We start from the raw sequence: 69,947 nt of genomic DNA, 5'->3' as shown, positions 1-69,947 counted from the left end.
TCCGTGTCCCCACAGCCCCGGAGCTTCCCTGGCATCCATCTCCCGATTCCTCCCTTCCTTCCTGGAATCCTTCCTGGAGTCCTTCCTGGAATCCTTCCTTCCTTCCTGGAATCCTTCCTGGAATCCTTCCTGGAATTCTTCCTGGAATCCTTCCTCCCTTAATTTCAGCAATCCATCCTTCCTTCCTCCCTTCCTCCCTTCTTGGAATCGTCCCTCCTTCCCTCCCTCCCTTCCTTCCTCCCTTCTATCCTTCTTTCTTCCTTCCTCGAATTCTTCCTTCCTTCCTGGAATCCTTCCTTCCTTCCTGGAATCCTTCCTGGAATCTTTCCTTCCTCCCTTCATTTTTGGAATCCTTCCTTCCTTCCTCCCTTCATTTTTGGAATCCTTCCTTCCTTCCTTCCTTCTTCGAATCCTTCCTGGAATCCTTCTTTCCTTCCTTCCTTCCTGGAATCCTGGAATCCTGGAATCCTGGAATCCTTCTTTCCTTCCTTCTTTCCTTTCTCTCTCCCTCCCTTCCTCCCTCCTTGGAATCCTCCCTCCTTCCCTTCCTTCCTTCCTTCCTTCCTTCCTTCCTTCCTTCCTTCCTTCCTTCCTTCCTTCCTTCCTTCCTTCCTTCCTTCCTTCCTTCCTTCCTTCCTTCCTTCCTTCCTTCCTTCCTTCCTTCCCTCCTTCCTTCCTTCCTTCCTTCCTTCCTTCCTTCCTTCCTTCCTTCCTTCCTTCCCTCCTTCCTTACTTCCTTCCTGGATTTTATCTCCCAAAAATCAGAAATTCCTGCTCGACATGCCTCTCTGCTGGGGTTGGAGGGGATTTTTCCACTTTTCCAATCCTCAGTTTTGGGAATTCGGAGGAGAAGAAAAGCTGCAGGTCCCGGCTGGCCAAGCAGAGGGCACTGCTGGCTCGTGGTTGGAGCTGGGTTTGAGTCCATCCCAAATCCTGGCACGGAAAATCTCTGCAGAAATCTCAGCTGAGAATCCCTGCGATCCCTTCACCCCCCTGATCCCGGCAGGGCCTCAAAAATCCGGGAATAATAAATTTTAAAATGGGGATAACACCCGGTCAAACAGAAAAGTGATGGAGAGCATTGGGGAAGAGCTCAAAACGGAAAAATTGAGGGGAAAATGAGATTAATCCGGGAATAATAAGTTTAAAAATGGGAATAACACCCGGTCAAACAGAGCAGTGATGGAGAACACTGGGGAAGAGCTCAAAATGGAAAAATTGGGGGAAAAATGAGATTAAATCCCGGAATTATAAGTTAAAAAACCTGGATAACACCCGGTCAAACAGAGCAGTAATGGAGAGCACTGGGGAAAGGCTCAAAACTGAAAAATGGGGGGAAAAATGAGATTAAAAGGACACAGGAGATGAGAGCCTGGCCCAGTTTGGGGCTCATCACGATGTCCCCAGCAGGGCTTGGGAGTGGCGCCACCCTAGAATTACTCCATGAATATCACCTAAAATTGCATATTTTTATCGCATGGATTCTGAAATAAAAGATTTTTTTTTTCTACTTTTCCCTCCCTGATGTTATTTAGAAATCCCAAGGAAGGGAATCTCCCCTCATCCCCCCGCAGCTCCTTGTCACTCCCATTTTCTCCACTTTTTCCTTCATTTTGCAAATGGGAAAGGACAGAAAGCAGCTGGGAAGAGGCAGAGGATGTCGAAAACCTTTTCAAATTTAATTTCGGCTGCACCAAACACCTTGTGCATCCACCTCACTTTATCCCCTAGTGTCAATATTCCCATTTTTCCCTCACTATTGACAAAATCCGGAGTGCTGGGGGTGATGTTGGCTTTCCCTAGAGGAGGGTTCGAGTTTCCAGGGCTCTCCAGGATGCTCGGCCGCCTCTCCCGATGGGTACCAGCGATAGCTCCCGAAATCGGACACCGCTGCCATGGAAATGTCGCGCTGGTCCCCGCCGCGCCTTTCTCCCGGTTCCACCTAACCTGGTTACGAAGAGGAATAATGGCCCTGGAGAGCCCTAATGGGATTAAACCCCCCCGGTGATTTATGGGCGTTTGGGATGGATCCTCTCAGGCTCCTTCACAGAAATTCCCCGGCCAGAAATGCTCCAGGTCCGGAGCGTTGGGGAGCGATTGGGAAGGGCTCGATTTTCTCGGGAAGAGTCTGAGCTCTTTGGGAAGGGTCTGATCTCTTTGAGAAGGGTCTAAGCTCTTCGGGAAGGGTCTGAGCTCCTTTGGGAAGGGCTCGATTCTCTTGGGAGGGGTCTGAGCTCTTCGGGATGGCACTCGAGAAGGGTCTGATCCGTTTGGGAAGGGTCTGATCCCCTTGGGAAAGGTCTGATCCCCTTGGGAAGGGATTAAACCCTTTGGGAAGGGTCTGAGCCCTTTGGGAAGGGTCTGAGTTCTTTGGGAGGGGTGTGATCCCCTTGGGAAGGGTCTGATCCCTTTGGGAAGGGATTGAACCCTTTGGGAAGGGTCTGAGGCCTTTAGGATGGCACTTGGGAAGGGTCTGAGTCCTTTGGGAAGGGTCTGAGCCCTTTGGGAAGAGCCTGATCCCCTTTGGGAGGGGTGTGATCCCTTTGGGAAGGGTCTGAGCCATTTGGGAAGGGCTCGATTCTCTTGGGAAGGGTCTGAACCCTTTGGGATGGCACTTGGGAAGGACCCGAGCTCTTTGGGAAGGGTCTGAGCTCTTTGGGAAGGATCTGATCCCTTTGGGAAGGTTCTGAGTCCTTTGGGAAGGGTCTGAGCCCTTTGGGAAGGGTCTGATCCTTTCGGGAGGGGTCTGATCCCTTTGGGAAGGGCTCGATTCTCTTGGGACCGGCCTGAGCTCTTTGGGATGGCACTTGGGAAGGATCTGAGCTCTTTGGGAAGAGTCTGAGCCCCTTGGGAAGGGATTGATCCCTTTGGGAAGGGATTGAACCCTTTGGTCAGGGTCTGATCCCTTTGGGAAAGGTCTGAGCCCCTTGGGAAGAGTCTGATCCCCTTGAGAAGGGTCTGAACTCTTTGGGAAGGGTCTGATCCCCTTGGGAATGGTCTGAACTCTTTGGGAATGGTCTGATCCCCTTTGGGAGGGGTCTGAGCCCCTTGGGAAGGGTCTGATCCTTCTGGGATGGCACTTGGGAAGGGTCTGAGCCCTTTCAGAATGGTCTGATACTTTTGGGAGGGGTCTGATCCCTTTGGGAGGAGTCTGATCCCCTTTGGGAAGGGTCTGAGCCCTTTGGGAGGGGTCTGATCCGTTTGGGAAGGGCTGAGCCCCTTTGGGAGGGGTCTGATCCCCTTGGGAAAGGTCTGATCCCTTTGGGATGGCACTTGGGAAGGGTCTGAGCTCTTAGGGAAGGGATTGAACCCTTTGGGAGGGGTCTGATCCCTTTGGGAAGGCCTCGATTCCCTTGGGATGGGCCTGAGCCCTTTGGGAAGGGTCTGATCCCCCTTGGAAAGAGTCTGATCCCTCCTGGATGCCACTGAAAAAAGCCCAGAAGAGCTCCAGGAAGGCTCAGCAGCAGGTTTTGGCCGGGGAGCGCCTGCGAGGTGATTTAGGAGCCTCATCCAAGCCCCTGGATGCTCCAGAGCTGCCTGGCAGCAAGGCAGGGCTGGATGTGACTGTAAGAGAGACAAAAATGATGAGGGAGCTAAAAATTATCAGAGAGACAAAAATGATCAGGGAGATTAAAATCATCAGGGACACAAAAATGAGGCAAGGTTGGGTTTGGAGTTTATTTAATCCAGATATTTCCAGTTATATTTTCAGGTCAGACAGGGATGGGGGTGCCCAAAACCATCGTGGGGCATCGATGCTGTCCCAAAAATCGCTTTTCCACCCCCCGAACATTAATCCCGGAGTCATCAGGGGTGGATGGAGCCGCTTCCTCCAGTTCCTTCCTGCTCGTCTGGATCCCGGCCGAGGTTTAAAATTACCAAACACAGCGGGGAGAATCCCCGGGGAGGGGAAAGGTGCGATGGGAGCAGCCCTGGAATTGTGGGGGGAGTTTGGAGAAGGGGAATTACAGGGAAGGAGGATCCGGAGGGGATGCGGGAGGAGATGCGGTTTGGTTCGGGTGGGGGTGGGAGTTTTGGGGGGGGGGTTGGAAGTGTGATGGTGTAAAAATGGTTAAAATTGGTGGAAAAAGGGAAAAGCTGGGTGATTCCAGCCAAAATTCCCATTTTACACTGGAAAACGGGAACCGTGGAATCACAGCGAGGCTTTGGGGGAATCCTTTCAATAAAACCTTAAATAAAAATGAGCAGCGACGTCCCCTGACTGTGACCGAGCTCAAACCCAGCCCCAGGAATTTTCACCGATCCTCGAGCTCTTTTCTCCCTGTATTTATTTTATTTTATTTTATTTTATTTTATTTTATTTTATTTTATTTTATTTTATTTTATTTTATTTTATTTTATTTTATTTTTATTTTTATTTTTTATTTTATTTTTATTTTTTATTTTATTTTTATTTTTTATTTTACTTTATTTCATTTTATTTTATTTTTTATTTTATTTTATTTTTTATTTTTATTTTATTTTATATTTTTACTTTATTTCATTTTATTTTATTTTTTTTTTATTATTATTTTTTATTTTTATTTTTATTTTATTTTATTTTATTTTCCCTCGCTGCTGCACCCTCCTCGCTTATTTTTGGGGCAGTTTATTTATTCAGCCTCCCCTCCCGGGCCGATTTTTGGCTCTGTCAGGTCGATCAGCGAACACCAGCGCTGAAAACGCGCAGGAATTTTAATTGAAGTCCCCTCTGCCTGGACTCAGATAAGGACCAGCATCACCCCAGGGGCTCCCCAAATCCCTGACCCCTCTCCATGCTCTGGGACAAACTGGGAGGGAACTGGGAGGGGACCGAGGCTCGGAGCTGTCCCCACGTGGCTGTCGCAGTGTCCCCTCCCCTCCTTGGTGGTCCGCGCTCCTTATCAGCGCTTATCTGCTAATGTGACATTAATGGAGCTGAGATGGGCTCGGGTTTGGGACCCCCGGAGCCGCTCCCGGTTCCTCCTTTTTCCTTCTTCCCATCCTTTTTTATCCTCTCTGCTTTGTTGGGTTTTTTTGCGGTTGTTTGGGGCTTTTTTCGGCCATCCCGGTGCGCGCCCGCGTATCCCCCGCGTATTCCTCGAGTATCCCTCGAGTATCCCCCTTGTATCCCCCGAGTATCCCTCGTGTATCCCCCGTGTATCCCCGGTGTATCCCCCGTGTATCCCTCGAGTATCCCCCGTGTATCCCCCGTGTATCCCCCGTGTATCCCCCGTGTATCCCCCGTGTATCCCTCGTGTATCCCCCGTGTATCCCCCGTGTATCCCCCGTGTATCCCCCGTGTATCCCTCGTGTATCCCCCGTGTATCCCTCGTGTATCCCCCGAGTATCCCTCGAGTATCCCTCGTGTATCCCCCGTGTATCCCCCATGTATCCCTCGTGTATCCCCCATGTATCCCCCGTGTATCCCCCGTGTATCCCCCGTGTATCCCTCGTGTATCCCCCGTGTATCCCCCGTGTATCCCCCGAGTATCCCCCGTGTATCCCTCGTGTACCCCTCGTGTATCCCCCGTGTATCCCCCGTGTATCCCCCGAGTATCCCCCGTGTATCCCTCGTGTATCCCCCGTGTATCCCTCGTGTATCCTCCGTGTATTCCTCGCGTATCCCCCGCGCATCCCTCGCACATCCCCAGCTCATCCCGGGAAGCTCCAGGTGTGGATTTGGATATCGAGGGATTTCTCCTGCCCGCAGCCACCCAAGGCCACCGCTTTTGTTGTCACCCCCGTGTCCCTGAAGCATCCCCGAGCTCCCGCTCCTTCCCGCAGCTAAAATCCCAAAAAGTTTCCTCTGCAGAGCGGGGAAAAGGGAAAACCACTGGGATGGGGAGGGGAGAGGCGGGGAGGGACAGGGGAGTTCTGGAGGGTTCTGGACCCTTCACATCTTCACCCGGAGCCTCCTGGAATTCCCGAGTTCCCTGCTCTGCCTGCCCGGGTGTCCAAGAGCATCCCAGCCGGAGCTGGAGCTCCTCTGGGGCACAAAACGCCAGAAAATCAGAAATTCCAGCAAATCAGAAATCCCAGAAAATCAAAAATCTCAGGAAATCAAAAATCAGAGCAAATCAGAACAAATCAAAAATCCCAGAACATAAAAATCCCAGCAAATCAGAAATCCCAGCAAATCAAAAATCAGAGCAAATCAGAAATCCCAGGGAATCAAAAACCCCAGAAAATCAGAAATCCCAGCAAATCAAAAATCCCAGCAAATAAAAAATCAGATCAAATCAGAAATCCCAGAAAATCAGAAACCCCCCAACCATCAAAGCCTCTCAGACCTAACGGTTTTTCTCCTCCACTCCCAGCCCCTTCCGTTTTTTAATTTTTTGTTTGTTTGTTCCGCCGAAATTCAGACAAATGTGAGGTTCTCCTTTCCTGGAGGCAGATCCTGGATTCCATCCCTGCGGAGGGAGAGGGGATTTAGGGTCTGGAATACTCGAAGCTGCTGTGCCCGCGTTTCTTTATGTCCCTCAGACAACGGTGGCAGCCCCAAAAAAACATCAGAGGTGTCATTAGGAGAGGGGAAAAAAGATGTTTTATTTTATCCAGAATCGGTGCAACAGCATAATTCTTAAAAATAAAAGAAAACATCATAGGCGTTATTAGGAGGGGGGGGGAAACATAACGCTTTATTTATCCAGAATTGCATAATTCTTTAAAATAAAACAAAACATCACAGATATCATTGGGGCGGGGCGAAAGGCATGTTTTATTTTATTCAGCATTGGTGCAACAGCCTAATTCTTTAAAATAGAAGAAAACATCGCAGGCATCATTGGGGATGGAAATGAGGTTTTATTTCATCCAGAATTGGCATTAACAGTCTAATTCTCACAAAAAAAAAAAAAAAAAAAAAAAGGTGAATTCTCAATAAAATTTCATAATAAATTTTTCAAGTATTACCCTTCACTGTATTAATTTCCAGCCCTACCCCATCCCTTCCCCACGGACGCCATTCCCACCTCGACCCCTCCTTAGGAAACCCCTCTGGCTGGGCACAGAGCCGGGTTTGGGTCTCACTTCTCTTTCTTTCCTCCCCGCTGCAGGAAAATTCCCCTCGGATCCCGAGGGGAGCGCAGAAAACCTCGGGCTCTGTTCCCGCTGCAGCCGGAGCGGCGCTTCCAGAGCCGCCAATTCCTGCGGGAGCGGAGCGGGGGAAAAACTGGGTACAGAACCGGGGTGTGAGAAAGAGAGAGACCGGCAGGAGTGGGGAGAGGTGTCCTCAGTGTCCTCAGTGTCCCCAGTGTCCCTGGTGTGCCCGCTGTCCCCGCTGTCACCGCGGTGCCCGGTGTGCCCTCTGTCCCTTCTGTCCCCTCTGTCCCTGGTGTCCTCGCAGTCCCTGGTGTCCCTAGTGTCCCCTCTGTCTCCTCTGTCCCTTCTGTCCCCTCTATTCCCGCTGTCCCCTCTATCCCCTCTATCCCCTCTGCCCCCGCTGTCCTCTCTGTCCTCTCTGTCCTCTCTGTCCCCGCTGTCCCATCTGTCCCTGGCGTCCCCTCTCTCTCCTCTGCTCTCTCTGTCCCTGCTGTCTCCTCTGTCCCCTCTGTCCCCTCTGTCCCCTCTCTCCTCTCTGTCCCCGCTGTCCCCGCTGTCCCCGCTGTCCCCTCTCTCCCCTCTCTCCCCTCTCCCCTCTCTCCCCTCCATCCCCTCTCTCCCCTCCATCCCCTCTCTCCCCTCTCTCCCCTCTCCCCTCTCTCCCCTCTCTCCCCTTCTATCCCCTCTATCCCCTCTGTCCTCGCTGTCCTTGGTGTCCCTTCTGTCCCCTCTCTCCCCTCTGTCCCCGCACAGGGTGCCGGTGCCGGTGCCGGTGCTGGTACAAGATGTAAAACCCTTCCCGCGGGATTCCGCCGCTTTTCCAACCCCCTGAGCCATTCCAGGAGGATTTTCCTGCGGATCCTGCGCTGTGAGAGTGGGATGCCCCGCGGTGTCCCCAAGTGCCACCCCCGATTGGGATCAGCGCTGCGAGCCGGGGGTGAGCGGGGACAGGAGCCAAACCCCAGGGATTTCTGCCAGCCCGGAGAGCTGAACGATCCCTGCACATCCCTGGAAAAAGAGAGAGAGCCAGGCTGCCCCCACAGCGCTGGGACACCCCACAATTCATTATCAATTATTTATTATTGAACACAGCGGTTTGGAGCCTGCTCCCAAGGGATTTGTTCCCCCAGAATATTGATTTTCCTTCCTCGGGATAACTGGAGAGCAGGGTCCGTGCACGTGTCTGTGCCTTTTTATATGGACAATATTTAATGCTTTGAGTCCCTATAACTCCTAGATTTATTTCTGATTTGTTTTTCTTAATAATTCCCAGCGCACGTATCGATTCCTGCTTTTGTTATTAATATTATTGCTACTATTATTATTATTATTTGCAAATAAAAACAAATGGTGAAATTGTGGTTTTGCTCTCTTGTCATTTCTCACTTCGTATTTTGTGTTTTCCCATCCACCATTGGCGCCCGAGTATCCAACCTGAGCCGAAGAAAAATAAAAATCAAATCAAATCTTAATAACCCAGGCAAAAATCATCTTGTAGTCCAAGCTGACAGCGCCTTTCCTTTCCTTTCCTTTCCTTTCCTTTCCTTTCCTTTCCTTTCCTTTCCTTTCCTTTCCTTTCCTTTCCTTTCCTTTCCTTTCCTTTCCTTTCCTTTCCTTTCCTTTCCTTTCCTTTCCTTTCCTTTCCTTTCCTTTCCTTTCCTTTCCTTTCCTTTCCTTTCCTTTCCTTTCCTTTCCTTTCCTTTCCTTTCCTTTCCTTTCCTTTCCTTTCCTTTCCTTTCCTTTCCTTTCCTTTCCTCTCTTCCCAAATTCCATTTTTCCCCCTAAAACAAGGCTGAGCCCTTGAGCTTTTCCGAGCATTCCCTGAATTCAGGGGGGAAATTCCCAAACCTGAGGCTGCAGAAGGAAAAAAGGGGCTGGAAAAGGCGAGTTTGGGGCACGTTTGCACAACCGGCTCGCGGTTGTAACCAAACACCTCCTATAAAATCAACAAAGGATCTGAGGGAAATCTTTTGTTTCCCTTTTTAAGGGTAAAAAAAAAAAAAAAAAAATCAACAAAAAAACCACGCCCGGATTTAGCGGGTGAAGGGGTTGGGTTTGGGAGAAGGGTTTGGGAATAAAAGGAGGGATCAGCGCTGATATTCCTGCAGGAAAAGGAGTTTGGAGACAACAGAGCTGGAGGAGGTCACGGATAAATTCGTATTTTTAGATTTATAGATTTATTTAAATGCAAACTGCCCACAGTTCCCAGGGATTCTGCTCCTCCGCACCCCACGGGATCTTCCCCGGGACGTGGATTTGGTTTGGGATGGGACAAGGTGAATTTTTAATCCCGTGTTCCCCGCATCTGGGGGGTTCCAAACAGGAATTCTGGGAGAACAACCACAAATAAAAAAAATCCTCAGGAAAGGATCTGTCACTCCAGCCCCACGCGTGGTTTTTTCTTGGACTCGGGAAGGTTTTTGCTCCTTTTGCGTGCCCAAGATTTTGTTGTAAAAGGTGTTCAGGCTTCTTAAATGAATGGAGGAATTAGTCTGAGGTTTAGGTTTAAACTTTCAGTTTTTTCCACGCCGGGAGCTGCTGTCCCTGGCTTTTAAATCATCGCCAAGCTCTCGTTGGAGCGGCTTGGCAAAGCTGACAAAAACATCTTTGGCATTTCCCCGGTTTTCCGACACGCTCAAAGCGGAGTGGTCTGAAGAACACCCTCAAAATGTGTTTTAAAACCACCCCAACCCTTTTATTTCTCCTGAAAGCAGCGTTTTCCCAAAAGTGCCCAGACCTGGGAATCTGGGAATCTGAGAGAGGGGAAGCAGAGCCGGGATTGTTGTCTCCAAACTCCTTTTCCTGCAGGAATATCATCACTGATCCCTCCTTTTATTTCCAAACCCAGCCCCTTCACCCGCAAAACCCGGGCGTGGTTTTTTATTGATTTTTTGCACGTAAAAAAGAAAAAAAAAAAAGTCAGGACGCATTTTGACCCCAAAATTCACATTTTTATCTTCAAAATAAATAAATCCTCATCGCGGAGGGGTGGGATTGGTGAGCAGAGAAGGCGAGGGGGGCTCTGCGGGGTGGTTGTGACCCCCATGGGATGCGCACAGGGAGGGATGCCCCGAGCAGGAGGGAGAAGCGGGATCCGAAGGGCGTAAACCGTGCCGGGCTCTCCAATCAGCCCCGGGAGGTTTGGCTCCGGGCGGATAAATGCGGGGCCGGACCGGGCGGGGGATGCGAGCCCCGGGAGCGCGGCTGGAGCGGGATGAGCGCAGGGGGAGCGGGGCAGGGCTCGGCCCGCAGCCCCCCGGCCGTCAGCGGGACCCCATCCCCGCAGCCCCCCCGGCCCCGCACCTCCTTCCTCATCCAGGACATCCTGCGGGACCGGCCCGAGCGCCGCGGGAGTGCGGAGGAGGAGGAGATGGGAGCGGTCAGTGAGGAGGGGAGAGGGGCCAGCCCGGCCCCGGGGGTCGCCCCTGCGGGTTCCCCTTCCCCGGGAGCCTCGGGGACAGCGCAGGGACCGGACACAGGTAACGGGGAGAGGGGAGGGGAGCGGGGATGGCTGTGCCTGGGGGGTGGAATCGGGGATGGATCGGGGATGGGTCGGGAATTGATAGGGAATGGATCACGGATGGGTCGGGAATGGATCAGGAATTGATAGGGATTGGATTGGGAATGGATTGGGAATGGATCAGGGAATGGATCAGGAATTGATAGGGAATGGATCAGGGAATGGTTCGGGAATGGATTGGGAATGGATCGGGAATGGATCGGGGTTGGATTGGGAATTGATAGGGAATGGATCGGGAATTGGTCAGGAATGGATCAGGATTGGCTGTGCCTGGGAGGGGTGGATCGGGGATGGATTGGGAATGGATCAGGAATTGATTGGGAATGGATCAGGGATGGATCGGTGATGGGTCGGGAATTGATAGGGAAGGGATCAGGAATGGATCACGATTGGCTGTGCTTGGGTGGGGGTGGATTGGGAATGGATCAGGGAATGGATCGGTAATGGATGGGGAATGGATCAGGAATTGATAGGGAATGGATCAGGGAATGGATCAGGGAATGGATCAGGGAATGGATCGGGAATTGATAGGGACTGGATCAGGAAAGGATCGGGAATGGCTGTGCCTGGGGGGGAACGGATCAGGGAATGGATCAGGAATGGATTGAGAATGGATCAGGAATTGATCAGGATGGGCTGTGCTTGGGTGGGGGTGGATCAGGAATGGATCGGGAATTGATTGGGAATGGATCAGGGATGGATCAGGGATGGCTGTGCTTGGGTTGGGAATGGATAAGGAATGGATTGGGAATGGTTGTGCTTGGGACAGGGAATGGATTGGGAATTGATTGGGAATGGATCAGGAATGGATCAGAACAGCCTGTGCTTGGGAATTGATTGGGGATGGATCAGGAATGTCTGTGCTTGGATCAGGAATGGATCAGGGATGGGTCAGGAATGGATCAGGACAGTCTGTGCTTGGATCAGGAATGGATCAGGACAGTCTGTGTTTGGATCAGGAATGGATCAGCACAGTCTGTGTTTGGATCAGGAATGGATCAGGACAGTCTGTGTTTGGATCAGGAATGGATCAGGAAAGGATCAGGACAGTCTGTGCTTGGATCAAGTCTGAGCTCGGGTCAGTCCAGGGGCAGTTTAATCCAGCTCGGATTAAACTCCAGAAGAATCTGAGCTGGAGCAGGAATAAGGAATTGGGAGAAGGAATCCAGAGACTCAGTGAAAACCTTTCCCCAGTGCCCCAAAGGACTCCAAGCTCAGAATCTGCCTCAAACTTTCCTCAAAAACCCCTTTTGATGCATTTATACAAAAACTTGGGGGAAAAATAAATCCTTTTAATGCAGATCCCAAAAAAGGCACCTTGGGGAAGGGGCTGCCCAGAGGGGGAGGAGCAGCACCCCAAAATCCCAGTGGGCACAGGATTTTGGGACACAAGATTTTGGGAGAGGGCATTTTTAGGTGGAAAATAACAATTTTCCCTTAAGTTTGGGGTGTTTTAGCTCTTGTGTTGCTCTTCTAGAGCTGATTAGGGGTGGGATTTTCAGTCCCTGTTCCTATTCCTATCCCTCTCCCTATTCCTAATCCTGTTCTTGCTCCTACTCCTGTTCCTAATCCTGTTCCTAATCCTGTCCCTGTTCCTACTCCTGTTCCTATCCCTATTTCTATTCCTGTTCTTGTTCCTATTCCTTTTCCTACTCCTATCCCTGTCCCCATTCCTAATCCTTATTCCTAATCCTGTTCCTGTCCCTGTTCCTATTCCTAACCCTTATTCCTAATCCTTACTCCTAATCCTGTTCCTAATCCTATCCCTGTTCCTATTCCCATCCCCATCCACCCCTCGGATCTCTGTTCCCATGGAATTCAGGAGGATATCAATTAAAACCTGTGATTTAGGAAGACAAAACTCCCCTACACAACTCTCACACCATTAAATTAAAACATTCCCAAGAACACATGAATTTTTCCTCTCTATAAAGTTGAAACCCAAACAATTTTGGCGATTCCCAAGCAGATTTTTTTTTTCCCTGACCAGAAACTTTTTTCCCAAGTGGGATTTTTTTTTCTCCAAGCAGGGATATTTCCCCAAGCAATTAATTCCCAATTTTTCCCTTCCCAGCCACCCCGGTGGAGCCGTTCCTGCCCCCCGTGACCCCCCGACCCTCCCGGCAAGGCAAACGCTCCCGAGCCGCCTTTTCCCACAGCCAGGTGATCGAACTGGAGCGCAAATTCAGCCACCAGAAATACCTGTCAGCCCCGGAGAGAGCTCACCTGGCCCGGCACCTGCAGCTCACCGAGACCCAGGTGAAGATCTGGTTCCAGAACAGGAGGTACAAGACCAAGAGGAAACAGCTGGTGGCCGGGATGAGCCGCTTGGACTCGCGCCAGGGAGCGCCGGAATTCCCGGGAATGTCGCTGCTGGCACTCAGGGGGGCCTGGCCCTACCTGCCCTGCCTCTATTACATCAATTCCTGGAGCCCCTCCTGGTAGAAATTGGGGGGGAATAGGTGAAAGAAATGGTTTTGCTTAAATCTAGATGGGAGGGGTTTCGGGGAGAGCGTTTTGTGGTGGTAGCGTAAAATTCTCTCTCGTTAACACTGAAAAAGAGCCCGAAATTTGAATATTGTTTAATTCATTTTATGGCAATACTCTATGAATTCCAAGGGAATCTGTGCTGGCTCCATCTCTGGATGTGCCAAATCCAGGCCTGGTAGAAATTGCTGGAAAATATTCCGTTTTTCCTTAAATCCAGATGGGAGGGATTTCGGGGATGGCGTTTTGTGGTGGTAGCGTAAAATTCTCTCTCATTAACACTGAAAAAGAGCCCCAAATTTTGATTGCACTGTGCTGGGAATCTGTGGTTGCTCCATTCCTGGAAGTGCCCAAATCCAGGCCTGGTAGAAATTACTCTCTTTTTTTTAGGTGGAAAATATCTGAAAGAAAATGTTTTCCCTTAAATCCAGGTGGGAGGGGTTTCAGGGAGAGCGTTTTGTGGTGGTAGTGTAAAATTCTCACTCATTAACACTGAGACAATTGAAAAAGAACCCCAAATTTTAACAGTATTTAATTAATTTTATTGCAATGCTCTGGGAATTCCCAGGGAATCTGTGGCAGCCTCATCCCTGGAAGTGCCCAAATCCAGGCCTGGTAGAAATTGCTTTTTTTAGGTGGAAAATATTTGAAAGAAATATTTTTCCTTAAATCCAGATGGGAGAGATTTCGGGCATAGAGTTTTATAGTGGCAACAAAAGTTCTCTCTCATTAACACTGAGATAATTGAAAAAGAACCCCAAATTTGAATATTATTTAATTCATTTTAATTGCACTGTGCTGGGAATCTGTGTTTGCTCCATCCCTGTAAGTGCCCAAATCCAGGCCTGGTATAAATTGCTTTTTTTTGAGTGGAAAATATTCAGTTTTTCCTTAAATCAGAGGGGAGGGATTTCAGGGATAGCATTTTGTAGTGGCAGCAAAAAATTCTCTCTCACTAACACTGAGATAACCAAAGAAAAAGCACAAAATTTCAATATTATTTAATTAATTTTATTGCAATACTCTATGAATTCCCAGGGAATCTGTGGCAGCCTCATCCATGGAAGTGCCCAAATCCAGGTTTGGATTAAACTCTGTTTTAACAGAGTTAAACCACTCCAAATTTAGAGGAAAAATGAGATTTTCTGCCTAAAAATGGGAGGAACTCCAGCATTCATGAACCCCCAAGCTCCATCCTGGTCAAAACTGCATTTTTAGCTGGAAAAATCTCATTTTTCTCATAAATTTGGGATGTTTGAACCTTTGTGCTGCTCTTCCTAGAGCTGATCGGGGACACAAACCTGAAAAAGCCAAAGGAACGACCCCAAATTTTAATTTTTAAATTTTAAAAATATTTTAATTTTCTGGGAATTCCCGGAGGTGCCACCGAGGGAGGGGACAATGGGGCTGTGACAGACGAGTTTTGCATATCCGGGTGTGGGGACAAGTCCGGGCTCTTAAAGCAGCAGCAAATCCCTCCCCAGGGTGGAATTTTTAAATTTTTTTTTCCAGCCCAAAATCATCCCGGGATTTCGTGGATCAGGGCAATTCCCGGCTCTGAGTAGCAATGACGATCCCACAAAAAAAAAAAAAGTTAAAAAAAAAAATTAAAAATTCCCATTTGCACTTGCAGAACAGCAAAAAAAAAAAAAATTTAAAAAAATTGATTACACTTAAAGTGTCATTAATTCCATGGGGGGAAATGTGGGAATAAAGGAGATTTCCTTTCTAGTTTTCTTTTTTAGATGGAAAATACCCTTAAAATCAGATATTAAGGAATAGTTCCTTAAATATTCCTTGAATATTTCCTAAAAATTCATTTTAATGGGTTTTTTTCAGCTGGAAATGCATTTTCTCAGCTGGAAATGAATTTTTTCAGCTAGGTATGGATATTTTTCAGCTGGAAATGAATTTTTTCAGCTAGGTATGGATATTTTTCAGCTGGAAATGAATATTTTCAGCTGGAAATGGATATTTTTCAGCTGGAAATGCATCTTCTTAGCTGTAAATTGATTTTATTTCAGCTGTAAATGCATTTTCTCAGCTAGAAATATTTTTTTTTCAGCCGGAGCAACTCAGCAAAGCTCTGCTGGAGCAGATTGAATCTGCTGGGATTAAAATCCACCGATTTTAATTAAAATCCCCAGATTTTCATTCTTCCTTAGGAACCTCCAGGGATGTTCCTCTGATTCCCAAATTCCTGGAAATAACTGGAAAGAGCTGCCTGGATTTTCCTCTTTTCCCCCCAGATTTTTTATTTTTGGGGGGGGAATTTCTCTTCTGCTTTGTTGCTCTCCCAGGCAGAGAAGGCAAAAATTCCCGGGGAAAAATTCCAGAGAAAGGAGGAGAAGGAGCAGAGAACAGCCGGGCTGGGGAGGTGCGAATTTTTCTCTCATTATCAGAATTTCTCTGCTCCGGAGGCTGAGCTGTGCCTTTGGGAATTATCTCAAAGTAACTTTTTTCTATCTGCAGCTCGGTTTTTTTGTCCTGCCAGGAGGGAAGGACATCTCAGCTCTGTTGCAAAATGTTCCCAACTCTGCTCTTATCCACTTGGGAACGACAAAAATTCCTTTATTGAGCTCAAAGTTGGGAGTTGCCCCCACCCCGAGGGCACCTCCTGCCCAAATCCCACAGAATTCACTCCCCAAATCCAGGCACACATGGAATTTAAAGTAAAAAAAGGTGGAAAAGAGCTGGGAGCATTCTGCACTGGGAGGGGAATATTCCACTGGGATGGACTGGGATTAAACTGGAAATGGGGTTTGAGCTGGAAAATAAATCTGAATTAGAAAATGAATCTGAATTGGAAAATAAATCTGAGCTGGAAATGGGGTCTGAGCTCGAAAATAAATCTGAATTGGAAAATAAATCTGAACTGGAAATGGAATCTGAGCTGGAAAATAAATCTGAATTAGAAAATAAATCTGAATTGGAAAATAAATCTGAGCTGGAAATGGGGTCTGAATTGGAAAATAAATCTAAACTAGAAAATAAATCTAAACTAGAAATGGGGTCTGAGCTGGAAAATAAATCTGAATTGGAAAATAAATCTGATCTGGAAACACACACACGGAATTTAAAATAAAAAATGGTAGAAAGGAGCTGGGAGCATTCTGCACTGAGAGGGGAATATTCCACTGGGATGGACTGGGATTAAACTGGAAAGGGGGTCTGACCTGGAAAATAAATATGAATTGGAAAATAAATCTGAGCTGGAAATGGGGTCTGAGTTGGAAAATAAATCTAAACTAGAAAATAAATCTGAGCTGGAAACGGGGTCTGAGTTGGAAAATAAATCTAAACTAGAAAATAAATCTGAATTGTTCATTAAATCTGAGCTGGAAATGGGGTCTGGACTGGAAATGGGATCTGAGCTGGAAAATAAATCTGAATTGGAAAATAATCTGAACTGAAAATGGGATCTGAATTGGAAAATAATCTGAACTGAAAATGGGATCTGAGCTGGAAAATAAATCTAAACTAGAAAATAAATCTAAACTAGAAATGGGGTCTGACCTGAAAACGGGCCTGAGCTGGAAAATAAATCTGAATTGGAAAATAAATCTGAATTGCAAAATAAATCTGAATTGGAAAATAAATCTGAATTGGAAAATATGGTTTTATGCCTGGTTTTATCACTGATTTATGCCTGGTTTATGTCTGGTTTCATCCCAGATTTATCCTGGACTTATCCCTGGTTTTATCCCTGTTCCCTGTGCTGATGCTCTGGGATCCTTTGGAATAAAAGCTGCGGGGTCTGTGCTAAGAACGAGCTGCTTCTGAGGGTTTTTATCCCAGGTTTGGGATTTTTAATCCCAGGGTTGGGTTTTTTATCCCAGGTTTAGGGTTTTTATCCCGGGTTTGGTGTTTTATTCAAGGTTTGGGGTGTTTATCCCAGGTTTGGGTTTTTTATCCTGGGTTTGGGAGTTTTATCCTGGGTTTGGGTTTTTTATCCCGGATTTGGGGTTTTTGTCTCAGGGTTGGGGTTTTTCATCCCCCTGAGGAGCCAGGAATGTTTCCCAGCTGGACCCCAAACATTCCCTCCGTGCTGGGGATTTCCCAATCACAACATCCCGGTTGAAATTCTCATTTTTATTTTCCCCCCTTTGGAATCCACCCCGGGGTTCCCCTCTGCCCTGGGATTATCCCGGGGGAGTTTGGGGCTCTGGGAGCTGCCAGGGACAGCGAGGACACGAGGGACACTCCCAGGATTTTCCCACTGGATACTCCAGGAGCCGGGGGAGGATCCTCCCAGTTCTGTTCCCACTGAGTGCTGATTCCAGGATTTCCAAGAGGCAGGAATTCTTCCTTCTCATCCTGAGGTTTTTGGGACTGCCAAATTTTAAAAAAACAATTTAAAAAGTGGTAAAACCTCAGAACAAGGTTCACACATCCTCTCCAGCTTCCAGAGGGAGATTCTCAGATTTTTCCAGCACAGTTTGGTTTTATATGGAATGGTTTGGATCTCTCAGAACTCCTGAGGATCCTGGAGTGGGATCTCAAAGGAGGAGAAAGGGAATGGGATCCAGTCCTGGAATGGGATCATGTTCTGGAATGGGATCCTGTCGTGGGAATGGGATCGTGTCTTGGAATGGGATCCTGTCTTGGGGAAGGAATCCTGTTCTGGGAATGGGATCCTCTCCTGGAAAAGGATCCTGTTCTGGGAACTGGATCTTGTCTCAGGAACTGGATCTTGTGCTGGGAAAGGGGAGAAGTCCTGGGAATGAGATCAAGTCCAGGGAATGGGATTCTGTCCTGGGAATAGGATCCTGTCCTGGGGAAGGAATCCTGCTCTGGGGAAGGGATCCTGCTGTAGGAATGGGATCCCATTCCCAGGACTGGATTCAATTTTGTCCTGACAGCATCCCTTTCCCAGCACAGAATTCCATTCCCAGCACAGGATCCCATTCCCAGGACTGGATCCCATTCCCAGGACTGGATCCCATTCTCAGCACAGGATCTTTTCCAGCACAGGATCCCATACCCAGCACTGGATCCCATTCCCAGGACTGGATTCAATTTTGTCCTGACAGCATCCCTTTCCCAGCACAGAATTCCATTCCCAGCACAGGATCCCATTCCCAGGACTGGATCCCATTCCCAGAACAGGATCCCATTCCCAGCACAGGATCCCATTCCCAGGACAGAATCCCATTCCCAGGACAGGATCCCATTCCAGGACTGGATCCCATTCCCAGCACTGGATCCTTTCCAGCACAGGATCCCATTCCCAGCACTGGATCCCATTCCCAGGACTGGATCCCATTCCCAGCACTGGATCCTTTCCAGCACAGGATCCCATTCCCAGCACTGGATCCCTTCCCAGCAGGGCAGGAATTCCCAAGTGCCATTTTCAGGGACACCTTGGCTGCTCCAGCCCAGCCTGGGACCCTTCCAGGGACGGAGCAGCCCCGAATTCCCTGCCCCAATCCCAACCCTCGGCTTTCCATGAATTAATCCTGGCTTAATCCAGGATCTGGGCTGGGTTTGTTCACCACATCCGATCTTTACCCGGCGCTCTGCTCAAACACCGCTGCTCTTTCAGGGCTAATGAGCATGAACACAAACACCTCACCTTTCCCTCCTCACCTCACCTTTCCCTCCTCACCTCACCTTTCCCTCCTCACCTCCCCACTCCTCACCTTTCCCTCCTCACCTCACCTTTCCCTCCTCACCTCCCCACTCCTCACCTTTCCCTCCTCACCTTTCCCTCCTCACCTTCCTCACCTTCCCCTTCCTCACCTTTCTCTCCTCACCTTCCTCACCTTTCCCACCTCACCTTTCCTTCCTCACCTTTCCCACTTCACCTTTCTCTCCTCACCTTCCTCACCTTCCCCTTACTCACCTTTCCCCTTTCCACCTCACTTTTCCTTCTTCACCTCTCCCTCCTCACCTTTTCTTCCTCACCTTTCCTTTCTCACCTCACCTTTCCTTCCTCTTCCTTCCTCACCTTCCCCACCTCACTTTTCCTTCCTCACCTTTCCTTCCTCACCTCACTTTCCCCTTTCCTTTCTCACCTTTCTTTCCTCACCTCTCCCACCTCACCTTTCCTTCCTCATCTTCTCCTCCTCACCTTCCTCACTTCACCTTTCCCTCCTCACCTTTCCCCTTTCCACCTCACTTTTCCTTCTTCACCTCTCCCTCCTCACCTTCCTCACCTTCCCCTTCCTCACCTTTCTCATCTCACCTTTCCTTCCTTTTCCTTCCTCACCTTCCTCACTTTTCCCTCCTCACCTTTCCTTTCTCACCTTTCCCCTTTCCCTCCTCACCTTCCTCACCTTCCCCTCCTCACCTTCCTCACCTTTCCCACCTCCCTTACCTCTCCCACCTTTCCCTCCTCACCTTCTCCTCCTCCCCTCTCCCCTCTCCCTTCCCTGTTTGTCTTGGACTCCTCCAGGAGGGAAATTTTTTCCGGCCACTCCTTCCCCGGCTCATTCTGCCCCACTCAGCCACAAAGGGAATGAAAATATTTGTGTTTGGCCACGGGATTTAATTCCTTTCCACAGCTCTGGGCAGCAGGGAAAGTGTTTGTGCCGAGCTGTGCAGGTGTAAAAGTGCTCTGGAGTGAGGCCAGGAATTCTGAGCTGAAATCCTTGATTTTACCCTGGTCTGTGACCCCAAATTCTTTATTTCATCCCAGTGTGACCTCAAATCCTTGATTTTATCCCAGTATGACCCAAAATCCTTGATTTTATCTTGGTCTGTGACCCCCAAATCCTCGATTTTATCATAGTGTGAACCAAAATCCTTGAATTTAGCCCAGTCTGTAACCCAAAATCCTTTATTTTATCCCAGTGTGACCCCAAATCCTCAACTTTACCCCAACGTGACCCCAAATTCTTGATTTTAGCCCAGTATGACCCCAAAATCTTGATTTTTAGCCTGACCTGTGACCCCAAATCCTCGATTTTATCCCAGTGTGACCCCAAATCCTTGATTTTATCCCAATCTGTGACCCCAAATCCTTGAATTTAGCCCAGTCTGTAACCCAAAATCCTTTATTTTATCCCTGTGTGACCCCAAATCCTTGATTTTATCCCAGTGTGACCCCAAATTCTTTATTTCATCCCAGTGTGACCTCAAATCCTTGAATTTAGCCCAGTCTGTAACCCAAAATCCTTTGTTTTATCCCAGCGTGACCCCAAATCCTCAATTTTACCCCAACGTGACCCCAAATTCTTGATTTTTAGCCTGACCTATGACCCCAAATCCTTGATTTTATCCCAGTGTGACCCCAAAATTCTTGGTTTTAGCTCAGTGTGACCACAAATTCCTGATTTTATCCCGGTCTGTGACCCCAAAATCTTGATTTTATCCCAGTCTCCAACCCCAAATTCTTGATTTTTAGCCCAATCTGTAACCCCAAATCCTCGATTTTAGCCCATTCTGTGACCCAATTCTGCTGATTCATCTGCCACAAACACACAGAATTATTCAAGGGAGGATGAGGAACTTTTGCAGTTCTTAATCTGCTTTTTGTTTGGTTTTTTTGCCTTAGCCAAATAAAATAAAATAAAATAAAATAAAATAAAATAAAATAAAATAAAATAAAATAAAATAAAATAAAATAAAATAAATTTAAGTGTTTTCTTCACTGTTTCCCAATGCAGGATCCAGGTGGGAAATGCTGCTTCACTCGTTCACTGGAGCTCAAGGAAATAAAAATATCCTGCTAAAATTCCAGCCCTAAATGTCAATTTTGGGTTTTTTAAATCCCTTTTTATCAGCTCCTCCTTTGCCTCCCTCACCTCCAGCTTTGTTTCCCACTCAACCCCCTCAATAATCCCAATTTTGGCCGGGAAGAGGAAAACCAGGATTTCCTCCTGTTTTCTTTTCCACCTGCTGCCAGCTTTGCCAAACAAAAAAAATTTAATTTCTCATCGCTTGCAGGAAGCTGAGCCCTCCAAAATCCCCTCAGAGCTGCCCAGATCAAACCCATCCATCACCTTGATTTCCATTTTAATTCGGGTTTTATTTGCTTTTGGAGCAGATGACAAGAGGAAGGTGCAGATTGATGCCCCCGGGGCTGCTCTGCCCGGGAGAAAAGGTGGATAAATAGTGGATAAATGTTGGATAAATGTTGGATAAATAGGGCATAATCCCTCCTTTCAGCAGCTCCAAGGAGGGTGAGGTGCCATGGAAAAAAAAAATCCAGCAAAAAGCTCGGAGAGAAGGAGAAAATATTGGATATTTCCTACAGAATTTAGTGGGAGTGGGGGAAAACTGGAGCAATAAATGAGAAAATGGGTGGGAATTGAGGAAATGTTGGTGTTCCAAAGAAATTCCACTTCCAAAGCCTGGCAGCTGCAGGTGAGGTGAGAATTCTCAGATTCCTGCTCCAGGATTTTGGCCCTGTGGCTGATTTTTTTCCTTATTTTTGATTGTCTTGATTTTTAAAAAATATTTCTCAGTAGCTGATGTGAAAAACCCCAAAATTTCCACACCACATTCCCCTTTGGATTTGGATTAATTCCTGGAGGTTTTCCTCCCGATTTTGGTGGTGACCAAAAGGAATTGTGAGATAGGAGTGCCTGGAATCCGCCTGGATTTGGGGCCTTTTGGTGCTCCCTTCACATTTTGGGGAATTCTCAGGGAACTGACCCCTAGGTTGTTTGTTATTTTATGGAAGTTTGGGGAATTTCAAGGAGCAGGAGCAGAGAATGATTGGTGGAATTTGAGGGTTATCCCCATTCCCTCTTTTTTTTTTAGATGGAAATCTGGGATTTTCTGGGAATCTGCTGCAGGATTGGTGCTGCCCCCAGCTCTGTTTGCTCAGGGCCTCGCCCTGATCCTGCTCTTCCCAAAGTGCTGCCGGTTCCTGGATGGTGGAAAATACCTAGGAGGCTTTTCCAGAGCCCGGATTGTGCCCCTTGGGCTCTGCAGGACTGGATCCCTTTGCTGGGATAGGATCCCTTTCCCAAGACAGGATCCCATTCCCAGGACAGGATCCCATTCTAGGACAGGATCTCATTCCCAGAACAGGATCCCATTCTAGGACAGGATCTCATTCCCAGAACAGGATCCCATTCCCAGGACAGGATCCCATTCTAGGACAGGATCCCATTTCCAGGACAGGATCCCATTCCCAGAACAGGATCCCATTCTAGGACAGGATCCCATTCCCTGGATAGGATCCCATTCTCTGGACAGGATCCTTTTCCAGGACCAGATCCCATTCCCAGTGTTTGGTCCCTTTCCAGAACAGGATCCCATTCCCAGCACTGGATCCCATTCCCAGCACAGGATTTCTTCCCAGGACTGGATCCCATTCCCAAGATATGACTCCTTTTCCAGGACAGGATCCCACTCCCTGGACTTGATCTCATTCCCAGGACAGGATCCCATTCCCAGGACAGGATCCCATTCCCAGTGTTTGATTCCATTTCCAGAACAGGATCCCATTCCTATGACAGAATACCATTTCCAGCCCTGGATCCCATTCCCAGAACACGATCCCATTCCCTGGACTTGATTCCATTAGGACAGGATCCCATTCCCAGGATTTGGTGCCTTTCCAGGGCAGAATCCCATTCCCAGGACTGGATCCCATTCCCAGAACAGGATCCCATTCCAGGACAGGATCCCATCCCCAGTCCTGGATCCCTTTCCCAGGACTGGATCCCATTCCCAGAACAGAATCCCACTCACAGCACTGGATCCCATTCCCAGAACAGGATCCCATTCTAGGACAGGATCCCATTCCCTGGATAGGATCCCATTCTCTGGACAGGATCCTTTTCCAGGACCAGATCCCATTCCCAGTGTTTGGTCCCTTTCCAGAACAGGATCCCATTCCCAGCACTGGATCCCATTCCCAGCACAGGATCTCTTCCCAGGACTGGATCCCATTCCCAAGATATGATTCCTTTTCCAGGACAGGATCCCACTCCCTGGACTTGATCTCATTCCCAGGACAGAATCCCATTCCCAGTGTTTGATTCCATTTCCAGAACAGGATCCCATTCCTATGACAGAATACCATTTCCAGCCCTGGATCCCATTCCCAGAACACGATCCCATTCCCTGGACTTGATTCCATTAGGACAGGATCCCATTCCCAGGATTTGGTGCCTTTCCAGGGCAGAATCCCATTCCCAGGACTGGATCCCATTCCCAGAACAGGATCCCATTCCAGGACAGGATCCCATCCCCAGTCCTGGATCCCTTTCCCAGGACTGGATCCCATTCCCAGAACAGAATCCCACTCACAGCACTGGATCCCATTCCAGGACAGGATCCCATTCCGAGCACTAGATCCCATTCCCAGAACAGAATCCCATTCCCAGAACAGGATCCCATTCCAGCACAGGATCCCATTCCCAGCCCTGGATCCCATTCCCAAAACAGGATCCCATTTCCAGAACAGCATCCCATTCCCAGCACCGGATCCCATTCCAGGACTGGATCCCATTCCCAGAACATGATCCCATTCCAGAACTGGATCTCATTCCAGGACAGGATCCCATTCCAGGACAGGATCCCATTCCCAGTGTTTGATCCCATTTCCAGCACAGGATCACATTCCCAGAACAGGATCCCATTCCAGGACTGGATCCCATTCCCAGCACTGGATCCCATTCCAGGACTGGATCCCATTCCCAGAACATGATCCCATTCCAGAACTGGATCTCATTCCAGGACAGGATCCCATTCCAGGACTGGATCCCATTCCCAGAACACGATCCCATTCCAGAACTGGATCCCATTCCCAGGACAGGATCCCATTCCAGGACTGGATCCCATTCCCAGGACTGGATCCCATTCCCAGAACATGATCCCATTCCAGAACTGGATCTCATTCCAGGACAGGATCCCATTCCAGGACAGGATCCCATTCCCAGGGATCACCTGCACAGAGCAAAAACCCCAAATTTGGGCACAACCAGCCCCCAAATCCCAAAGGAGGTGAGGAATTCCTGCTGCACCTGCACCCTCAGGAACATCCCTGTCTCAGGAATTCCTGGGAAATCCAGGAATTCTCCATGTGCAGCTGAAATCCTCATTCCACGGTGGAAAATCAATAATTTCAATATTTTGTTGAATTTTTCCCCTTTAGATCCCACCTTGGGGTCTCTCTTGCTGAACCCCTCTGATCCTGCTGCTGCTCAGCCCAAATCCCAGGAAATTCAACTTCCAGGGAATTATTCCCCGTTCAGCACCAGCACCGGGCAGAAACCGCTCCAATAAATGGGATTTTTCCCATTTTTTTCTTCCAGAAAACAGGAAAAATCCAAAGCAGCTCCAGCATTTCCTGGGGTTTTTCCTTCAAATCCTGCAGGAAATTTAAGATAAACCTCAGCAAGGAGCAGCTCCCCCCCCCCGTGCTCGTTCCAGGGCAGGAAAATTTCCAATTCTGTGGGAATTTGGGAATTTTTGCTGTCCCCAGGAGCCGCGGTTCGTGATTTAGGTCGGGAATTCCCGGCCAGGACAGATCCGAAACTCTCCAGCGGCTCCTAGAGGAGCCAGGCTGCAAAACTCCGCCCGAAAAGGATTTTCCTCCCCCCAGGATAGATTTTTGTCTTCCCAGGATTAATTTTCCTCCTTCCTGAATAGATTTTTCTCCTTCCAGAAGAATTTTTCCCCCTTCTGAATGAATTTTCCTCCTCCCAGAAGGATTTTCCTCCTCCCTGAATGGATTTTTCCCCTCCTGAATAAATTTTTCCTCTTCCTGAATGGATTTACCCCTCCAAGAATGAATTTTTCGCCTCCCAGGATTTTCCTCCTCCCTGGACGAATTTTTCGCCTCCCAGGATGAATTTTCCTCCTCCCAGGATGGATTTTTGTCTTCCAGGATGGATTTTCCTTCTCCCTGGACGAATTTTTTCCCTCCCAGAAAGGATTTTCCTCCTCTCAGAATGGATTTTTCCCCTCCTGAATGAATTTTTCCTCTTCCTGAATGAATTTTCCCCCTCCCACAAAGGATTTTCCTCCTCCCAGATTGGATTTTCTCCTCCCAGGATGAATTTTCCCTTCCCAGGATGAATTTTCCCCTTCCCTGAATGAATTTTTCTCCTCCCAGGGTGAATTTTCCTCCCCCTTGAATGTATTTTCCTCCTCCCAGAATGGATTTTTGTCTTCCAGGATGGATTTTCCTCCTCCCAGGATGAATTTTCCTCTTCCCAAAAGGATTTTCCTTCTCCCTGAAGGACTCTCCTCTTCCCAGGAAGGATTTTCCTCCTCCCTGGACGAATTTTCCCCTCCCACGACGGATTTTTCTCCTCCCAGAATGGATTTTTCCCCTCCTGAATGAATTTTTCCTCTTCCAGAATGGATTTTCCTCCTCCTAGGATGAATTTTCCCCCTCCCACAAAGGATTTTCCTCCTCTCAGATTGGATTTCCTCCTCCCAGGATGAATTTCCCCCTCCCTGAATGGATTTTCCACTCCTAGGAGAGATTTTCCTCCTCCCAGGATGAATTTTTTCCCCTCCCAGGATGAATTTCCCCCTCCCTGAATGGATTTTCCACTCCTAGGAGAGATTTTCCTCCTCCCAGGATGAATTTTTTCCCCTCCCAGGATGAATTTTCCCCCTCCCAGGATGAATTTTCCCCCCCAAGGGCTCAGGCATCACCATTCCCTCAGGGCTGAGCCAGACCCTCCCTCATTCCCAAGGAAAAAACAAACCACAAACTCCAAAAAGACCAAAAAAAAAAATCAGGATATTTTTATTTCCTCAAGCTCCAGTGACACAACTGTAGCAGCATTTCACACCTGGAATCTGCATCGGGAAACAATAAAGAAAACATTTTTTTTTTTTAATTTTATTTTATTTTTGCTGAGGCAAAAAATCCAAAGAGGAAAAAAATGGGGGGATTAAGAACTGGAAAAGTTCCTCATCCTCCCTTAAAGAACTCTGTGCAGGTGAGGTGGTGGAACTGGGCTGAAATTGAGGATTTGGGGTCTGAAATTGAGGATTTGGGGTCTGAAATTGAGGATTTTGGGGTCTGAAATCAAGGATTTCAGCTCAGAATTGCAGCACAACTTCCAAAGGCAAACCTGGGAGAGTTTTGGGATGGGGATTTAGGAAGGGATTTGGGATTTTCTCTGCAGATCCAGCAGCTGGGAAATTAGAAATATTCCAACAGCTCTGGAATTGTGAGAACTGAGCTGGTTTTGTTGGGATATCCAGGGTGAGCCAAGTGGATTTCCCTCTTCCTAAAAGGAATTTTCCTTTTCCCATAAAGGATTTCCCTACTCCCAAACGGGATTTCCCTCTTCCCAGAAGGATTTTCCTCCTCTCAGAATGGATTTTCCTTTTCCCAGAATGGATTTCTCTCCTCTCTAAAAGGTTTTTCCTTTCCCTATAAAGGATTTCCCTCTTCCCAAAAATATTTTTCCTTCTCTCAGAAATGATTTTCCTCCTCCCATAAAGGATTTTCCTTTCCCCAGAAGGATTTTCCTCCTCCCATAAAGGATTTTCCTTTTCCCAAAAGGATTTTCCTCCTCTCAGAATGGATTTTCCTTCTCCCAGGAGGATTTCCTCCTCCCATAAAGGATTTTCCTTTTCCCAAAAGGATTTTCCTCCTCTCAGAATGGATTTTCCTTCCCCCAGGAGGATTTCCTGCCTCCCATAAATGATTTTTCCTTTTCCCAGAACAGATTTTCCTTCTCCCAGGAGGATTTTCCTTTTCCCAGAATGGATTTCCCTCCTCTCAGAATGGATTTTTCCTTCTCTCAGAAGGATTTCCCTCCTCTCAGAATGGATTTTCCTCCTCTCAGAATGGATTTTCCCTCTCCCAGGAGGATTTTCTCCCTCCCTGAGGAGGAGCCAACTCCCAAACAGCTCCTGATCCTTTTTGTTCCCATCCCTGGGGAGGTTCCCAGGGATTTTTCCCCTCTCCCAGAATACCCAACCCCCTTCCCACCACCCCCTCTCCAGGATTTTTGTGTCCCTACTCCCAAATTACTCCCAGGTTACTCCAAGGAGCAGCTGAGCTTTTCCCAAGGCACAAATATCAAAGGAGGAAGAGGAGGATGGAGAGGGAATTCCAGATGCTGCCCCACAAGCTGGAATCCTCCACATTTTATCTTTTCACCACGAAATTCCCAACAATTCCATCTCCATGGGAATTCTCCAGGTCACTGGGAGTGACCCTGCAGCTCCTCAAGGAAAAAATTCCCAGCTCTGACACCTCCAACCCCACCAAATCCAGGAGAATCCAGCGGGATTTTCCCATTTTAAGGCACAGGGAGCCTTTGGCACAGGGATTTGTTCAGGTTAAGACACACCAAAAAATAAAAAAAAAAAAGCAGCAAAAAGCTCATTTCACACTGGGATCGTTCCCACAAGGCACAAGTGGCAGCCCCAAGAGGGGATCCTGGGATTTCCTGCTCCAAAAAGTGGGGGGAAAGGATGGGATGGGCTCGGTGGTGCCCTAAAAACATCACCTGGGGGTGGGAAAGCAACCAGAGATCCTAAAGGAGGGGAAAAAGGATCCCAAAAATCCTTCCTTGGCTGCTGAGGGATGGAATTTGGTTTGGGAAGAGCAATTCCCAGCAGAAATGGGGACACTGGAATTTGAATTTGCACATCCAGGATCCCAAAAATCCTTCCTTGGCTGCTGAGGGATGGAATTTGGTTTGGGAAGGATTGAATTTAATCCTAAATTCAAAAGGGAAATGGAACTGGAATTTGAATTTGCACATCCAGGATCACCAAATCCCTCCTTGGCTGCTGATCCTCCAAGGGAGCAACTCAGGGATGGATTTTGGTTTGGGAACAGCAATTCCCAGGAGGAAAATGGACCCTGGAAATTGTATTTGCACATCCAGGATCCCAAAAATCCCTCCTGCCTTGGAATTTGCACATCCAGACTCTCAAAATCCCTCCTGATCTCCCCAGGGAGCAGCTGAAGGATGGATTTTGGTTTGGAAAAGCCATTCCCCAATGGGAAATGGACCCTGGAATTTGAATTTGCACACCCAGGATCCCAAAATCCCTCCTGATCATCCAAGTAAGAGGTTAAAGGATGGAATTTGCTTTGGAAAAGTCATTTCCAGGAGGGAAATGTGCACCCTGGAATTTGAATTTGCACATCCAGGATCCCCAAACCCCTCCTGATCTCCCCAGGGAGCAGCTGAGGGATGGATTTTGCTTTGGATGCTTCCACCCTTCCCAGTCCCATTCCAAGCAGGGCATGAGCAGCTTCTCCAGGTCAGGTTTTCCCTCTCCAGGTGGGATTTTTGTCCCTCCTGGACAGGGATGAGCAGCAGCTCCTTGCCAAGCCCAGGCTGGGAGGAACTTTTGGGATTTTTCCCCAGGATTTTGCGCTGATCTGGGGACTCTGCAAAGAGCAGAGATCCTGGAATGGGATCAGGGCTCAGGGAGGAAAAATGGGAATCAACTCCATGAGGATGAAGGCTGCTCAGCTGCCACACCCCTTTCAAATGTTCCTTTAGCACGTTGGAACTGCAAATATCAGCTCCAAATCTGCATCTTCCAGAGCTGTTCAAAAAAGGATTTGAGGTTTTTAATTCCCCCCTGCCCACCACACAAAGGGATTTTGGGATGTCCCAAAGTGATGTCCCCACTCCTTGTCCCCTCAAGTACCTTTGACACCCAGAGCAGAAGCCAGGCCACCCCAGGTAATTAAATTAAAGCCAATCTGGCCATAAAATCAATGATTTGGGGTCTTCCTTACACAGGAGGGAAGAGCTGAGCCCTTTTTAAACAGCTTTGCACCCAGCTGTAAAAGCATTTAAAAACCCACCCCACTGCCTACATAGAAAAATAAAGGATAAACATTATCCAGCTATTTTATATTTATATAAAAATTAACTTCTGTGCCAGGACATTTTTTTGTTTCTTTGCTGTAAAAATAAAAAAAAAAAAATAAAAAGAAAAGAAAGAGCTTAGGTTGGATAACCTAAACCTTCAGCAAGGAGTAAACTCCATCTTCCATCTCATTTCCCAGAAAATGAGCAGTTTGCAATTCCACTGCTGCAAAATAAAGTTATTAAATATATATATATTAATATAAAAGTCTGTATAAACTCTTTTTTTTTGTTGTTGTTGTTGAAGGAAGGGAAGGGGGCATTGAGTGACCAGGAGTCACAGGGGACACTGAGTGACCACAGGGGACACTGAGTGACCTTAGGGACTCTGAGTGACCATGGGAGTCACAGGGGACACTGAGTGACCACAGGGGACATTGAGTGATGAAGGGAGTCACAGGGGACACCGAGTGACCACAGGGGACACTGAGTGACCGTGGGAGTCACAGGGGACACTGAATGACCACAGGGGACATGGAGTGACCACAGGGGACATTGAGTGACCATGGGAGTCACAGGGGACACTCAGGAATCCCTAGGGACAGAGTGACCCAGTGACCCATGGGGACACTGAGTGACCAGGGGAGCACCACAGGAATCCATGGGGACACTCAGTGATCCCCTGGGGACACTGAGTGACTCCAGAGGACACTCAGGAATCCCAGGGGACACTCAGTGATCAGGAATCCATGGGGACACTCAGGAATCTCTTAGGACACTCAGGAATCCCTGGGGACACTTGGGAATCCTCAGGGACACTCAGTGATGAGGAATCCATGGGGATACTCAGTGATCCCTGGGGACACTCGAGAATCCCTGGGGACACTCAGGAACCCCTCAGGACACTCAGTGATCCCTGGGGACACTCACGAACCCCTCAGGACACTCAGTGATCCCTGGGGACACTCAGGAACCCCCAGGACCACTCAGTGATCCCTGGGGACACTCAGTGACCAAGCCCCACAGGACCCTGGTGCAGGGGCCGTGCAGATGTGACTCCCCAGGTTCTCAGTGGGGCTGTGCAGATGTGACTCCCCAGGCTCCCAACTCAGGGATGTGCAGATGTGATCCCCAGGCTCCCAGTGGGGACATACAGATGTGACTCCCCAGGCTCCCATTGTGCAGATGTGACTCCTCAGGCTCCCAGTGGGGTCAGGGTGGCTGCAGGGAGCCCAGGGGCCGTCCCCACTCCCTTCTCACGCCGATGGCTTTTTCTCCAGCGCCTGCTTGGTCAGGAAGTACTTGAAGAACTCATACACAGACCAGGCGATGGCCGTGGACGGCATCTGATAAATGACCCGAGCTTGGACCCCCTTGAAGAAGCCAGGAATGCCTCCCAGCTGATAGACGGTGCTGATGGCATTGGCCATGCCTGACAGGTGACCCCTGATGTTGAGGGAGCTCAGGGCCGTGTTCTCCTGCGTGTTCAGCAGCGTCTTGCACACGTCCAGCGGCGTGGTGGCCGCGGCGGCCACGGCTCCGGCCACGGCTCCGGCCACGATGTGCGAGCCGGGGTTGTAGCGGCGCCGGGGGTTGAGGTGCTCCTGCAGGAGCTCGTAGGTGATGAAGTGGATGGCCTGGAAGGGCACGTTCATGGTGAGCTGAGTGGTGTAGCTGCGGTAAAAAGCCGCCAAGCCCTCAGTCCTGCGCACCGTCCGCACGCAGCTCAGCACCGACGTGTAGGGAGAGTTGAACATCTGCAGGCGCTGCTTCACCACTGCTCGGGGACAGCGTGGGGACAGGGACACTGCTCAGCCTGGGCTCGGGCCTGGCTGCCACAGACCCCAGAGCCAGCCCAGGGCCAGCCCTGACCGCCCCTTCCCCAGCAAACCCAGCCCCTGAGTGCTCAGAACAGCCAGGGGACAGCGCAGAGCAAACTCCGAATGAGCCCCTCTGTCAGGGTTAATTAATGACCCTGTGGTTCTAATGAGCCCCTCTGCTCAGGGTTAAATAATGAACCTTTAGTTTTAATGAACCTCTCTGTCAGGCTTAACTAATGACCCTTTAATTCTAATGGACACCGCCTCCTCAGGGTTAATTAATGAAACTTTAATTCTAATGAACCCCTCTGCTCAGGGTTAATTAATGAACCTTTCATTCTAATGGACACCCCCTCCTCAGGGTTAATTAATGCACCTTTAATTCTAATGAGCCCCCCTCCTCAGTGTTAATTAATGAATCTTTCATTCTAATGGACACCCCCTTCTCAGGGTTAATTAATGCACCTTTAGTTCTAATGAGCCCCCCTCCTCAGGTTTAAATCAAGCACCTTTAGTTCTAATAAACCCCCCTTCCTCAGGGTTAATTCATGCACCTTTAGTTCTAATGAACACCCCCTCCTCAGGGTTAATTAATGAATTTTTAATTCTAATGGACACCCCCTCCTCAGTGTTAATTAATGAACCTTTATTTCTAATGAACTCCCCCCTCCTCAGGGTTAATTAACAACCCTTTAGTTCTAGTGAACCCCTCTCATGAACCTTTAGTTCAATGAGTCCCTCAGAGTTAATTAACAACCCCTCTGCTCAGGGTTAATTAAGACCCCTCAGTGGGGATGCACACACACAGACCCAGCAGTGATGAGGGAGGGAAGGTGAATCCACACCTGAGCATCACCTGGGGGTGTCCCACACCCCTCCAGCCTCACTGCCTGGAGTCACTTCCACTGACTCACTGTGAGGCCAATTCATGTAATTAATTTAATCAGGGTGTGATTAAAAGGATTTGATACGCTGGAGGTTTCTCCTTCAGAGATTCCCAGCTCTGGGCTCACTCAGGAGCTCAGCCCAGCGACCCTGAGGAGCTGGCAGGTCACAGCAGTGTCACTTGAGCTGAATTTTCCTGTTAATTCTCATTTTCCTGAGGCTTTCTCCTGCCACTCCACCTCCTCAGGAATCTCACAGCCCCTCCATGTGCTCATCCAACAACCTGAGCTCAGCTTGGGTAGTCCAGAGCTTCAAAAAAACCAGAACCATTGCCCCAAGGAGCAGTGGAGTGGTGACACCAGCAAAGGGGACACTTCTGGGAAGTCACAATGCACACAGAGATCCAGGGATAAATTCCCCCTGGCTGCTCTCCCTCTCTTCCCAAGGGACAGAGAAATGAGGCCCCTGGGTTTGGTGGTTTTGGAGGTCTCTGAGCTGGGGACAGCCCTGAATTTCTTCCTGTTCTTCCCAAGGGACAGGGGCAGGAGGGATTTATCCCTGGATTCACCTGACCAGGCACAGAGGCAGAAGAGGCAGGAGGGATTTATCCCAGAATCCCAGAATGGCAGGAATTACCTTCAGCAGGATTCATCACGGCGTCGTGGAGCAGCGTGGCCACACTCCCAGCGATGCCTGCAAGGCAAGAGCAGCTCTGAGAAAACAAATCCCAGCTCAGAAGGCAGGGCTTGGCCTGGCACTGCCATCCAGAGGGATCCCAGCCACAGGGATCCATCCAGAGGGGACCCATCCATGGGAATCTGTCTGTGGGGATTCCATTCATAGTGGGCTCCATCCATGGGAGATCCCAGCTGTGGGGAATCCATCCAGGAGGGATCCTATCCATGGAAAACCCAGGGAATCCATCCAGGAGGGATCCTATCCATGGAAATCCCAGGGAATCCATCCAGAAGGGATCCTATCCATGGAAATCCCAGGGAATCCATCCAGAAGGGATGCTATCCATGGGGAATCTATCCATGGAAATTCCAGGGAATCCATCCAGGAGGGATCCTATCCATGGGGAATCTATCCATGGAAATTCCAGGGAATCCATCCAGGAGGGATCCTATCCATGGGGAATTCCTCCATGGAAATCCCAGGGAATCCATCCAGGAGGGATCCTATCCATGGGGAATCTATCCATGGAAATTCCAGGGAATCCATCCAGGAGGGATCCTATCCATGGGGAATTCCTCCATGGAAATTCCAGGGAATCCATCCAGGAGGGATCCTATCCATGGGGAATTCCTCCATGGAAATCCCAGGGAATCCATGCAGGAGGGATCCTATCCATGGGGAATTCCTCCATGGAAATCCCAGGGAATCCATCCAGGAGGGATCCTATCCATGGGGAATCTATCCATGGAAATTCCAGGGAATCCATCCAGGAGGGATCCTATCCATGGGGAATTCCTCCATGGAAATCCCAGGGAATCCATGCAGGAGGGATCCTATCCATGGGGAATCCATCCATGGAAATCCCAGGGAATCCATCCAGGAGGGATCCTATCCATGGAAATCCCATCCATGGGGAATCCAACCAGGAGGGATCCTATCCATGGAAATCCCATCTATGGGGAAATCCTATCCATGGGGGAACCCCATCCATGGGAATATCCCATCCATGGGAATCCCATCCACAGAGAAATCCATCCATGGGAGAATCCCATCCATGAGGGAATCCACCCATGGAGGGCTCACATCCATAGGGGATTCCATCTGTGGGGAAATCCCATCCACAGGATGATCCTATCCGTGGGGGGCTCCTATCCATGGGAAATCCCATTCAAGGGGGATTCCATCTGTGGGGAAATCCCATCCATGGGGGATCCCATCCAGGAGGGGCTGCATCCACAGGGGAATCCCATCCATGCAGTGATCCCATCCATAGTGGATCCCACCCAGGTACCACAGCAAAGATTCCCAGAGCAGCAAAACCCAGCCTGGGAGAAGCCTGGCTGCACTCCCAGCCCCCAGCTCTGCCCTTCCCCACACCAATTCCCAGGTTCTGTCTGCCCCAGACACCCGCGGCGCCGGGGCGAGCCGTGAGCAATGTTTACCTTGCCCTCAGCACATCCCTAATTAGGGATTTTCATCCCTTTACTCAGCCTGGTTTTTCCAAGCCTCACTGCCCAGGCTGTGCCAAGCCCAGCCAGCCCTGACCCATCCCCTGCTCAGCTCTGGATGAGGCTCTCCAGCCACTCCTTCCCCTTTGATGTTGGCTCCCACCTCCAATTCCCTCTTGCCCAAATGACTTTTGGTCATTTCTCACAAAGCCACGGCTCCGGTTTTCCTGCTGGCACCACAGGCCTGTAGCTACTTGAAAGGCAAACACAGGAATGTGTTCCCAGCAAAGTGAGGAGAAGGGATTTTATTCTCTTCACTGACCCCATGGCAGATTCCTACCAGCACATCCCAGTAAAATCATGGGAATCTCCTTCTGGCTGCTCAGTTCCAGGGATTCTGCTGTGAAATATTCCTGAGTGCACTCTGTGAATTCAAACCTCCAGAGGCTGAGGTGATGCCTTCAACATAAGTTCACTCCTTTAGTTTGTAGCTTTAAAGGTGGGACTTGATCCTGAAGATCTTTCTCAGATTTAAGGATTCCATGGTAATATAAGAATTAACACCTGAACACCTTTTGCCCACTAAATGGATGACTTGTGCTGGAATAATTTGAGATTAAATAATAATTTAGACTGGGAGGAGTGCCAGGCTGAGTGAGAAGCGAACAAAGGACAGGTTGATAACCACAAATGGATTTTTTTTTAGGTAAAACACTAAAAAATACCATTGGCCAAGTGGCTGTTTCCTCCTGACTGGAAAATCTCACTGAGAGACTTTTTCATTTTCTCGTAGCAGGCAAAGTACAAGGCGTGGGCAGGGCCAGCCCCCATCATGGTGACATTAATGCCACGTAGAGGCCTCCAGAGCCCCTCAGTCAGCACCATCTTCTTGAGAGCTTCGTACACACCCCTGTACTGGGCTTTGGGGTCCGGCTGCAGGCTCTGCATCCGTGTCTGCAACAAAGCACACAAGGGAGAGGCCCTGGTTACCCACCTGGTGCAACAAATCCCAAAGTTCAGAGATCACTGAGGGGTCAGCTCAGCCCCTGGATACCCCTTATTCATCCTAATTTATGTTATTTATCCTGCTGGATGGAGTCCACACTCCCACTGTGACACTGCAGGAGGGAAGTGCAACTTCTGCTCTTATTTATTCCATGGAAATCCCTAGGAATGAGGACGGTGCAGAAGGGAAATGTAACTTCTGCTCTGCTTTTCTCAGTCAATGGATGTCCCTTATTTATCCTAATTTTTTTATTTATCCTGCTGGATGGAATCCACACTCCCACTGTGACACTGCACGAGGGAAGTGCAACCTCAGCTCTGCTTTATCCATGGAAATCCCAAGGAATGAGGATGGTGCAGGAGGGAAATGTAACTTCTGCTCTGCTTTTCTCAGTCCCTGGATGCTCCTTATTCATCCTAATTTATTTTATTGATCCTGCTGGATGGAGTCCACACTCCCATTGTGACACCCAGGGTGCTGCAGGAATGAAGAGCAACCTCAGCTCTGCTTTATCCATGGAAATCCCAAGGAATGAGGATGGTGCAGGAGGGAAGTGCAACCTCAGCTCTGCTTTATCCATGGAAAACCCAAGGAATGAGCCTGCTCCAAAGGCTGGGTGAAGACATCCAGGTATGGCTGTAATTTTCTCCTGCTTTCAACATCCTGACTCTGCCCCAGCTTGTCCCTCCTGCAGCTGCCCAGCAGCTTGGGACAGTTCCTAGAAGGATGAGCTGGGAAAACTGGAAACAGGCAGGAGAAAATGCCGAGCCAGTGTCCCCTAATGGCTCTGGGAGGTTCCTTGTCCCTGTTTTCCCCTCAGCTCCCAGTGGTTTTCTCCCCCAAGGAATTCCAGCTGCATTTCTGTCCCTTGGGATTTTTTTCTCCCACAGATTTTAAACAAGCGGAGCTCCTGGCATCCAAACCTGCCCCAAACCTCGCTGCCACCATTTCATTTCACAATTTTCCCCTCAGGGAAATTCCCTGGAGCTCATTGCAGGGCTCTGCAACAAGCAGGGCTCAAAGGCCTGGAGGTGACAATGACAATGTGAGGGGACCCAGGACCCAAATCAGCACTGGGCAAAGCTCAAAACTCCACAACCATCCTAAAAAATCCTGAGCAGCAAAATGTCCAAAAATCCTGAGCAGCAAAAAGGCCCAAAAAATCGTTGTGGGTTCTTGTGGAAAAGGGGGAACACCAGGGCAGAAAATGGAGTCAGAGCCCCAAGGAAGGCCTGGACATGGCACTCAGTGCCCTGGGCTGGTGACAAGGGACACATCTTGGATGGGAAGGCCTTGGAAGGCTTTTCCAACCTCAATAATTCCGTAATTCTGCAATTCCATCCCATAACACCAAAACCAGCCCAGAGGGACATGGCCCTTGGAGCAGGCCCGGAACCCAAACACCGGAAAGGCCTCGGGCCTGGCGAAGGGTGTTCAGAACCTTTGGAATTAAAAGTTTTTTCCAAGGAGAACCTTGATCCTTCCTCAGCAGCATACCCTCCAGCTCATAAGCACATCATTAATTAATCAGGAGGCAGCTCAGCCTTCAATCCATAAAAACCTTTAAGGTTTGAGCCTTGGAACCCAAATACCGGGAAGGCCTCGGGCCTGGGGAAGGGTGTTCAGAACCTTTGGAATTAAAGTTTTTTCCAAGGAGAACCTTGATCCTTCCTAGTAGGATCCCCTCCAGCTCATCAAGCACTTCATCAATCCATAAAAACCTTTAAAGTTTGAACCCTGCAGGCCCCAAACCCCAAATCTGTGAGCCTGAGGAAGAGCCCAGATCTCAGCTCAGGGTTTTCACTAAGCTGGGTTTACTCAAGTCTAGGCCAACCAAATTATAGAACTTGTGGTAAATAAGTCTTTAAAAACTCTAAAAATCACACAGGATTTCTTTGCAAGGAGATCTGGCTGGAATTTCACCCTCCACCAGGGAATTTGGCAAAATTCCTTGTGCAAAGCTCCCTGTTCCACAGCACCACATTCCCTGGGACCCAAAATTTCAGGAAAATCCTCCTGGGAGGGCAGCAAAGCACTGAATTAGCTCAGAATTTAAAAACAGGTTTTAAATCCAGCTGTCCATGCAAACCCTCATGGTCTCTGCACCTTCCCATCCTATAGAGGCTGGTCAGGATTTCAGGATGTTCCAGAGAAAATCCCAGAAAATCCCAGTTTATACCTGGGAGCAGCTGGTGACATTTATGTGCAGGAGCACTTTTTGGGGAGTAAAATCAAGAATTTTTGGATTTATGGATGATTCAGTTTTTCTCACTTTCACCCCATGACAGAAGAGAACCTCCTGTACCTGTCAGGACCACACAAACTCTGGAAAATCAATTTACAGAGACCCTGCTGCTCCAGCCTGGGCAGGAACAGGGCAGCTTTTCATGGAAAAGGGTAAAGCAGGTAAAACCAGGACTAACTGCCCAAAGAATAACCAAAACTCAGCTTCAACAGGACTAACAGCCCAAGGAACAGATAAAACCAGGACTAACTTCCCAAGGAACAACCAAAACTCAGGTTCAACAAGACTAACAGCCTGAGAAATAACCAAAACCTGGCTAAAACAGGACTAACAGCTCAAGGAGCAGATAAAGCCAGGACTAACTGCCCAAGGAATAACCAAAACTCAGGTTCAACAGGACTAGCAGTTCAAGGAACAGATAAAACCAGGATTCAGCAAGCCAAGGAATAGCCAAGAGCAGGATTCAAGAGCCCAAAGAATAACCAAAACGAGAATTTAAGTGGACAAACTGCCCAAAGAATAAAAAAATCCTGGATTTAGGAGGACAAACTGCACAAGGAATAACCAAAATCAGAATTAAGGAGGACAAACAGCCCAAGGAATAACCAAAATAAGGATTTAGGAGGACAAACTGCCCAAGGAATAATGAGAAACTGGATTTAAGAGAATAAACTGCCCAAGGAATAAAAAACCCCAGGATTTAGGAGGACAAATTGCCCAAGGAATAACCAAAATGAGAATTAAGGAGGACAAACTGCCCAAGGAATAACCAAAATCTGGATTCAACAAGACAAACAGCCAAGGAATACCAAAATCAGAATTTAGGAGGACAAACAGCCCAAGGAATAACCAAAACCTGGATTTAGGAGGACAAGCTGCCCAAGGAATGAAAAAAAAAACTGGATTTCAGAGGACAAACAGCCCAAGCAATAACCAAAAATCAGAACTTAGGAGGACAACCTGCCCAAAATCAGAATTTAGGAGGACAATCTGCCCAAACAATAACTAAAATCAGAATTTAGGAGGACAAACAGCCAAGGAATTACCAACCCCAGGATCTCTCTGGCTGCTGAGCCAGAGGCCTGGAGCTGGGAGCAGCTCTGTGGGAGGGAGCTGAAGTTTATCAGGGCTTGAGGAGATGATTTCCTTGAGCTGGGCAGTGCCCCCAGCTCCTCTCACCTATCAGGAGCCACCAAGCAGCTCCTGGAGCCTCACCCCTGATAAGCAGCCAAGAAATTCTTCTCCACCTACTCCAATTAATCCCCATTGCATAAGGCAGAAGTGCAGGGCCAGCCACAAGCACCCCTGGTTGGCCTGGCTGCAGCTTGGGCAGGAAAAAAAAATAAAAATAAAACCACCACAAGTGCCAGGGTCAGGTTGAGGCAGTTCCCTGCACTTTGGGAAGAGCCCCAGCCCTCCTGCAATTACTCCAGTGTTGTTTCTGGTTCTTTTTTTTAAACCTAGAATTGTTTCTCCAGAGCCAGGTCTCTGTTCTGCACAGCCTGACAGAGGGTCGCTGGTTTTTGACACCCTACAAACACCCTCAGACCTTGTTTTGTCTTTTGTTTTGGGTTTCTTTATTTATTTTCTCTGAGCACAACCTGCTTTTTCCCGGGTTCATGTGACAGAGGTTCACAAAGGGAACAAAAAATGCTTTTAGCAGGGAATTCAGCAGCATTTCTGCAGAGATCTAGCAGATCCTGCCAGCTGGGCAAGGCTCAAGCTCTGAACCTCAATTTTGGGGGGTGGGATTCAGCTGGGAGCAGCACAGCTGTGGGAGGATCAGCCCAACAGGTCATCCAGGAATTCCCAACATCCCAAATTATCCACATCCCTGCCTCCCTCAGAAGTTCTGCTGTGCTTCCAGGACCTTTGTGAAGCTCCAGGTTTTCATGGAAAATGATTTTTTTTTTGTCCCCAGAGCCATTTCCACCCTCTGCAAGAAGGGAGGTGCCAGCCCTGCACTGCCTCCAGTTTCTCCCCCCAGCAATTAATTAATCCCCAGGGGAGCAAAACTGTTCCTCACATCCCCGGGGGGATCCCAGGCTTTGTTCTCCCAGCCTTTGGGAAACCAGCTCTGGCAGAAAAGTCACCAAAAGGATCAGGGAAGGAGGAGGAGGCTCCAGAGGAGCCCTCCAGAAACTCCTTTTCTGCTGCCATCAGGAGTCCTTGACACGCTGATCCCTGCAGATAATTTGGGGAGGGATCAGGGCTCCCAGCACCGCTGTTTGCAGCAGCCACAAACAAAAACAAGCCTGAGAAAGTGTGAGAAACACCCTCAGCACCAGCAAAAACCCAGCCCAGTGTCCAAAGAAGCAGAGCTGAGGGGTAGAGGAAAAAAGCAGGTGAGGCTGGAGATTAAGGGGGCTTAGCCTAATGAGAAAAAAATAAAATACTTATTATTCAATATTGGAAAATGATGAGAAAAATTGTTGATTTAAATTGGGTGTTGGGAAGGAATTCTCCCCTGTGAGGGTGAGGAAGGAGGGATGGAATTCCCAGAGGAGCTGGGGCTGCCCCTGGATCCCTGGAGGTGTCCAAGGCCAGCTTGGAGCACCTGGGACAGAGAAAAGTGTCCCAACCCAGCAGTGACACTGGGGGATTTTAAGGTCCCTTCCCACCCAAACCATTCTGGGATTGTGTGACCCCACAAGCCCAGGGCTTGTGCAAGTGTCTGCAGCAAACAATTCCCCAAATTACGACATTTTCAGTTTCTCTTTGGGAGGAAATGACTCGCTGGGACCCAGACGTTTCCCTCCCAGCAGGAGCTGCCCAGGTGCTCTTGAAAAAATTCGACCTCCTCCAGCCTGGAACTCTGACCCAGGAAGTGCCACTGAGGAAAAGTTTTGCTCCTTTTTCAAACGTGGCCCCTCTCCCACAATAAAATAAAACAGCTGCTCTTAGGAGCCAACTTATTATTGGATTACACCCACTACAAAAAAAAAATAAAAGCTCTGTAGGGATCAAAAAATGCCTTTTTTGGGTCAGCTGTCACCTTTCCCCAGAGCAGACAGGTGGAAGAGTGCCCAGGGCTGGGCAGATCCCAGCCTGCAGCTCGGGATTTCGCTCTGCCCCAGCACACACAGCGACCTTGGCCCCGCTCCACCGGAGTTTTCCCGCAGCGATTTATCCTCTCCCAGCACTTCCAGGCACTTGGCTGAGCAGGATTACCCCAGCCTAAGGCACAGCCTCGGTCCTGGAAGTCAGAACTCAGGGAATTTTTTCCTCTAAAGCACCTCCCACTGCGGGAAGCCGGGCACCACTTTCATTTCTCGCTCTGCTTTCCCCGCGGAGGAAATGCCCTGGTGAACAATTCCAGAATTCCAGAGGGACAACAGAGCTGCTCAGGCCTGACTGGACAAAAAACCCCTCATTTGTTTGTGCCAGGGTGGACATGCCAGGAGGGACATCCCAAATCTATGAGCCAGGTGCAGCAGGGACAGATCCAGAAGGAAAACAGGGCAAAAAAAAAGGGGAATATTTCCTTTGAGTGCTTGTCACACTGGCAGGACCTGCAAAAGCCAAGGCATTTCCTCTGCTCTGCTCTTTCTACTCTTTCAGGGAGCCCTGCATGTAAAGGAGAAGGGATTGCAACATCTTGTGATTCATCCACGCCACCATCGAGGGAGTTTGGCTTTTCCCAGATTTCCCTCTTTCTTTTGAAGGCCCCACAGCAGCAAACTGAGAGGGCAGAAGGGAGGAAAAATCCTTCAGGATGATTCCCACTGCTCTGGAGACACTGGGAATCTTTGGACAAGCATCCAAAATCCACCTCTTTGAACAGCCTGACCCCAACAAAGCCACGTCTGTGCCACTCACCCCATCCCACCCCAGCAGCTTTTCCCTCCTGGGCTGGGATTCCAACGCTCTGGGAGGGAAAAGCTGCTCCTGATCCAGCTCCAGCAGGGCACTGGTGGCATCTCCCAGTGCAGGGAGCAGCCCTGGTGGTGTCACCTTTGCACCTTTGTCACCTTTGCAGCTGTTCAAAGCTCCCCAGGACGGAGCAGAGCTCCAGAGGCAGCGGGGATTTGGGGGTGACACCCAAATTTAGGGACCTGCCCAGCACTTTCCCCTGTCCCTGGAACCTCAGGGGTCCCAGCGTTCCATGGATGCTTCCCCACATGTGTATCCCAACATTCCATGGACTCTTTGCCCGTCTGCACCCCAAAATCCCTCACACATCCCCACCCTTCTCACACCTTGCACCCCAATTTCTTGCAGATTTTCCTCCCTCATACCCCAACAACCCCTTGAACCCCCAGCGATTCTTTCACCCCAACAATTTCTTATTGCACCCCAAACCCTCTTGCACCCCCCTTCTGTTCCCTCCCCTCCTTGCACCCCAACAAACCCTTTACACCTCTCTTACACTCCCCTCTCCCTGTGCCCCAAAACTTCCCTTACACACTCCCCTCCTGCACCCCAAAAATATTCTACACCCCCAGCACCTCTTGTACACCAATAACCCCTTGTACCCCAATAAAACCTTGCACCCCCAGCACTTCTTGCACCCCAAAACCTCTTGTACCCCAATAAAACCTTGCACCCCCAAACCTCTTGCACCCCAATAACCCTTTGTACCCCAATAAAACTTTGCACCCCCAGCACTTCTTGCACCCCAAAACCTCTTGCACACCCCTCTTACACACTCCCCTCTTGCACCCCGAAAAAACCTCGCACCTCCAGCACTTCTTACACCCCAAAACCTCTTGCACACTCCTCTTACACCCCCCCTCTTTTGCACCCCAACAACCCCTTGTACCCCAGACCTTCCTGCACCCCAATAACCCTTTACACACTCCCCCCCTGCACCCCAAAACAAACTTGCACCCCCAAACCTCTTGCACACCCCTCTTACACTCCTCCTCCCTTGTACCCCAATAAAACCTCGCATCCCCAGCACTTCTTACGCCCCAAAACTTCTCGCACACCCCTCTTACCCTCCCCCCTTGCACACCAATAAAACCTCGCATCTCCAGCACTTCTTGCACCCCAAAACTTCTCGCACACCCCTCTTACCCTCCCTCCTCGCACCCCAATAAACCCTTACACACTCCCCTCTCGCACCCCTCTCACCCTCCCTCCCTGCACCCCAGACCTTCCCGCACCCCAACACCCGCTCGCCCCCACCCCTCTTGGTGTCCCCCCGAACTCCCCGGCACCCCACGGGTGTTGTCCCGCTCCCTGCAGCATCCCCCGGCTTCCCCGCCCGTGTCCCGCCGGTACCGCCCGGCTCATCCCCGCCCTCCCCGCGTCCCCACGCACCTTGACCGAGTCCACGGGGTACATGACCGTGTGCTCCAGGATCCCCGCCACGGCCCCGGCCACCATGTGCGTGCCGAGCGCGACGCCGCTGGGCAGGCTCTCGTAGTCCTCGCCCTCCATCAGCCCGGGCCCGGCGGCGGCGGGCGGGCCGGGGCCCGGGGGGGCGGCGGTGCTGCCCCCCATGGCACAGCTCAGCTCCATCCGCCGGCACCGGGGGGACGCGGCCCGGGCTGGGGACACCGGCGCCGGGGGGACGGGCACTGGGACCGCGCGCCGCCACAGCCTCCTTTAAAGCCGCGGTCGCCACGCCCATCCGGATAGACCAATCAGAGAGGCGCGCATTCATGACATCACCACGCGGGAGAATGATTGGCAGCGTTAATAACCAATAGAAAATTAGAACCCGCGCGGCAGCGGGCTGTGATTGGTCGTAGCGGAGGAGGGGCGGGGCGTGTCCATGAGGGGCGGGTGGCGCTGTGACCCGGCCGTGAGGCGGACGCGGCCGCGGGGACCGCAACTGTCACCTGCAGCGACAAACGCGCTGTGACAGCGAGCCCGGCTGGCTGTGGGAGGGGGGAAAGGTGTGCTGAGCCCGTGGTTATACCGCGGGGAAAGCTGAGGGGAAGGAAGGGACATTCAGCAATTCCCGGAGTGTCACCTGGGAATGGCTGGGCAAGCCCCTCAGAGCCGGCACCCAGCCCTTGTGACAGGACGGGCACCCTCACCCTCACAAGGGACGGGCACCCTCCCGCAATCACCCGCTGGTGAAGCAGGGGAAGGTTCAATGGTTCAAGGGTTCAGTCAGAGGTGGAGTTGGAGATTCTATGGGCAAAAGGGCTGTTTGCTGGGCAGGGTCCCCAAAACAGCCCTAAATTGTTCCCAAAGCAGCCCCAAACTGTCCCACAAACAGCCCCAAATTGTCCCCAAAGCAGCTCCAAACTGTCCCCAAAAGCGCACAAAAATGTCCCCAAAAGAATCCTAAATTGTCCCCAAAAGAGCCCCAACTTGTCCCCAAAGCAGCCTCAAAAGAGCCCAAAAATTGTCCCCAAATTGTCCCCAAAGGAGCCCCAACTTGTCCCCAAAGCAGCCCCAAAAGAGCCCTAAATTGTCCCCAAATTGTCCCCAAAAGCAGCCCCAAACTGTCCCCAAAGCAGCCCCAAATTGTCCCACAAACAGCCCAAAAATGTCCCCAAAGCAGCCTCAAATTGTCCCCAAAGCAGCCCCAAAAGAGCCCTGAATTGTCCCCAGAAGCAGCCCCAAATTTTCCTGAAGAGCCCCAAATTGTCTCCAAATTGTCCCACAAAGAGCTCCAAACTCAACCCAAAGCAGCACCAAATTGTCCCCAAAAGAGCCTAAATTGTCCCCAAAAGAGCCCAAAAATGTCCCCAAAGCAGCCCCAAATTGTCCCCAAAAGAGCCTAAATTGTCCCCAAAGCAGCCCCAAAAGAGCCCTAAATTGTCCCCAAATTGTCCCCAAAAGCAGCCCCAAACTGTCCCCAAAGCAGCCCAAAGCTGTCCCCCAAAGAGTCCTAAATTGTCCCAAAAAAGCCCAAAAATGTCACTAAAGCAGCCCCAAACTGTCCCCAAATTGTCCCCAAACCTCAGAGGGCTGTGCTCATCTCCTGCTGCTCCAGGGCTTTATTTGGATTTTTTTTTTGGGGAATCCTGCGGGTCTCTCATGATCCCCGTGTCCCTTCCCTGCCACGTTGTGTCTCACTGGGACAGAAAATCCCGGATGGAAAAGCTCAGGGAAATTTCATTTCTTTGGAGAAGGGATCCCAACATCCCTGCACACCCCAAAAACTCCCCAAAAACCCTTTTCTCCCCTCATATCTTACACAATTTCCTTCTTCCAACCCAAACCAGGAGAGATTGGTGGAGAAGGAGGCAAAGTCTCAGTGCCCAGGGAGCAGCCCCTGATTTCATTTCATTCCTCTCTGAAGGATTATTTGGAATTCGACCTTGCAGGGAAGGAGGTGTTGCACGATTTCAAATCAAGGTTAACCATTGCCATGATATACTGCAGGGCAATTTATTGCTGTGTTGGCCTTGGGAAGGAGGAAAACCATCATCAGAACTTGAAAAAAAAAAAAAAAAAACAGGAAAATGAAGTGTTGGGAAGGAGGAAAACCATCCTCAGAGCCTGGAAAAAAAAAAAAAAGCAGGAAAATGAAGTGTTGGGTTGGGAAGGAGGAAAACCATCCTCAGAACCTGGAAAAAAAAAGTAAAAACAGGAAAATAAAGTGTTGGGAGGGAGGAAAATCATCCTCAGAGCCTGGAAAAAAAAATAAAAACAGGAAAATAAAGTGTTGGGAGGGAGGAAAATCATCCTCAGAGCCTGGGAAAAAAAAAAAAAAAAAAAAAAACAAAAAACAGGGAAATGAAGTGTTTGGTTTGGAAGAAGGAAAACCATCCTCAGAGCCTGGAAAAAAAAAAACAGGAAAATGAAGTGTTGGGTTTGGAAGGAGGAAAACCATCCTCAGAGCCTGGGAAAAAAAAAAAAAAAAAAAAAAAAAAAAACCAGGAAAATAAAGTGTTGGGTTTGGAAGTGAACACACCTGAGGTGAGAAAATCCTGGAGAGGAGCTGGGGGCAGCACGAGCTGTTCTTCCTTTATTTGTGCTGGGAATTCTCTGTTCCTCACAGGAGCTGCTGGGGAAAAAAAAAAAAAAATAACAATAAATGGCATTGTCGTGCACGGGACTCACTCGTGATTGATCCTGGGGACTTGGCAGCGTTTTCCTGAGAGCAGGAAACCCAACCTGTGAAAAGCTCAGGGTATAAAACCCCTCAACAGCACAAAATTCAACCCAGGAATTGTTTAAATCTTCCCCTTCTGGGATTATCACACCTTTATTTCCTTGCAAAGAAAAGAGACCTGTGCTGCTGGCAGGGTTTGTCACTGGGTTTTTGCACATTATGTGACATTTTTAGAGCCACACCTTGATTCCAGCAGAGAAAGACGATCCCCAGCCACAAACCAGGCACGGGAACTTCCCTTTCTGCCATCCCAGGAAATAAAACTGGCAGGGACACATTTCCCAGGATTGCTCCACAGGGTTTATCGAGGTTTTCCTCTCCCTGAGCAAAATTTCATCTCCTTCATCTCCTGGCAGGGCAGGGAGGGGGAATTTGAGTCACCTTAATGATCCCTTCTGCATTCTCCCTGCTGATGGACCAGGCTCAAATTCTGCTCCCAGGTTTATATTTTAATTATTTTAATCATTTCAAATCCTTCTGCTCCTGCTGCAAAGCTCAGGTGCCAAAGCAGGGGCTGGGCCTGAGGGGTTTCCCCACGTTCCTGGGGATGTGGAAAGGAAAAAAAATCCCAGTTTGTGGTGTTTTAGAAAGGATTTAAAAGAGGGATCAGAGCAAACAGAAATGGTTGGTTTGGTTTTAATCTTATTTGCAGCACAGCCAGCTGGAATTTTACATCCTCACAGGTTTTATTTGCAAGTTTGGGGGACAGTGGGAGCTGTGGGACCAAATGAACTTTGGGGTCCCCTCCAACCCAAATCATTCCAGGGCTCCATGTGCTGCTTTGATGGGATTTTGGGGAGGAATTCCTGGCTGGGATGGAATTCCCAGATTTGCTGGGGCTGTCCCTGCATCCCTGGAATGTCCAAGGCCAGGTTGGAGCACCCTGGGACAGTGGGAGGTGTCCCCAGAAGGTGACAAAAGTGGCTGGGATGAGTTCTGTGTCCCTCCCAAATCATTCCAGGGCTCCATGTGCTGCTTTGATGGGATTTTGGGAAGGAATTCCTGGCTGGGATGGAATTCCCAGATTTGCTGGGGCTGTCCCTGTATCCCTGGAATGTCCAAGGCCAGGTTGGAGCACCCTGGGACAGTGGGAAGTGTCCCCAAAAGGTGACAAAAGTAGCCGAGATGGGTTCTGGGTCCCTCACAAAGCATTCCAGGACTCCAGGGTCAAGTTCTGGGTCCCTCCCAGATCATTCCAGGGCTCCATGTGCTGTTTTGATGGGATTTTGGGAATTAATTCCTGGCTGGGATGGAATTCCCAGATTTTCTGTGGCTGTCCCTACATCCCTGGAATGTCCAAGGCCAGGTTGGAGCACCCTGGGACAGTGGGAGCTGTTGGTGTTGAAACTGGATGGGATTTCACCTCCTTCCATCCCAAACCATTCCACAAATCCACACCCAACAAATCCCAAAGTTCACCCACATCCCCAAATAAATCCAGGAACCAGCCTCAGCCTCTCCCTCCTGGAGCATGCAGGAATTCCAGGAGAGCCCAGCAAGCAAGGAAAGGCTCCTGGAGGGGCAGGGGCAGCACCCAGAGCCCTGCAGCACCTCCCAGCTGATAAGGAGAAGCTGCAGCTCCTTATCAAAGCCCCAGCACGCAGGAGGTGCCAGCCCAGCTGCTGCAGCCCTGCTGATAAAGCAGCAGTGCCCAGCTGGGAGGTGGGCACCCAAATTGGGTTTTATCTCCAGCATCCAGCTCTTTGTATTTATATTTTTTTCCACCCTGCAAATCTCCAGTTGCTCTAACAGCTGAGCAGCACCTGGCTCTGGGGGTTTTATCCTTCCCACCACCACCAGCAGCTGCCAAAGCCACTGAGCAGCAAATTCAAAAGTTGTTTTGTTTTAATTGGCGTGTTCAGCACCGGATCATTGTGGTTTTTAATTCCCTGGTGTGGAATTCCCAGAGGAGCTGTGGCTGCTCCATCCCTGGAAGTGTCCAAGCCCAGCTTGGGATGGTGGAACTCTGCCCATGGATGATTTTAAAATCCCTCCCAACCCAAAGCAATCCATGATTTTTAATGTGGAAAGGAAAAGGTCCTGGTTTGTGGTAGTTTAGAAAGGCTTTAAAAGAGGGATCAGAGGAAACAGAAATGGTTGGTTTGGTTTTAATCTTATTTGCAGCACAGCCAGCTGGAATTTTACATCCTCACAGGGGTTTTTTTGGCAAATTTGGGGGTCAGATCCTCATAGGAAAAACAGATTCCATGTGGGAATCAATTCCCCATCCCACAGGACATGGATCAGCCCCTTCCCAGCACATCCCAGCCCCATCCTTCCTTAGAAACACCAAAATGCCCCAAAATACAAATTTAACCAAGCCTGGACCTCATTCCATCCTTCCTTAGAAACACCCAAAATGCCCCAAAATACAAATTTAACCAAGCCTGGACCTCATCCCAGCCCCATCCTGAGATCCAAGGCAGTACCAGGCTCAGGCTCCAGCCTGGATTCTCCTGAATTCTGGGAAATTCAGCTTGAAAACCTGACATGTCCCAGTTATTTTTTTTTTATGTTTGTATTTCCAACCTCTAAGAATATAAACAAACAATTCTGTTGTGTCTTCAGGGTGACCTGACCCACTTTGGGAGCAGCAGCTCCGTGGTTTGAAGGCTTCATGAGGTGCTGGTGTTGGGATCAGTGCTGGAAAATCACAAAAAATGGGAATTCCTGTTCTGCTATGAGCTCAGGGCAGGAATTAATGGGTTTTTATTCCCAAAAAAAAAATGGTGGAGCCCATCAGAATGGATCATTCCCAGCTTTAACCATATTCCCTGAAATTTCTCATCAGTTCACCAGAGTCACCAGCAGAGAAAATTCCAGAGAATTGAGCCCTGAAGGTTCTCCAGTCCCAAACCATCCCAAACTGGGAAAAGGCAGCGCTGGAGCTGCACCAGAGCCAGGCTGGGAGCTCCAGCTCCTCTGATTTTGTGCAGCTCTGAGGGAAAGGTGTGCATTCCAGGAATGTGGATTCCAGGAATTTGGCTGCTGGTGTTGGGATCAGTACTGGAAAATCACAAAAAATGGGAATTCCTGTTCTGCTACGAGCTCAGGGCAGGAATTAATGGGTTTTTATTCCCAAAAAAAAAAAGGTGGAGCCCATCAGAATGGATCATTCCCAGCTTTAACCACATTCTCTGAGCTTTCTCACCAGTTCACCAGAGAAAATTCCAGAGAATTGAGCCCTGAAGATTCTCCAGTCCCAAACCATCCCAAACTGGGAAAAGGCAGCGCTGGAGCTGCACCAGAGCCAGGCTGGGAGCTCCAGCCCCTCTGATTTTGTGCAGCTCTGAGGGAAAGGTGTGCATTCCAGGAATGTGGATTCCAGGAATTTGAATTCAAGGAATTTGGCTGCTGGTGTTGGGATCAGTGCAGGAAATCACAGAAAATGGGAATTCCTATTTTGTTACGAGCTCAGGGGAGGAATTAATGGTTTTTTTTTTTCCCAAAAAAATGGTTGTTCCCATCAGAATGGATCATTCAGGATCATTCCCACTTTTAATCCCTGAACTTTCTCCTTTTTCCCTGAGTCACTGGGATCCCTTTCACAGCCGGGATTTTTTGTGCAACGTCACCACAGCGAGAGCTGATGCAAAGAAATCAGAAAAGAATTGAGCCCTGCTGGTTCTGCAGGGGGTTATCCCACCCCAAAAATCCCAAAACAGAAAATTCAGCTCCAGCAGAGCCGGGCAGGGAGCTCCATCCCCCTGAGTTTAAGGTGTGGACTGCTGGAATTTGGCTGCTGGGTTTTTTTTTTCAGCGCTCACATAACCTGACCTAATTATTGCCCCTTCCCGGGTGAGGCAGTGCCCGTGTGTGTCATTAAAGCTGCTTTGGGATTATTTCCTGCACCAAAGGTTTTGTTTTGTTTTTTGTGTGGGTTTTTTGGTTTGTTGTTGGTTTTAATTTTTTTTTTAATTTTATTTTATTTTCCCAACTCGCCTTTCTGGTTTGGAGCCCTGGGGGAACAATGGGAGGTGATTTTGGGAGGGACTGGTGGCGCTGGGGCAGAGGAGCTCCTGGTTTTGTTTTCCAGCAGAAAAGAGGGGGAAAGGCTGGGTTGGGACTTTTCCCTTTATCTCCCCATTTCCTTATTCCTTTTCTTTTCCCTTTCCTTATCCCTTATTCCATTCCCCTTTCTTTTTCCCTTTCCTTAATCCTTTTTTTTAATTATTCCTTTCCCCTTCCCTTTTTGCTTTCTTTATTTCTTTCTTTATTCCTTTCCCCTTCCCTTTTTTCTTTCCCCTTTCCTTTCCCCTTTCCCTTTTATTTCTTTCCTTTCTCCTTTCCCCTTTCCTTTCTCCTTTCCCTTTTCCTTTTTCCTTCCCTTTTCCCTTCCCTTCTTCCTTTCCCCTTTCCTTATTTCTTTCTTTTCTCCTTTCCTCTTTCCTTATTTATTTCCTTTTTCCTTTTTCTTTTCCCTTATTCCTTTCCCTTTTCCCTTTCCCATTTTCCTTCCCCTTTCCTTATTCTCTCCCTCCTTCCTTATTCCTTTTTTCCTTCCCTTCCCCTGTTGATAATTTCCCATCCCAAATCCCCTCCTCTCCTGCCCAGCTCCACACCCAGCTCCGTTTTCCCTGCAAATCCCTGATTTTATTCCCGTTTTTTTCCACCTTATCCCTGCCAGGAGAAACTTTTTTTTCCACTTCTCCAGGCGGTGCTGCCGCTCAGTGGCAAAACACAGGAGAATTCTCCTTTTCCCCATGGAATTTCTGCCCTTTTTTGTTTTATAAAACCAAATCAATTAATTATATCGTAAATATTTACATATTTATTACAGGTGCTACAACACCACCGGGTACTTATAATAATGTCATTTAAAATATTGGGTAGTGATAGCTATAAATTGAATTTATTGCAAAATATTGACACATTTATAGCTATAAATGGAATGTATTCCAAAGTATTGACACTTTTACAGCTATAAATTTAATATATTTCAAAATATTGACACTTTTATAGCTATAAATTTAATTTATTCCAAAATATTGACACTTTTATGGCTATAAATGGAATATATTTCAAAATATTGACACATTTATAGCTATAAATGGAATATATTTCAAAATATTGACACTTTTATGGCTATAAATTTTATATATTTCAAAATATTGACACTTTTACAGCTATAAATTTTATATATTTCAAAATATTGACACTTTTACAGCTGTAACTTTAATATATTTCAAAATATTGACACTTTTACAGGTATAAATTTAATATATTTCAAAACATTGACACTTTTACAGCTATAAATTTTATATATTTCAAAATATTGACACTTTTATAGCTATGAATTTTATATATTTCTCAATTTTTGTGAATTGATAGCCGTAAATTCCTATTTCTGCCGTTAAACCCTGACGTTTGCCCGGTTTTACCGGGCCCCTCCTGGCCACGCCCACTCTTTCGAGGCCACGCCCACACTCCGTCATGGCCACGCCCCCAGGCCGCGCCCCCGGGGAATCCCTTCCGTCTCCGATGTGACGTCACCGCTTACGTCACAACCGCCGCGCACCCGGAAGTGGCGCGGGGCCGGTTGCCATGGGGCGGCCCGGGAGGTGAAGCGGGGGGAGAGAGGGGGGGAAACACCGGGAATGGGACCGGGAATGGGATCGGGATCGGGACAGGGAATGGGATCGGGACCGGGAATGGGATCGGGATCGGGACAGGGAATGGGATCGGGAATGGGAATGGGATCGGGACAGGGAATGGGATCGGGAATGGGATCGGGACAGGGAATGGGTTGGGACCGGGAATGGGAATGGGATCAGGAATGGGAATGGGATCGGGAATGGGAATAGGATTGGGACCGGGAATGGGATCGGGACGGGGAATGGGATCAGGAATGGGAATGGGATCGGGACAGGGAATGGGATCGGGGTGCGATCGCCGGGGCCCAGGGGCTTGGGAGGAGCCGGGCCGGATCCAGGGGCATCCCCAGCAAATCTGGGAATTCCATCCCATCCCTCCCCACCATACACGAGGCCATTCAGCGCTTCCATCACCTCTGTATTCCCGTTTTCCTTTCTATTCCTGCATTCCTTATCCTGGGAAGCCCAAGACTGGCCCCACAGGCAGGAAGGAAAGGGAAGGGAAAGAGGAAGGGAAAGGGAAGGGAAAGGGAAGAATCCCATTCCCATTCTGGGGCTGTGCAGGGACTCAGCTGGATCCGTTTTCCCTCAGGAGCAGAGCAGGGATGGCTCAGGGCAGGTTGGATGGTCCTGGTCCCTCTGAGGTCCCCAGCTGAGGCTCCAGCTGCTCCCTCTGTGCCCTGACCCCAAAATGGGCAGGTAAGGATCCCAAAGGAACTGTGGGATGAACTGGGATGGCTTTGGAGGGAAGGGCAGGGAACTGAATGATGAATTCCAGCATGGGAAGGGTGTCCTGAGTCTGCTCAATCCAGAGCAGAATCCTGGAATGGTTTGGATTTGGAAGGGACCATAAGGATCATCTCACCTCCCACTGTGCCAGGGGGCTCCAGCCTGGCCTTGGACACTCTCAGGAATCCAGGGGGAGCCCCAGCAAATCTGGGAATTCTATCCCAACCAGGAATTCCTTCCCAAAATCCCACCCATCCCTGCTCTCTGGCAGTGGAAGCCATTCCCTGTGTCCTGTCCCTCCATCCCTTGTCCCCAGTCCCTCTGCACCTCTCCTGGAGCCCCTTCAGGCCCTGGGGAGCTGCCCTGAGGTGTCCCCAGACCTTCTCCAGGATCATCCCCAGGTTTCCATTCCCTGAATCCCAAGCCAGGCTTTTCCCTCCTTTCTGGCCCTAATTTTCCTGAGACCTTAAAAGAAATCCAGGAGATCACAAGGAGCTGCAGCCCCAAACCCAGCAAATCCCAAATCCTTCCATCCTCCTCAGGGATGGGCCAGGAGTGGGAATTCCATCCCAGCCCCTCCTCACCCTCCAGGAATTTTTCCTGCCTTTAGCTCCAAACCCACCGCTCAATCCACTCATTTCTCCCTTGGCATTCCAGGATCAGCATCTCCTGCCTGCTCCCAGCCTCGTGGCACTTCAGCCTGTCCCCTGTGGGCTGTCCCAGGATCCTCAACACTTCCCTGAGGCAGCTGCTGCTGCTGGGGGCGGCGGCTGCAGCCGGGGCCCTGCTGCTCTGCTCGCTGCTGCTGCTGCGCGGCAAGTACGGGGAGAAAAGGTCCCACAGGTGAGGGGCAGGAATTCCCTGGGAACAGGGGAGGAATTGCATGGGGAACAGGGAGGGAATTTCATGGGGAACAGGGAAAAAATTCCATGGGGAACAGGGAGGGAATTCCATGGGGAACAGGGAGGGAATTCCATGGGGGACAGGGAAAAAAATTCCATGGGGAACAGGGAAGGAATTCCATGGGAAACAGGGAGGGAAATCTGTGGGAAACAGGGAAAAAAATCCATGGGGAACAGACAAAGAATTCCATGTGGAACAGGGAGGGAATTCCATGGGGAACAGGGAAAAATTCCCTGGGAAACTGAGAGAATCCCATGGGGAACAGGGAAGGAATTCCATGGGAAACAGGGAGGGAAATCCATGGGGAACAGGGAAAAAATTCCCTGGGAACAGGGAAAGAATTCCATGGGAAACAGGGAGGGAATTCCATGGGAAACAGGGAAAAAATTCCATGGGGAACAGGGAAAAAATTCCATGGGGAACAGGGAAGAAATTCCATAGAAAAGAATGAAATGGAATTCCAGCCTGTGAGGGTGGGGAGGGACTGGGATGGAATTCCCAGAGGATCTGTGGCTGCTGCATCCCTGGAAGTGTCCAGGGCCAGCTTGGAGCCCCCTGGGACAGCGGAAATTTTCCCTGGATGTGGCACTGGCTGGAATTCAAAATCCCACCCAACTCACCCAAAAATTCCCCTCCAAAACACCCAATTTAGAATCTGATTTCAACCAAAACACCTGAATTCCCTTCAGCAATTCCCATTTTTTCCCCAGATACCTGGCCAGGGTGACAGACACGGAAGCCACGGACACGAGGAACCCGAACCTGAACTACGGGATCGTGGTGGATTGCGGCAGCAGCGGCTCCAGGGTGTTCGTGTACTGCTGGCCCCGGCACAATGGCAACCCCAAAGACCTGCTGGACATCCAGCAGATGAGGGACAGCAACAGGAAACCCGTGGTGATGAAAATCAAGCCAGGTACTGGGAAATAAAAATGGAATTTCTCCAGGATTTCCTCTCCTAATTTGATTTTCCGCACTCCGGAGTGTCTGGGTAAAGGATTTTTTAAATTCGAGAGCGTGGAACAGCTCCAGGGTTTTTTGGGATTGGGAGTTTTGTGGTGGTTGAAGTTTGAAATAGGCAGGAGGGAGAAGTTTTTCCATGGTAAAGCTCTAGGAAACCCATGGGGATAAAAATCAAGCCAGGTACTGGAAAAATAAATGGAATTTCTCCAGGATTTCCTCTCCTAATTTAGTAAAGGATATTTCCTGGGAAGAATCAACTCCACGTGGGAATTTCTCCATAATTTCCCATCCTAACTTTGCTTCCTGCACTCCAAAGGAAATTTCCAGCATGGAACAGCACCAGGTTTCTTTGGGGATTGGTTTGCAGGGGATTTAAAATAAGGAATATAAGGAAATAAATGTAAGGAACAAATAAGGAAAATAAGGATGATGGTGACACCTGAGCATCCTTTAAGCCATAAATAAAACTTGAGCTCCCTGCAAACCAATCCCATAGAATCCTGGAGAAATTCATGCTGGAAATTTCCTTTCCCCAGAGCCTTCAGAGTGCAGGAAGTGCAGGTAGGAGAGAAAAACACAGAGAAATTCCATCACTGAGGGGAAAATACAGAGAAATTCCATCTCTGAGAGGAGAAATTCCATCACTGAGACAAGAAATTCCATCATTGGGAGGAAAACACAGAAATTCCATCAGTGAGAGGAAAATACAGAGAAATTCCATTAATAAGAGGAGAAATTCCATCAATAAGAGGAGAAATTCCATCTCTGAGAGGAGAAATTCCATCAGTGAGAGGAAAATGCAGAGAAATTCCACACTGAGAGGAACACACAGAAATTCCATTTATTTCACAGAAATTCCATTTATTTCACAGAAATTCCATTTATTTTCCTACACTTTCCTTTTCTCTCCCCCTCTGAGGATTTCCCTGCTCTGTTTTTCAGGCATTGCAGAGTTTGCCAGCTCTCCTGCCCAGGTCAGTGATTACATCTCTCCCCTGCTGAGCTTTGCTGCTGAGCACGTTCCACGTTCCAAGCACAAGGAGACTCCTCTGTACATCCTGTGCACGGCAGGCATGAGGATCCTGCCTGAGAGGTGAATCCCTGGCCACTTCTGGCTTCATTTTATTGTGTTTTATTTTATATTTTATTTTATTTTATTTTATTTTATTTTATTTTATTTTATTTTATTTTATTTTATTTTTTTTAAATTTTATTGTATTGTATTTTATTTTTATTTTATTGTATTGTATTGTATTTTGTTTTGTTTTCTTTTATGTTATCTTATTCTATTTTATTTTATTTTTATTTCGTTTCATTTCATTTTGGTTTTTTAATTTTATTTTTTATTTTATTTTCTTTTTTATTTCATTTTATTTCATTATTTTCCTTTCTTTCCTGGAATTTCCTCTCCCCTTTTTCCTCTCCCCCTTTTTTTTTTTTTTGTTTGGGGTTTTGTTTTGTTGGTTGGGGGGATTTTTATTGTGGTTTGTTTTTTGGTTGTGGGGGGTGTTTTGTGTTGGTTTTTTTTGGTATTTTGTTTGGGGGATTGGGGCTTTTTGGGGTTTTTTTGTTGGTTTTTTTGTGGTTTTGGGGGGATTTTTGGGGTGGTTTTGTTTTGGAAATTTTTTTTTGCTTTTGTTTGTTTTTTTATTTTGTTGGTTGGGTTTTTTGTTTGGTTTTTCGGGTTTTTTGGGGGGGCTTTTTGTGGGGTTTTTGTGGTTTTGGGGGGATTTTTTGGAGGTTTTTTGTTTTGTTGGTTGGGTTTCTTGTTTTGTTTTTTTGTTTTTGTGGAGTTTTTGTTCTGGTTTCGTTTCTTATTGGGTTTTTTGGAGGGTTTTTTATTTTTTTGTGGGGTTTTTTGGGGTTTTTGGGGTTTTTTTTGTTTTTGGTTTGGGTTTTTTTGGCAATTCCATCACCAATCCTTTTTTTTTTTTTTTTTTGTCTTTTCCATGGAATTTTGCAGCCAGCAGAAAGCCATCCTGGAGGATTTGCTCACAGACATCCCCGTGCACTTTGATTTCATTTTCTCCGACTCCCACGCCGAGGTGATTTCTGGCAAGCAGGAAGGTGGGAAAATCTTCAGGAATTCCAAAATTCCTAAATCATTTGGGGATTTTTTTAAAATCAGTTTTTCAAATCCTGCTTTTCTTGGCAGCCTTTATTTCCTCAGGAAAAAAAAAATTCCTTTATTTTGGGGGTGATGGGAGCTCCTGCTTGGCCAAATCTTTGCTGATTATCCCTGAAAATTTAATGGGGTTGAACCTGGAAAATATTTAGGATTTCCTTTAGTGGAATTGAATCTGGAAATATTTGGGATTTCCTTTAATGGAAATTAATCTGGAAAATATTTAGGATTTCCTTTAGTGCAAATTCAACTGGAAAATATTTAGGATTTTCTTTAATGAAGTTGAATCTGGAAATATTTGGGATTTCCTTTAATGGAATTGAATCTGGAAATATTTAGGATTTCCTTTAATGGAAATTAACCTGGAAAATATTTGGGATTTCCTTTAATGGAATTGATTCTAGAAATATTTAGGATTTCCTTTAATGGGATTGAACCTGGAAAATATTTGGGATTTCCTGATTTTCCTGCAATTCCAGAGTTGTTTTGTTCCCACCTGCAGGAGTCTATGCCTGGATTGGGATCAACTTTGTCCTGGGGAGATTCGAGCACACGGACGATGGTGAGGAGCTGGAGGGGACCTGGGGGCTCCAGATGTTGGGGTGGAATTCCCACCCATGGAAATTCCACTTCCAGATGTTGGGGTGCAATCCCAGCCATGGAAATTTCATTTCCAGATGTTGTGGTGGAACTCCATCCAGATGTTGGGGTGGAATTCCCAGCCATGGAAATTTCATTTCCAGATGTTGTGGTGGAATTCCATCCAGATGTTGGGGTGGAATTCCCAGCCATGGAAATTTCATTTCCAGATGTTCCCATGGTTTTTTCCCTGTATCCCATGGATTTTCCCATGGATTTTTCCCTGTATCCCATTGATGTTCTCATGGATTTTTCCCCTGTATCCCATGGATTTTCCCATGGATTTTCCCTTGGATTTTTCCCAGTTTCCCATTGATGTTCCCGTTGATTTCCCTCTGTTTCCCCAGAGGATGAAGCAGTGGTGGAGGTGGAGGTCCCTGGCAGCAAGCACAGGGATTTTTCCCTGTATCCCATCGATTTTCCCATGGATGTTTCCCATTGATGTTCCCATGGATTTTTCCTAGTTTCCCATTTATGTTCCCATTGATTTTCCTCTGTTTCCCCAGAGGATGAGGCCGTGGTGGAGGTGCAGCTCCCTGGCAGCGAGCACAGGGATTTTTCCCAGTTTCCCATTGATGTTCCCATGGATTTTCCCATGGATTTTTCCCCTATATCCCATTGATGTTCTCATGGATTTTTCCCAGTTTACCATGGATTTTTCCCAGTTTCCCATTGATTTTCCCATTGATTTCTCTCTGTTTCCCCAGAGGATGAGGCCGTGGTGGAGGTGCAGCTCCCCGGCAGCGAGCACCGCGATCCCGTGTTCCGCAAGCGCACCGTGGGGATCCTGGACATGGGCGGCGTCTCCACGCAGATCGCCTACGAGGTGCCCCCAAGTGTAAGCCCTGCCTCCCCCAGCAGCCCCTGACCCCTCCATCCCTTCCCTCTACCAGGAGTTTAAAAGGAAAAAGGAAAATGGAAAGCAGAAGGGAAAAAGAGACAAGCAAGGGGTGAATACAAGCAAGGAGTGAATTCAAAAGAATCCAACACACCCCAAAAATTCCCTTTGTGGTCGGGATGATCCCGATGTTTCCTGACTTTGCTGCTGCTGTTGCTGCAGGAGGAAGTGGCCAAGAATTTGCTGGCAGAGTTCAACCTGGGCTGTGATGCCCACCAGACCGAGCACGTGTACCGTGTGTACGTGGCCACCTTCCTGGGCTTCGGCGGCAACGCTGCGCGCGCCCGCTACGAGCAGGGCCTGGCCTCCAGCGCCCTGCTCAGCAACAGGTACGGAATGCCTCGGGAATTCTGGAGTGTTCCAGGCCTGGGAGAGTCCCTGGGAGCAGCCTGGGGGCAGTGGGAGAGGTGGGAGTGGGGTGGGAGAGGTGGGAGTGGGGGTGGGAAAATGAGAATGGTGATGGAAGGGTGGGATTGATTCTGGGAAGATGGGAATGGTGATAGGAAGATGAGATTGGTCCTGGAAGGATGGGAAGGGTCCTGGAAAGGTGAGAATGTGCTGGAAAGATGGGAATGGTCCTGGATGTTGTGTGGAGAGATCACAGCACATCCAGTGTGTAATGGGAAAGGAAAATCTGGGAAGGGGAGAGGGATTCCTGCTCAGCAGAAGGTAGGGAATGCCTCGGGAATTCTGGAGTGTTCCAGGCCTGGGAGAGTCCCTGGGAGCAGCCTGGGGGGTGTGGGAGGTGGGAAAGGTGGGAATGGTGCTGGAAAGGTGGGATTGATCCTGGAAAGATGGGAATGGTGCTGGAAAGATGGGAATGGTGTTGGAAGGATGGGAATGGTGCTGGAAAGGTGAAAATGGTGCTGGATGTTGTGTGGAGGGATCACAGCAGTTCCAGAAGGGAAAATCTGGGAAGGGGAGAGGGATTCCTGCTCAGGAACTGGAATACCAGGACAAGGAGTGATGAGTTCAGCTGAAATTTAGGCCAGGTTTGTGGAAAGAATTTTTCCCACTATTCCCAGCTGGGTCTGGAGGATCCTGACTGATCCCACTGATCCTGCTGGAGCTCTTGGACATTGCTGGGCTCTGGCTGTCCCTGTCCCCAGGACATTTCTGAGCTGTCCCTGTCCCCAGGCTGCAGGGCACTCAGGCCGGGCTCAGCCCCGACTCCCTTATCCCTGACCCCAGGACATTTCTGAGCTGTTTCTCTCCCTGTCCCTGTCCCCAGGCTGCAGGGCTCTCAGGCTGGGCTCAGCCCCGACTCCCCCATCCCTGACCCCAGGACATTTCTGAACTGTGTCCCTGTCCCCAGGACATTTCTGAGCTCTGTCTGTCCCTTATCCCTGACCCCAGGACATTTCTGAGCTGTTTCTCGCCCTGTCCCTGACCCCAGGACATTTCTGAGCTGTTTCTCGCCCTGTCCCTGACCCCAGGACATTTCTGAGTTGTTTTTCTCCCTGTCCCTGTCCCTCTCCCCAGGCTGCAGGGCTCTTAGACTGGACTCAGCCCCAACTCCCTTATCCCTGACCCCAGGACATTTCTGAGCTGTCCCTGTCTGTCCCTGTCCCCAGGACATTTCTGCGCTGTGTCTCTGTTCCCAGGACATTTCTGAGCTGTCCCTGTCCCTGTCTGTCCCTGTCCCCAGGACATTTCTGCGCTGTGTCCCTATTCCCAGGACATTGCTGAGTTGTTTCTCTCCCTGTCCCTGTCCCCAGGCTGCAGGGCTCTCAGGCCAGGCTCAGCCCCTCTCCCTGACCCCAGGACATTTCTGAGCTGTTTCTCGCCCTGTCCCTGTTCCCAGGACATTTCTGAGTTGTTTTTCTCCCTGTCCCTGTCCCTGTCCCCAGGCTGCAGGGCTCTCAGGCCGGGCTCAGCCCCGACTCCCCCATCCCTGACCCGTGCCTGCCGCGGGACGCGCGCCAGGAGCTGCAGCAGGCCGGGCTGACGCTGCACCTGCGCGGCACCGGCCACTTCCAGCAGTGCCGGCAGCTGCTGCGGCCGCTGCTCAACAGGACCAGCCAGAGGCAGAGCTCCCTGAACGGCGTCTTCCAGCCCCCCCTGCACTTCCAGAGCAGCGAGTTCTACGGCTTCTCCGAGTTCTACTACTGCACCGAGGATGTGCTGAGGATGGGCGGGGATTACAGCGCCGCCAAGTTCACCAAAGCTGCACAGGTGAGAAACGGGGAGTAGTTCTTCATTTATAGCATCTCTCCACCAGGATTCTGTCCCCAAAGTCCTGCAGCAGATTTCTAAATTCACCAAAGCTGCACAGGTGAAAAAACTGGGAGCAGTTCCTCATTTACAGCATCTCTCCACCAGGATTCTGTTCCCAAAGTCCTGCAGCAAAGGTTTTCCTTAAGAGATCCCAAATTCCTAAATTCACCAAAGCTGCACGGGTGAGAAACTGGGGAGCAGTTCCTCATTTACAGCATCTCTCCACCACGGTTCTGTTCCCAAAACTTTTCCTAAGGAGATTGAAATCCCAAATTCCTAAATTCACTAAAACTGCACAGATGAGAAACTGGGGAGCAGTTCCTCATTTACAGCATCCCTCCACCAGGATTGTGTCCCCAAAGTCCTGCAGGAAAACTTCGCCTTAAGGGATCCCAAATTCCATTAGAGACCCCAAATTGCTAAATTCACTAAAGCTGCAAAAGTGAAGATCAGGGAGAAATTCCTTATTTATAGCATCTCTCCGCAAGGATTCTGTCCCCAAAGTCCTGCAGCAAAACTTTGTCTTTAGAAATCCACATTCCTAAATTCACCAAAGCTGCACAGGTGAGAAACTGGGAGCAGTTCCTCATTTAGAACATCTCTCCACAAGGATTCTGTCCCCAGAACTTTTCCTTAAGAGATAGAAATCCCAAATGGCTGAATTTGCTAAAACTGCAAAAGTGAAAATCAGGGAGAAATTCCTCATTTAGAACATCTCTCCAGAAGGATTCTGTCCCCAAAGTCCTGCAGCAAAACTTTGCCTTAAGAGATCCCAAATCCCTTGAGAAATGCTAAATTCCATAAGAGATCCCAAATTCCTAAAGCCACTGAAGCTGCACAAGTGAAAAAATAGGGATCAATTTCTCATTTATAACATCCACCAGGATTTTGTTCCCAAAGTCCTGCAGCTAAGGTTTTTCTTAAGTGATCCTGAATTCCATAAGAGATCCCAAATTGCTAAATTCACTAAAGCTGCACAAGTGAAAATCAGGGATAAATTCCTAATTTAAAATATCTCTCCATAAGGATTTTGTTGCCAAAATCCTGCAGCAAAACTTTTCCTTAAGAGATCCCAAATCCCTTAAGGGATCCCAATCCACTAAAGCCGAAAAGCTGAAAAAAAAGGCATAAATTCCCTTATTAAAGACATCTCGAGGATTCTATCCCCACAACCCCAGAGCAGAACTTTTCCAGGAGCTCTGGAATGATTTTGGATTCCCTGCAGGATTACTGTGCCACCAGGTGGTCGGTGCTGCGGGAACGCTTCGAGCGCGGCCTCTACGCGCCCCACGCGGATCTGCACCGGCTCAAGTGAGAGGGGTTGGGTTTGGGTTTTGGGTTTGGGCTTTGGGGTTTGTCCCAGAATTCCTCCTGCACGCCTGCCAGGACCTGGCTGTTTTGTTGGATTGCTGGAAGTGGGGAAAATAATTGGGAATTGTGGAAAAATCCCCTTGGAAAAGGCGGAGGATTCTGTGTTTGATTGTGTCCTGTGGTTGGTGGAATGCTGAGCTGAGCTTAACCCTGGCTGAGCTTAACCCTGGCTGAGCTTAACACTGTCCCTGATCCCGCTGTTCCTGGCTGATCCCAGTGTTCCTGATCCTACTGTCCCTGATCCCACTGTCGCTGACTGATCCCACTGTCCCTGGCTGATCCCACTGTTCCTGATCCTACTGTCCCTGACTGATCCTAATGTTCCTGATCCCACTGTCCTTAACTGATCCCACTGTCACTGATCCCACTGGTTTATGACTGATCCCACTATCCCTGATCCCACTGTCCCTGACTGATCCTAATGTCCCTGACTGATCCTAGTGTTCCTGATCCCACTGTCCTTAACTGATCCCACTGTCCCTGATCTCACTGTCTTTAACTGGTGCCACTGTCCCTGATCCCACTGTTCCTGATGCCACTGTCCCTGACTGATCCCACTGTCCCTGATCCCACTGTCATTAACTGATCCCACTGTCATTAACTGATCCCACTGTCCCTGACTGATCCCACTGTCATTAACTGATCCCACTGTCCCTGATCCCACTGTCCCTGACTGATGCCACTGTCCCTGATCCCACTGTCCCTGACTGATCCCACTGTCCCTGATCCCACTGTCCCTGACTGATCCCACTGTCCTTAACTGATCCCACTGTCCCTGATCCCACTGTCCCTGACTGATCCCACTGTCCCTGATCCCACTGTCCCTGACTGATCCCACTGTCCCTGATCCCACTGTCCTTAACTGATCCCAGTGTTCCTGATCCCACTGGTTTATGGCTGATCCCACTGTCCCTGATTGACCCCACTGTCCCTGATTGATCCCACAGTCCCTGACCCCACTGCCCCCAGGACTTCCCCTCTTCCCCTGCCTGACCCCTCTGCTCTCCCAGGTTCCAGTGCTTTAAATCCGCCTGGATGTTCGAGGTTTTCCACCGGGGCTTTTCCTTCCCGGAGAGCTATGGGAGCCTGAAGACAGCACTGCAGGTCTATGACAAGGAGGTGCAGTGGACCCTGGGGGCCATCCTCTACAGGACCCGCTTCCTGCCCCTCAGGTACCCCAGCAACAGCCTTTGGGAGGGAAATCTGGGGTGGGAAAGGATGATGATCCCAAAACTTGTGGGTTTCGGAACCTGTTCCCCCAAATGGGCTCTGACTCCTGCACTGAGTCAAGCTGGAAGTGGAATTTTGCCTCTAAATCATGACTGATAATTTCCAGCAATCTCAAAAATCTGGGAAAACCCTTTGGGAGATGAATTTTGGCATGGAAAGAGGTGGTGATCCCTAAACTTGTGGGTTTTAGAGCCTGTTCCCCCAAATGGGCTCTGATTCCTGCCCTGAACTAAGTTGGAAATGGAATTTTGCCTCCAAAGCCTGTTTGATCTTTTCCAGGGACATCCTCTCAAAAAATCTGGGAAAACCCTTTGGGAGAGGATTTTGGGAATGGGAACTTGTGGTTTTTAGAGCTTCACATTGTGGATTTTAGATCCTGTTCCCCCAAATGGGCTCTGATTCCTCCCCTGAGCCAAATTGGAAATGAAATTCTGCCTCCCAAGTGTGTCTGATCGTTTCCAGGGACATCCTTTCAAAACTCTGGGAAAACCCTTTGGGAGAGGATTTTGGGGATTGGAACTTGTGGTTTTTAGAGCCTCAAATTGTGATTTTTAGATCCCATTCCCCAAAACGAGCTCTGATTCCCACCAAGCTGGAAGCAGAATTTCCCTCTAGGACGTGACCCTCATCCCTCTGCTCTTTCCCAGGGACATCCAGCAGGAGAATTTCCGTGGGATCCACTCCCACTGGAGGAGTTTCTCCTTTGTGTACAACCACTACCTGTTCCTGGCCTGCTTCCTGGTGGTGCTGCTCTCCATCCTGCTGTACCTGCTGCGCCTGCGCCGCATCCACCGCCGCGTGTCCCACGGCAGCTCGCCCGCTCTCTGGGGCCAGGAGGGGCTGAGCCCGCAGAAAGGGCCGGGAAACCTCTGAGAGTCATGCTGGGAATCCTTGGGAATCACACTGGGAATCCTGGGAATCACACAGGAAATCCTGGGAAACCTCTGAGAGTCACGCTGGGAATCCTTGGGAATCACACTGGGAATCCTGGGAATCACACAGGGAATCCTGGGAATCACACAGGAAATCCTGGGAATCCCTGAGAGTCACACAGGAAATCCTGGGAAACCTCTGAGAGTCATGCTGGGAATCCTTGGAAATCTCTGAGATTCAAAAAACAGAAACTGCTGGGAAATCTCTGAGAGTCACACAGGGAATCCCTGGAAATCACACAGGAAATCCGGGGAAACCTCTGAGAGTCACGCTGGGAATCCTTGGAAATCTCTGAGATTCAAAAAACAGAAACTGCTGGGAAATCTCTGAGAGTCACACAGGGAATCCCTGGAAATCACACTGGGAATCCTGGGAATCCCTGAGAGTCACACAGGAAATCCTGGGAAACCTCTGAGAGTCATGCTGGGAATCCTTGGGAATCACACAGGGAATCCTGGGAATCACACAGGAAATCCTGGGAATCACACAGGGAATCCCTGAGAGTCACACAGGAAATCCTGGGAAACCTCTGAGAGTCACACTGGGAATCCTTGGAAATCACACAGGAAATCCTGGGAATCCCTGAGAGTCACACTGGGAATCCTTGGAAATCACACAGGAAATCCTGGGAATCACACAGGAAATCCTGGGAAACCTCTTGAGAGTCACGTTGGGAATCCTTGGAAATCTCTGAGATTCAAAAAACAGAAACTGCTGGGAAATCTCTGAGAGTCACACAGGGAATCCCTGAGAGTCAAACAGGAAATCCCTGGAAACCTCTGGGATTCAAACAGGAAACCTCTGAGAGTCACGCTGGGAATCCTTGGAAATCACACAGGAAATCCTGGGAAACCTCTGAGATTCAAAAAACAGAAACTGCTGGGAAATCTCTGAGACTCACACAGGGAATCCTTGGAAATCACACAGGAAATCCTGGGAATCCCTGAGAGTCACACAGGAAATCCTGGGAAACCTCTGAGAGTCACACAAGGAATCCCTGGAAATCACACAGAGAATCCCTGGGAATCACACAGGAAATCCTGGGAATCCCTGAGAGTCACACAGGGAATCCCTGGAAAATTCCAGGATTCAAAAAACAGAAACTGCTGGGAAACCTCTGAGGTTCATGCTGAGAATCCGTGGAAATCACACAGGAAATCCCTGGAAACCTCTGAGATTCAAAAAACAGAAACTGCTGGGAAATCTCTGAGAGTCACGCAGGGAATCCTGGGAAACCTCTGAGAGTCACACAAGGAATCCTTGGAAATCACACAGGAAATCCTGGGAAACCTCTGAGATTGAAAAAACAGAAACTGCTGGGAAATCTCTGAGAGTCACACAGGGAATCTCTGGAACTCTCTGGGATTCAAAGAGGCAACCCTGGGATCCCTCTGAGAGAAAATCCTGGGATCCCCCTGAGATTCATCCATGAAAATCCTGGGATCCCTCAGAGATTCAAATAGAAAATCCTGGGATCTCTCTGAGAGAAAATCCCTGGAAATCTTTGGGATTCAAACAGGAAATCCCTGGAAATCTCCGAGAGAAAATCCCAGGATCTCCCTGAGATTCATCCATGAAAAATCCTGGGATCCCTCTGAGACTCAAACAGAAAATCCTGGGAAGTCTGTGGGATTCAAACAGGAAATCCTGGGATCCCTCTTAGAGAAAATCCTGGGAAATCTCTGAGATTCAAACAGAAAATCCCTGGGAATCTCTTGAGATTCAAAGAGGAAATCCTGGGATCCCTCTAAGAGAAAATCCCAGGATCCCCCTGAGATTCATCCATGAAAATCCTGGGATCCATCAGAGATTCAAACAGAAAATCTCTGGGATTTATCCACAGAAAATCCCAGAATCCCTCTGAGATTCAAATAGAAAATCCTGGGAAATCTCTGAGATTCAAACAGGAAATCCCAGGATCCCTCTGAGATTCCAGGACCGAGGATTCATCCACACACACAAAATAAAACAACAAAAAGCCATTTTTGCCTCAGGGTTCCTCCCTTTTTTGCCCCTTGGAGAAGCGAGAGTTGGGAATTCCAGAACGGGGTGCTGAGGGAAAAATGCCAAAAATGACTTTGCTGGGAATGTTTGCACTTTGGGCTGGGCAGGAGAGGCTGAAATCCCACGGCAGGAGCTGGGATTTTCCTTGCTGGGTTCAGTTTGGAGTCTCAAACAACAGGAAATTCCAAAAACAGGAAGAAAAAAAACTTTTAAGGACATTTTATTTTATTTTATTTATTTTATTGTTTTTATTATTTTATTTTATTGTTTTATTATTCTATTCTGTTCTATTTTATTCTATTCTATTTTATTCTGTTTTATTCTATTCTATATTTTCTATTCTATTCTCTATTCTATTCTATATTTTAATTTTTATTTTATTTTATTCTATATTTTCTATTCTATTCTATATTTTATTCTATTCTATTCTATTCTATTCTATATTTTATTCTATTCTGTTTTATTCTATATTTTATTTTCTATATTTTATTTTTTATCTTATTTTATTTTATTCTATATTTTAGTTTATATTGTATTTTCTATTCTATTCTATTCTATTCTATTCTATTCTATTCTATTCTATTCTATTCTATTATCTTTTGTTTTATTCTATTCTCTTTTGTTTTATTCTATTCTCTTTTATTTTATTCTATATTTTATTTTATTCTATTCTATTTTACTCTATGTTTTATTTTCTATTCTATTCTATTCTATATTTTATTTTTTCTATTCTATTCTATTCTCTTTTGTTTTATTCTATTCTGTTTTATTTTATTCTCTATTTTATTTTTAATTTCATTTCATTTTATTTAATTTAATTTCATTTTTTAAATTTTATTTTATTTCATTTCATTTCATTTTATTCCTTCTGGAATCACTGCTGGAGTGGAGAAGAAAAATCCCTCACATCCAATGCTGTGCTTCCATTAAAAAAACAAAATAAAACCACAAATATCTGCTCCCATCATTTCTGCTCCCTCCTTTTCCTTGGAAGCTGCTTTGAATCCCAAATTTCTGTTCCATGATCATGGAGAGACCTCCCAGGAGCTGCAGGAATTAAGAGAACTGGAAAAGCAGAACCAGCACAGGCTCTTCCCCACTCCTCTCCTAATTTATATTTTATTTAAAAAATTTGCTTTTACTTGAAAGTCAATTTGTCCATGAATAAAAATGGGATTTCTATGAAATTTTTGGTGTTTTTTTTATTGGATAATTCTCCAGCTGGAAAACTTTCAAAAAGTGGGAAAATTCTGGGAAAATGAGATGGTTTAATTATGGCAGAAAAAAATATTTTTATTATTTTATTTTATATTTTTTTATTTTTGTAATTAATGGGGGAAAATTTATCATAATTAATCAAAAAAATCTGAATAATTTCAAATTTTTATTAGCTGGTTTTGATGGGTTTTTACTTTTGGACAGAGAATTTAGGCTGGAGCTGCTGAATTCCACCAAAAGTGAGAATTCCCTGGATTTGGGAGCTTCAGAAATCCCAAAAATCAAATTTTGTTAAATAAAAGTTAAGAAAATAAAAGTTGATAAATCAAAGTTTGGAGAGAGTTTAAATCCAGATTTTGGCTGGGTTTAGGGAGGGAGGAGAAAATCCAGGGCTGGATTTAAAATGATTTAAATTTAAATTGATCCCAAAATTGGCCCTGCCTGAATTTCCTGTTCTGAGGTGCCCAAATCTCCAATTTTAGGATTAAATAAATTTTAAAAAAATAAATCTATGGGATTTGGAAATATCCAGGTAGAAGTGCCAGAGTCTCTAATGCAGCAAGGGGGGAAAAAAGCCAAAAAAATAAAAAGGTATTGAGGGGTAATAAAATCAGGGAAAAAAATAAAATCAGGGGGAAAAAAATCAGGGAAAAAATAAAATAAAATCAAGGGAAAAAATAAAATCAGGGAATAAAATAAAATAAAATCAGGGGGAAAAATAAAATCAGAGAAAAAAATAAAGTCAGGGGAAAAATAAAATCAGCGGGAAAATAAAATCAGGGGGAAAAATCAGAGAAAAATAAAATCAGGAAAAATATAAAATTAGGAGAAAAAAACAGGAAAAAATAAAATCAGGGAAAAATAAAATCAGGGGGAAAAATCAGGGAAAAAATCGTGAAAAAATCAGGGAAAAATAAAATGAGGGAAAAAATAAAATCAGAGAAAAAAATAAAATAATGGGCAGAAAATTTAGAATAAAATTTTAGATTATATATATATGTAATGTAAAATACATATATTTTTAAAATATATATCTTTTAATATATTACATATAATTTATATTTTATATATTATATAATACAAATATTTTATTGCTATGTAAAATATAAAGAAAAATTTTTTTCCTGCACTTGGAGAAGGCCCTAAAAGTGACCCTGGCAGTGATGGGATCAGGGGGACAGAAGGGGAGGGGACAGCGGGGACAGGAGCAGTGACTGCTGCGGGGCAGGACAGGGCCACCTCGGCCCGGGGCCATTGTCACATTGTCACTGCTGTGCCATTGTCACATTGTCACTCCAGTGCCATTGTTGTCCCGGCCATTGTCACATTGTCACTCGTGGTGCCATTGTTGTCCCCAAAATCCCGGTGTTGTTCCCCAGTCCCACTGTTTGTCATTCCCAATCCCACTGTCATTCCCAATCCCAATATTTGTCATTCCCAGTCCCACTGTTTGTCATTCCCTGTCCCCATTCCTGGGGCGTTCTTGGGACCAAACAACATCTGAAGCTCCTGGGGGCTGCGGTGTCCCTGTCCCTGTGTCCCTGTGTCCTTGTCCTCATGTCCATGTTCCTGTCCCATCCCTTCCCTGTCCCATCCCTGTGTCCTTGTGTCCTGTCCCTTCCCTCTGTCCCTGTCCTTGCGTCCCTGTCCCCGTTTCCCTGTTCCTGTCCCATCCCTGTCCCCTTGTCCCTGTGTCCCTGTCCTTGTCCCTTTCCTGTGTCCCTGTCCCCATGTTCCTGTCCCTGTGTCCCTGTCCTGTCCCCGTGTCCATGTCCTGTTGTGGGTTCCTGTCCCATCCCTGTCCCTGTGTCCCTATGTCCTTCCCCATGTCCACATCCCTGTGTGTGTCCCCGTGTCCCCTTCCCTTCCCTGTCCCTGTGTCCCTGTCCCATCTCCGTGTCCCTGTCCCCATGTTTCTCTCTCTGTGTCCCTGTCCCTTTCCTGTCCCTGTATTCCTGTCCCTTTCCTTCCCTGTCCTTGTCCTTGTGTCCCATCCCTGTGTCCCTGTCCCCATGTCCCTGTCCCTGTGTCCTTCCCTGTGTCCATGTCCCTGTGCATGTCCCCGTGTCCCTTTCCCTTCCCTGTCCCTGTATCCCTGTGTCCCTGTGTCCCTGTGTCCCTATGTCCCTGTGTGTGACCCTCATTCCCAGATTTTCAATGGGATGTGACCCTCATTCCCAGATTTAGGATGTGACCCTCATTCCCAGATTTGGGATTTTATCCTCATTCTCAGATTTGGGATGTGTGACCCTCATTCTCAGATTTGGGATGTGTGACCCTCATTCCCAGATTTGGGATGTGACCCTCATTCCCAGATTTGGGATTTTATCCTCATTCCCAGATTTGGGATGTGTGACCCTCATTCCCAGATTTGGGATGTGACCCTCATTCCCAGATTTGGGATTTTATCCTCATTCTCAGATTTGGGATGTGTGACCCTCATTCCCAGATTTGGGATGTGACCCTCATTCCCAGATTTGGGATTTTATCCTCATTCCCAGATTTAGGATGTGACCCTCATTCCCAGATTTGGGATTTTATCCTCATTCTCAGATTTGGAATGTGTGACCCTCATTCCCAGATTTGGGATGTGTGACCCTCATTCCCAGATTTGGGATGTGACTCCACAGAACTTAAACACAAAAATCACCTTTTTTTCAGGAAATACTGCTGCAATTCTCCAGAATTTTGGGATTTCTCATCCATTTGGATCCAGCTCTTCAATCACCCATGGCAGGAACTCCCCATCCCATCCCTCGGGTGTGAAAACCACGTGCCCCTGAAATTCCTGCAGCTTTTTGGGTATCTCCGGGACCATCTCTGCAGGGAAAAGCTTTTAGGGAGCTGCTCCGGGAATCGCTGAGGTCGAGTCGCCCCGAGGAGCCTGGGGGTGCAAACACCAGGATGGGGAGGCAATGAGCCATTCCCAAAGAACTGCAAATGAGGGGAATTACAGCACCCAGCGGCCCGTGCCTCATTTTTGGGAGCAGGGAGCATGACTGGCACTGCTCGGTCAAAGCCCAGGTGTGTCCCGAGGGCAGGAAAAATCCCGGGGGGAAGGGATGGGATCGGGAATGGGGGCTGGGAGCGAGGCCAGGCCATGTGGGCAGCTGGAATTGGGATTGTATGGGATTTGGGGCGGGAAAAATCCACGTGCAAACTTCTCACAGAACACCCAGGGACTAGGAAGTGCTTTCCCCATTTCCCAGATTTCAGGCAGTTTTTCCATTCCGAGCTGTTTCCAAACCCCTTTTCCCCCCTGAGTGCTTTTCCCTGGTTTTACCCAGCTGCGGGACGAAGGGGGCAGCAAATTCCCTGAATCCAGGCAGCTCTGCTGGATTCCTGCGGGATGTTTCATCCCGGGCTCTTCCTTCCATCAGCTGGAATTTCTCATGGATGCGCTGCCGTGTCCTCGGCCGACCCGTGCTGGGCCGGGCAGACTCTGACACATTCATTCCTCCCTCCTTCCAGCCTGGAATTCTCCTGGAGCTCCTCCTGGGACACCTTTTCCCCTGGAGATGGGAGGGGGAGGCTCTGGGATCCAATTCCCAGGGTTTGTTCTCTTCCCTGAGAATTCCTGGTGCAGGGAAAGGGTCTGAGAGCTCATCCCATCACACCCCCTTCCCCTAGCCCAGGTTGCTCCAAATCCCAGAGATCCCAGAGATCCCACATCCCAGAAATCCCACATCCCACATCCCAGAGATCCCACATCCCAGAGATCTCAGAAATCCCATATCCCAGAGATCTGAGATCCCAAATCCCAGAGATCCCAAATCACAGAGATCTGAGATCCCAAATCCCACAGATCCCACATCTCAGAGACCTCCTATCCCAGAAATCCCTTATGCCAGAGATCCCAGATACCAGAAATCCCACATCCCAGAGATTCCAAATCCCAGAAATCCCACATCCCAGAGATCTGAGAACTCAAATCCCAGAGATCCCAAATCCCAGAAATCCCACATCCCACAGATTCCACATCCCACATATCCTAAATCCCAGAGATCCCAAATCTCAGAGATCCCACATCCCAGAGATCCCAAATCCCAGAGATCCTAGATACCAGGGATCCCAAATATCCCAAATCCCAGAGATCCCAGATACCAGGGATCCCAAATATCTCAGATACCAGAGATCCCTTATCCCAGAGATCCTTTATCCCAGAATTCCTTTATCCCAGAATTCCTTTATCCCAGAGATACCAGACAGCAGAGATCTCACATCCCACATATCCCAAATCCCAGAGATCCCAAATCCCACATATCCCAAATC

The 69,947-nt window shown here is 48.4% G+C and overlaps 3 protein-coding genes across 3 annotated transcripts; 2 read left to right on the top strand and 1 right to left on the bottom strand.

Moving 5' to 3' along the window:
- Positions 1 to 10,075: 10,075 nt before the first annotated feature.
- NKX3-1 (NK3 homeobox 1) lies at positions 10,076 to 12,991 on the top strand. The gene is made up of 2 exons (XM_033081075.1): positions 10,076 to 10,505; positions 12,621 to 12,991. Exons 1-2 carry the CDS (start codon positions 10,076 to 10,078, stop codon positions 12,989 to 12,991), a joined length of 801 nt encoding a protein of 266 aa, XP_032936966.1.
- A 17,010-nt stretch (positions 12,992 to 30,001) lies between these two features.
- On the bottom strand, positions 30,002 to 42,294 carry SLC25A37 (solute carrier family 25 member 37). The gene is made up of 4 exons (XM_033081478.2): positions 42,094 to 42,294; positions 34,303 to 34,531; positions 32,088 to 32,144; positions 30,002 to 30,523 (listed from the first exon to the last, which is right to left on the bottom strand). Exons 1-4 carry the CDS (start codon positions 42,292 to 42,294, stop codon positions 30,003 to 30,005), a joined length of 1,008 nt encoding a protein of 335 aa, XP_032937369.1. The 3' UTR covers position 30,002.
- Positions 42,295 to 50,351: 8,057 nt separating this feature from the next.
- ENTPD4 (ectonucleoside triphosphate diphosphohydrolase 4) lies at positions 50,352 to 62,545 on the top strand. Its single transcript, XM_033081429.1, has 13 exons — positions 50,352 to 50,412; positions 51,038 to 51,144; positions 51,832 to 52,017; positions 52,788 to 52,993; positions 53,983 to 54,133; positions 55,004 to 55,107; positions 55,668 to 55,727; positions 56,512 to 56,642; positions 56,865 to 57,031; positions 58,553 to 58,877; positions 60,145 to 60,230; positions 61,301 to 61,462; positions 62,168 to 62,545. Exons 2-13 carry the CDS (start codon positions 51,137 to 51,139, stop codon positions 62,391 to 62,393), a joined length of 1,812 nt encoding a protein of 603 aa, XP_032937320.1. The 5' UTR covers positions 50,352 to 50,412; positions 51,038 to 51,136; the 3' UTR covers positions 62,394 to 62,545.
- The last annotated feature ends 7,402 nt before the right edge of the window (positions 62,546 to 69,947 follow it).

The sequence above is a fragment of the Catharus ustulatus genome, chromosome 27 (assembly GCF_009819885.2).
Source record: "Catharus ustulatus isolate bCatUst1 chromosome 27, bCatUst1.pri.v2, whole genome shotgun sequence".
In the NCBI taxonomy this organism is placed as follows: domain Eukaryota; kingdom Metazoa; phylum Chordata; class Aves; order Passeriformes; family Turdidae; genus Catharus; species Catharus ustulatus.
This window is presented reverse-complemented; position numbering and strand designations above follow the sequence as displayed.

Excerpts from the sequence above, each read along its gene's own strand:
- ENTPD4 (XM_033081429.1), top strand. Across the intron at positions 55,108-55,667 it reads GATTTCTGGCAAGCAGGAAG|GAGTCTATGCCTGGATTGGG; the intron begins GTGGGAAAATCT and ends TCCCACCTGCAG. Across the intron at positions 58,878-60,144 it reads AGTTCACCAAAGCTGCACAG|GATTACTGTGCCACCAGGTG; the intron begins GTGAGAAACGGG and ends GATTCCCTGCAG.
- NKX3-1 (XM_033081075.1), top strand. The coding sequence starts at position 10,076 with ATGCGCACAGGGAGGGATGCCCCGAGCAGGAGGGAGAAGCGGGATCCG. Across the intron at positions 10,506-12,620 it reads AGCGCAGGGACCGGACACAG|CCACCCCGGTGGAGCCGTTC; the intron begins GTAACGGGGAGA and ends TTCCCTTCCCAG.
- SLC25A37 (XM_033081478.2), bottom strand. The coding sequence starts at position 42,294 with ATGGAGCTGAGCTGTGCCATGGGGGGCAGCACCGCCGCCCCCCCGGGC. Across the intron at positions 32,145-34,302 it reads AAACAGCCACTTGGCCAATG|GCATCGCTGGGAGTGTGGCC; the intron begins GTATTTTTTAGT and ends CTTGCCTTGCAG. Across the intron at positions 30,524-32,087 it reads CGTGATGAATCCTGCTGAAG|TGGTGAAGCAGCGCCTGCAG; the intron begins GTAATTCCTGCC and ends GTCCCCGAGCAG.